This window comes from Haliotis rubra, unplaced genomic scaffold, assembly GCF_003918875.1.
Source record: "Haliotis rubra isolate DU_JTF1 unplaced genomic scaffold, ASM391887v1 Scf512, whole genome shotgun sequence".
NCBI lineage: Eukaryota > Metazoa > Mollusca > Gastropoda > Lepetellida > Haliotidae > Haliotis > Haliotis rubra.
The window spans coordinates 96,040-168,128 of record NW_025767205.1 but is presented as its reverse complement, the minus strand read 5'-3'; the positions used below and the strand labels follow the sequence as shown (position 1 = coordinate 168,128).

The 72,089-nt window shown below is 40.7% G+C and overlaps 1 protein-coding gene across 1 annotated transcript; it reads right to left on the bottom strand.

Annotated features, from left to right (window-relative positions):
• Nucleotides 1–31,678: 31,678 nt before the first annotated feature.
• Nucleotides 31,679–46,793, bottom strand: LOC124292310 (cell death abnormality protein 1-like). Its single transcript, XM_046729383.1, has 5 exons — nt 46,016–46,793; nt 45,184–45,240; nt 44,402–44,911; nt 34,462–34,891; nt 31,679–31,715 (listed from the first exon to the last, which is right to left on the bottom strand). Exons 1-4 carry the CDS (start codon nt 46,050–46,052, stop codon nt 34,470–34,472), a joined length of 1,026 nt encoding a protein of 341 aa, XP_046585339.1. The 5' UTR covers nt 46,053–46,793; the 3' UTR covers nt 31,679–31,715; nt 34,462–34,469.
• Between the last annotated feature and the right edge of the window lie 25,296 nt (nt 46,794–72,089).

The following is a 72,089-nucleotide window of genomic DNA, read 5'->3' as shown; positions in this document are numbered from 1 at the left end:
CTAAGGCTTTGGCAACTTCGTTCGAATCTTTGGTCATCAACGGTTCGGCTTCCTTCTAGCGACTGGCCACGTCAACGACTGTCAGAGCGTACTTTTAGGTTTTATGCCTCACCCTGTCGTAAGGTAGAAACAGGAGGTCGGCTTGGTGAACGCGATTCGGTGTTGAAGTGTCGAATTTTCTTCTCGGGAAGTACCGAGGCGCCGGCAGGTAAACTTGCCAGATGGCTTGTTTTTTTTAAGCCAAGCTTTGGCAACGTCTTCTGAGACTCTAGCGGCTTTGGTGAGTTTCAGGATTGCGTCCTTGCCTTTCCAGGACCCGGCGTGCTTCGTCTGTGCAAACCGTAGTTCGAATGGTTTGTGTTCCTCCAGCAGTTTGACGAGCTCTGCTTTCCTCTGAGCCCACGTTCCTTCGCTTGGAGATTGAGCTGTTTCACCGTGGGTTGTCTTTGTTCATCGATGATGCCGAGCAATCTCAACAGCAGAGGTTTCCTCAAACGCGAGTAACTGATCACTCCATGTTCTTTAGAAATCCTTTCCAGTTCTCGAATGGTAATCACCGTTGCTATATCAATGTGTGAAAACTTTTTTCTAAATGGGAAATAATTATATTCAGATGCGAAGTCAAACCTCTAATAGGTTGTTCGCTATAGTCAGGTGCGAAGTCAAATCTCTAATAGGTTGTTCGCTACATAGTTGAAAAATAGGCAGATAACTCTGTCAGCCTTCTCACTGACGAGTTTTGAAAATGAAGCACATGTAAAATCGCATTTAAAAAACATGATTAATTTTTTATTCTGTATTTTATACGCAGTCGGTTGTGTTCGTTGAGATAGTCTCTTTTTGTCAAGTAGATGAGATGGCCTCTACCACATCCGCTCCGTGGGCTTTGCAACGATGATAATGGCATTTCACGCCCAAGCCGCACATTTTGCACGTGTAATTCACGAAACCCTTTCGTATGGACATCATGTGTATGCCGCAATATTCAGTGGTGCATTTCCTGCCGCAGGCTTCGGTTTTTCCTAGGAGCACATACTTGCAGTTATACGGTGCACGTCTTCCCATGTTTATATGTATATACACATAAATATATTTTAGTCTAATTGTTTGGTGATCAACACGGTCGGCGCTAGACCCAGCGCCACGAAAATCAGTTCCCGGTCTTTCTGTTCCGGGGAAGACGTGTAAAACTGCGACAGGGTGGGATTGTCGCCAAGAGGTTCGAGTCATCTGATGGTGAGTCGGTAGTGTTCTCGGATGGCATCGTTGACAATCTTTAACGTTTGAACGGCGTGGTTATCGTGGGAGAGTTGGTCGATGATGAACTGTATTCTCTGCACAAGTTTTTAGGCGTACTCGGCTTGCGTGACTTACAGTTTCTCCTCGGCCAAATTGTGACATTTATGTTCAACTTCCACTTCGGCCGTGTTCGAGGTTCGTAATTTGGAGAAGAGATAATTGCTGCCGGAAAATGCGAGGGCATTGATTAAATGCACCACGGACCATCATGGCGATCGTAGCCATTCTTTTTATATTATGTTTTTTTAAAAATATTTCTTCAAAATATTTTCTGGTATAATTCCTTGTTTCAGGATAATGTCCTTTGTAGCCATTGCCATCCTGTAGTCCATGACGAGCATGCCCATGACCTGCACGTTGAAATCGAGTTTGATCGTCGGCTGTTTGAGAACCATTTTCGTTATGCGATACAACATGTTATCGTGTTCGCTCTCGCTTCTCCAGGTCCATGTAAGTGAAAAACACGTCACTGTCGTTGATGCTCAGCACCTCATTCCCACTGATTTTGATGGCGGTTTTCTTGACGATGGGGTGACCCATGTTGCGCACTATGGTGCGTTTGTCGTTTGTGAACTCCAAAATGATGGACAATTTCGACGTCCAGCCTCTGCTGAACGACAATGATGCAGCAGAGGACACCTCGTTCATGGGGGACACCGTGGGCAAGGAACTTTTAAAATAGACCGTGGACGATTATTATGATGCTTTAAAGCGAGATAAAAATTACGTTGAACCATTGGAACACGACTATCCGAAGTTCAAAATTGACAACGAAGGGACGATGAAAGCCCACCCATAGGTCGATCTCATGAACAAACACATGAGAAAACCGCACGCCTTGTCGACACTAGCTAGTCGCCATGGCGGTAGTCAACTGATCTGCAATGAATAAAACCTATAAAGATTTCGGCAGCGCACGACCCAAAAACCTTCCGCCGAAGGTCGTCTGAGATCTGCAAAACCTATGGACCGAACTCAGTGGTGCTGGTGCCGCGAATCCCAGAGAAGTGCCCCAGCGTGCCAAAGAAGAGTCGGAATAAATCAAATAAATATTGGTCACGTACTCGAAAGAACCCTTGGGCGGTTTTGAATTTCCTCTTAGGGAACTTCGGGTTCTAGACGAAGCCTTGAAAAACGTGCACGGAGAACTCGTCAACAACATGGGTAAACTGAACAAAATCGACGAGCACATTGCTCGCGAGAAAAGAAAACTCAGGATCGTGGACAACGACGAAGCCATGAAAAACATCTTCGAGAAATGATTGCTAGACCTGGAAGACAAGAGACGGACCGATTGGAAGCTGCTTCCTCCAACCGGGAAGCTTTCCGATCGCAAATCAGCCGCATGCACGAAACCATCGACCGAGTCTTGAACAAGGACACCATGCTGGCCGACAGGATCCGGATCACCATCGCCATGGTTCTGACAGCTTTGGGCTTCATCATATCGACCCTGGTCGTATCGCTGATGGGCGGCACACCACCAACACCAAGCCCATCATCATCAGGCGACGACGTCAGAGACTGGATGGAAAAACATTTGAAATCTCTTGGCGAGGCCCTGGCTAAACTAGCTGGCCAAGCTGCCGAGGCGCTGGCTGACATCTTGGGCAGCATCGTTTCCTGGTTGTTAGGCTTCTTGTCGAAAACAGTCTCGTGGCTCGGTCAAAACCTGTGGGCTTTCGTCGACGCTGTGGCGGGTCTGGTGTACGTCGCTTCTAAGGAATTTTTAACCAAATAAGGCACTGTCCGACAGCGATGTGTTGCTGATTTTTTACCATGGCGTGTACGGATGAGTGTGTTGCGGGTTAAACGCTGGGCTCCGACGATGGCGGTGACGTCACGATCCCTGTTTCACTGGTACTCGAGGAGGGTGCAACGTTACTCACGTTGATATCAGGGTTGACACCAAACCTTTTATCGCTGGTCGCGATGACGATTTTGTTAGTGAAGCCCACCATTCTTTTTCTTCCTCAGTCGCATGTCACTCGGAGCCATGTACAACTCCCCGCCAAACATGTAGTCGACTTTTGACGGGGCGTTTTGCAACATGTTTTGATAGCGTTCGATGGCACTCAGCAGATCGACCGGTCTAGCAATGGCATGAACTGTTTCTGTGCATCGTAAGCCGTCCCTTCACGACCAATGATCCCAGAACGCGTTTGTGACTGCTGGACCAGCACAGCCCACACGTACGTTCGAATGGAATTGTTCAGTTTGACGACACCAGGACGAGAAAACCCTTTCGAAGTGTCCAGCATGAACATTTTCAAATCGTCCGCGGGTCCCTGCTCAAACCTCCAAACGCGGTAATCCTTGCTGTGGTCGAAAGCCATGTAATAATCGTTCCACATGTTTGTCGTGAGATAATGATATGACTTGTAACCCCAATCTTTCACCAGCTGTTTGCTGGCTTCGCGAGAGACATGTTGTGAATGATGGGAATGCCCAAACCATGGTTTGGAGCCGACAAACGCCAATCGACCGTCTTAGGATCTAGTTCGAATTCATAACAAACGCGTTCGTACGCACGTCGATCTTATGGATTGTTTACGTCATTCCATGCCTTGTCCTGCAGAATAGGGGGGCTGATTTCTTTCAGGATACGTCTGATCTGGTAGTACACTTGAAACGAGAATACAGACCGACTCAGCGCATCACGACGAGTGTCGTTCAATGGTGATCGTGCACCACACAGCGAAATTGAATTGATTCTGCCAGAACTGCATCGGGTTGTTAAACCAAGCGTGTACCATTTTCACATTCATGACTGAAAACCCGTAATTTTTAAACATGTCGATGAACCTAACCATGAAATGTAAACCATCCTTTACATCGACCACACTACTCGGTTGCGTGAGTGATTTAAACACTCCCGGTTTGTACATATTGAATTATTATTGTTTTGTATACATATATACTTTCAATATGTACATGATGCTTTCAGGAATCACGAGCGTTGAGCCCGTTCCACTGCTGCACGCGATCAATAACACGTCGGAGGACCTTGAATTAGCACTTTGTGATATCACCTACTACCCGCAATTGTCCAACATCAGTTATCAGGCAATCGAGAAGATATTGTTCTGGATCCAGTGACAGTGGCACAAGCTACTGCACCACCATCCTTGGATTTCGAACTAGAAACAACTTTCAATATATCTAGAGCCTTCAGGCATTTAGTTTTCACAATTTTTATATGTGGCCAAAAGGTCAAATGTTGATAAAAAAATTAGACCCAGGAACTTGGCCTCTATTACAATGTTACAATAGTAATTTTAATTAATTCTGCGTCTTTCTGAGGTTTATATTTTGGGCAAAAGTGGATACAATTTGTTTTTGATTTTGAAAATTTAAATGCTTCAAGAGTTGATGATGTATATTATGAGCAGTACCATAGCTTTTTCAAATGCAGTATGGGCTCATGAATAGAAAATATATCGTTGTAATCTTCCCCACCACCTGAATGAAATTTATAGTTTGTTTTCTTGCTGTTTTTGGTACTTTTGGAAGTTAGGCACAGAATTAGCTGAAGAAGAGTGTTTCGCCAAAGTTTCACCAAGTTTGTTAGCAATATCAGATTTATTAGTTAATATCTTGGGTCCGTCTTTAAGATGGTGAATGCTAGCTTTGGAGCCCAGTAGTATATACAATGGGGGTTTTGGACCAGGTCAAACAAAAGCCTCTGCAAAGCCTTATTTCCCAAATAAGGCTTTGGTCCGACCCTTAGCTCTTGCTGCCATTACCCCTACTATAAAAAAACTTTGAGACGCCCAATGTTACACCTCCTAGCCCCACCACTTAACCGACTGAGCTACCAGGGACTTGATTGAAGTATGTTGGTTTAACGGGTCTCTCCTGGGATTGTATCATTGCATCATCGCTCCACGTGCCTCTATGCCGTGTTGACACTGTGCTGTACGGTACGATCAATAATTCCGCTCTTACAAACCCTCTACCCGGCCCATCCCTCAAGTAGTACAAGTTAGGGTCGTCTGTTTTCATATCCACTTTATCTATGTTGTAAGTTTTGACTGACCATATTGGGTCAGTGGCTCGCTCACGGCTATCACCCTCGTGTTCCCCCGGCTGGTATAGATACCTAACTAGGGCCCTATCTGGTATCTGTTTCTCCTTCCCACGCAATGGAGCAGCCGACTCTGCCACTATTGATTTTAGTTTGATAGCGTCTGCCGGTTTCTTACCGGTGAGACGGGTGGCTTCATGGTTGATTGCCGACACCACCTTGGGTAACCTCACGACCCATTCAGTCGATCGTTTTCCCGGGGTTGCCATCTCCCTCGCGATACTGATGGCCGAATAAGCCGATCAGCCAAAGTCCTATTAAATCTCTCAACTATGGCTTGGCTGCGATGGGCTCCTACCGTGCCACGCCTGACCTTTGTATCGTGTTTGGCTAGCAGTTGTGACACGACACCCATGAACTCCCGCCCGGGGTCAACTTGCAGCTCTGTTGGCCATGTCAGCGGGCTGCGTTTGTATATGCTTTCGAATCCTCTGGCTACCTGGGCCGAATCTTTCGCGGTCAAGGGTTCGGCTTCCTTGTAGCGACTGGCCACGTCCACTACAGTTAAGGCATACTTGTACCTCTTGTCATGGGGTAGGAATAGGAGGTCGGCCTGGTGAACGCTATTAGGTATGTTAATACCGAACCTCCTTCTAGGCATGTAGCGTGGTGCCGGTAAATAGATCTGCCATAGGGCTTGTTTTTCAAGCCACGCTTTGGCCTCCTCCGGGGGTACTCGCGCGATTTTAGCCAGCTTATCTACAGCGCTAGCTCCTTTCCAGTACCTACGTGGGCTAAAGAGAATAGCCTCAAACTTTTTCTGGTTCTGTGACATGTCGCCCCGACAGGGTATGGTAATTACATATACATCTATGTTCTTGGTTCAATTTTCTCATGCCCGTACGCGTATGTATTTATCCCATCAATAACTATCCAACGTTTAGTGTCCATAGGTGACAGGGACGTCTTGTTTATAGTCAGTCCGTATATCTTATGCCCATCACTTCTAAGCGTGTTCATTTTATGTCTAAAGGTACGGGTCTTGAACAGGGCTTCCTTGAATCTGGCGTGTTTGATGTGTTCTTTAACCACGTACTTCTTAACACCCTTAGCCTTCCGGATCTCACCATTGTCGGCCTTCAGGATGGAGTACATCTTAGGTCTCAAACCTATGTACTCGGCTATGGGGTGCCGGCACACTCATCCTTCATCTTACCTAGGACCTTTTTATTTACCGTACTGTGTATGGCATGGTCCTTGGGGTAGTCGCTGGTGTCGTACAAATCGAGGTGTTTTAATGTCCTCGTACACATCCTCGGTTCGAATCTCTATCAGCAGGGAATCCGTATCAGTGTACAGCACTTCACACCTGTCGTCGTACTGTTTCTTAAGCTCGTTGTAGTAAAAGTCGTACATCAGATGTTTGGATAAATCGAGGATGCTCAACCCCAGGGTAAACAGGCCGGTTGAATTTTATGTGGCCTTTCTTCATGTGTAGGGCAACTAGGTCATCGGTGAATATCTTGCTACGGTTGAATGCCGGACTGGCTATCAGTCTCCTGAGCTTGTCTTCCTCATTCGACCAAACCAGCTTCACGGTCACGCGTTTCCTCAGGTTCTCCATAGTCTTACCGAACACCGAGTTGTTCATGAGCTTGTAGAGTTTTTTCTCAAAGTCACTGGTGGCAAGCTTTCGGAGGTCTGTGTTCATTCTGATGTAGGGTTCCATCCATGGGCTCTGGTTGAACACGAGCACCCTGTGTATTTTGGTCAGTCTCATACCCAACGACATGTACAGCTGTAGGTTGCGATAGTGAACGATGTACTTGATCTTATTCATTAAGTTGGGCACGAGTTTTTTCAACGTCTGTCACCCGCCCACCTAACAAGTTATGTTGGTACTCAGACATCCAGTCTGGGTTAACCCTCATACGCTCGGGGCCAGGGGTAGCTGTTGTGTGATGTGTGTGTAATGCCTTAGGGTACTCCAAGTCAACCTCGAGGATATAACCTTTGTTCGAATCTGGTGCGATGCTCATAACATCGACCTCATGTGACACCCATTCGAATCCCCCTGTGGGTAGATACTGACTCATGCCGTACAGGTTGTTGGCGTCGAGGTAGAGAATGTGATTGGTTGGCTTGCTAGGGTCGTAGCCCTTCACATATTGATTATTTGCTTTTGCGTATCGTTTGGTTGCCATGGAAATCCCACCTCACAAGCCTTTCTCAATGAATAGGTGCATGTCATAATCTGTAAGCAATTCCAACTTAACTCCGGTCTTTTTGAGCAAGGCATCCAACGACAGACCTGGGCTGGTGTAATACCATGCAGGGTCGAGTTTATACTGTTTGAAACATGTCCGCCTAAACGTCTCAAACACATCAGCTAACAGTAGTACATCTGTCCTCAAGTACAGGTCACCCAGATTCGTACAACTTCTTGCCGAGTCTGTCAGATTGCTGTAAAATTCTCTGATGGGGGGTAGTCTGGCCTCGGCGAACTTGGCCCAGCCATCCATGTACTCATAGGGGTATACACCCTTTCTCATCAGCAGGGGTCTAGTCTCGGCGTCTGTGTATCGATCGGTAATAGGGAAGGCATCGTTGGCCTTGACCAGACTGTCGAGTGACGACAGGAGGAATTGAACTGAGTCGATAAACCTAAGGCCGTTTAAGCTTAAGGAGATGTATCTCTCCATGTTGTTGGGGATGCACATTATATTACCATCGATTTTCGCAATGGCCTGCATGATTAAGTGAGAGTCGTACCCTCTCAAGTTGTGAAAGACCCGCGGGATGTTTATTGTCTTAGGATGATTCTAAGCTTGAGGTTACATGCTGTGAGCCGATGCCTATACTTACCGGTTACGTGGCAGTGATCTCTCACCGTAATCACCGCTATGGTGAGTCACCACATCGTGGCAGTTAGTGCTACAGGTGAGCTTAGTCGGTCGGACTCGGGTCATCGCATGCATGGGATGCGATTGTGAACAGTGCATTCCTCATAATTTTTTCTTCCTCCTGCAAACACTTTAGAAACCAGTCGCGTCGGGACACCTGTACACTACCGGAGCTTTCGTTTCCCCGTCACAACGGACGACAATGTATCCAAACCCACAGGCTTCATGCTCTTGTGTTTTGAGTGAGGTTGGGGTACCCCAAACAACCCCGCCTGTGGGAGTATCCCCAACAGCCCTGCCGGCGGCAGCCTCAACAGGTTTGACCAAGGCTTCAAAGTCGGCGTATATGATATAAGGCACAGACATTTGGTTCTTGTGGTTACCGAATTTTAGGATATTGTCACCTTCCTTAGGCATGTCGACTCGTATAGCCGTCTGCCCCACACCTTGGCAATCCTCCCGGTGGGATCCTAATAAATCAGCTCGTGTGAAGCCATGTAGGCACCGTTCGCAGAAGTGGGTCTCTTCTCTGTGTGCCGATTGGTCATACAACAGCCTGCTAAAGTGTTTTATCAACGCGTAGTGGGACTTGTCACCTCGCTGAATCATGAATATATTGAAAACGCGTTTCCCCACCTGTCCCCCCATTTGGTGTTCCCCCAACGGACTGACTCTGTGTACTATTGTTGTGTTACCTTCGTGTCCAAAGACATTTATAGCTAGATTATTCTGTTTTTCTATTTTAGTTATCTGGGATATGGGGGTGGGTTCACCTATACCATCCCAGTTGTGCCCATCGTCCTGGGGATAGCTAGAAAGCCTGTCTGAATGAGTGTCAGCTGGAAACAAGGCTGACCTGATAGCTACCCTCAGGCAATCGTCTCCTCTATTCTTGACGTTGACCATGGCATGTTTTTTCCTATAGTAGGGGGGTAAGTCTAGGTATGACCCGCCTCTGAACAGCACGTAGTTAGCTATGTCTAGATAGATATTGTCGATTTTATCTACAGTCCACCCCGACCCCAAGTGTGTGTAGCGTTCTAGGTATTCTCGTATCTGCTGAAAACTGGTATCGATTGATGCGTCTATGGTCTCTATATGGGTCACGACCTGCTGCTTAACACCTCGGAAGTAAGGCTGAACTAACTCAGTGACCCCAGTGGGGGTTCCCCCCACGCCCCCCACTTGCTTATCGAGCGACATTTTCATTGTGATCTGAAATTTGATACTTCCTAGACTCTTTAGTTCCTGGTTGACCTTATCAGCTATCAGAGGCTTGATATCTGTGATGCTCTATATTCCTATCAACATGCATCGCCAGCCTCTCAAATAGTTGCCTACAGCCAGTGCAATACCTAACTGTAGGTCAATTGCTCTATTCTGCCTAATAATACTTAGCTGTGGTTTCTCTCATACGGGAATATCCCTCCTAAACCCAAATTGCGTGCCTGAACTTTCAGTTGTTTTACAGTGGCAGGTTTTGCTACGGGGCATGTGATAACAATGCGATTAACCCGGCTCTCCCAGGTTTGAATAACCCGCGGAGCCCAAGCTGTTTTGCCTGAGCTTTTAATTGTTTTACCGTAGGAGGGCTTCTAACCCTAGTAATCTCAACAAGGCTGGCTTCCATCATTCGAGAATACCCGCTTACACCCCGTCTTGGCTTATTCGTTTAAGTTCACTGGTCAGTAGTCATAGTTGTGTACACAACTAAGAAGATCAATCTCTAATTGGGCCACAGTAAAAGGAGGTAACTCCTCTCCAACCTTGATAAAAATATAGTGAGGTCAGTGGATGGGCCGTTTTCAATCCAGTAATTTACACTGTTGGGCATAGTATTCCTTGAAGTTGTACATGTATTCCTGTATACTTGTAAAACAATTGATTTGGTATTGAGTCGTGATATCCCCTCACATGTGAAGGGGTGAGTAACTACTTAACACCCTCCTTAATCCATGCCACTCAATATGACTCCGAAATCTCCAGCTTCCCAGTCGCTCAGTTCTCTTTGAGTATGTTTTTAACCAGAGATTCGATGCCGGGTATACTTTCCCTGGGGTCAATTTCCACAAACATAGCTATACCTAAGTGTGCACAGGCTCTAATTGGGGTCTATCTTGAGTAGTCGCCTACGTTCTTTTATGTCTTCCCCATAAGTATGTATTCGCATCGGTATGGAGCAGGTCTCATGTTTAGCATACTTATATGAGTATTTAGTCTAATTGTTTCGCAACCAATGCAGTCGCTGCTATACCCAGCGTTATGAAGACCAGTTCACGGTCCATTTGCCCCTTGGATGGTGTGTAGTACTGAGCGAGTGTGGGTTTATTGAGTGGTTGCAACCGTTTACCTGTTAATAAGAAGTATTCTTTTGCTGCGTCATCGACATCGTGGAAGGTTTGAACGGCATGGTTTTCACGCCTGAGTTGTTCGTTAATGTAATCGATCCTCTGGAGGCGTTTTTAGCGTGCTTCGATTACGCCTGTAATTTCTCAATAGCCAGATTATGTCACTTTTTTCTTCCTGTATTTCAGCTTGGCAGGTGACTCTCGTAGTTTCAGAAGAGGGAATTACTCCCGGAAAATCCTAGGGCATTTTACTAACGCCCCACCGACCATCATGGCAACCGTGAGCCATCCTATATTTACTTCCACAATATAATATTTTCAGGTAGTATCCTTGTTTTACTAGGATGTCTTTTGTAGCCATCGCCATACCAAGGTTCATTATGAGCATACCCATATCCTGCAGGTTGAAATCTAGCTTGATAGTCGGTTGTTTAAGCACTATTTTGGTCAACCAAGCGTGCCCTATACCTAGACTGGCTACCACTGTGGCGTGGTATACGTCGTTGACGAACGTTTTCCCCTCAGACATTATGTATATGATATAAAATATTAAATTATAACATGATATGCGGGTTGACCTCTAATTGTGGGGGAGGGTTTCCCTCCCTGAGAGGGTTTCCCTCACTGTGTTGTGTATATAACCATGAGATAGCCACGGCAGCAGTTACGCCTACAACCAACAATAGTCGAGCTGGGTGAGTCACCGTGATAATTTTATGTTGGTTACACCACCGTTTTTTACCGGCAGCTTCTCTCTTAGGATTCTTCTGCCTGGTGACTGTCACCTCCAGTTGGGGTTTCCCCAACGTGGGGGTCGCCTCCCTGGGGGTTTCCCCCCGTTGTTGGGGTGGTGTCTCCTCTGAAGGGGTCTGGGGTGGGGTTTCCCCCTGCCCCCTGGAGGTTTCCTCCAGTTGTGGTGTCTCCTCCTGTGCAGCATCCATCTATACTATTATTATTATTTTTCCTCTCATATTGGCAATACTTTGCCGTGATAATCACCGCTGTAACCGGGGCTAACAACATACCGTATTTGTGGTACAGCTCGCACTAGATAGAGCTCAAGGCGTGTTCGATAAAAGGGTCTTTCTCGAGGTCTTCCCACAAGTGAAGTCGGCGTTCCTGGGGAATGGGAAGGAAGTATGACACAATACCAGTGTATAACTGGGTCATAGCCGATCCTATTGTCTTTGTCATCTCTGGTAGGCAGCCGACTCACTCATATCTAGCGTATAGTTTATCGATTTCTTTCTCGGCTGACATTTGTGAATTTTATCGGAGTGTAGTCTCCAAAGTAATGTTTGGCTTTGCCGCCAACAGCCAACGACACCAGTTTCTCTCGCTTATCATCGTCCACTGGCACCAAAAGTTGCTCTAGCAATTCCTCACACTCCATCTTATAATGTGATAAGCAAGTTTTAGTTTTAACTATATAATATACGATATAGGTGAAACACAGAGAAATGAAGGTTAAGTTGCACACTTCAAAAACCATAGCTACTAATGCTAAAAGCTAAGTTTTACTTAGCTTTGCTTAGCATTGCTAAGCTTTGCTTAGCTTTTACTTAGCTTTGCTTAGCATTTGCTTAGCTTTACTTAGCATTGTTAAGCTAAAACACTCTGTAAGGCATGGGTTGGTCGGTCTTGAGCACGAGCTTAGCATGTTTAGTTTCAGCGAGCTGTTTCTTCACACGTTCCCGTTCTAATTTGCTCATCACATCGTTCTCTCTCAAACACTCTTCGAACGAATCCCTGTCCTTGCACTGAAATAAGGCCACCCATCGCGTCTGCTCCCTGAGGTCTTTCAACACTGAGTTGAACTTCTGCGTTAGCACCCAGACACTGTGATAGCATATCTCTCTTTTTTGTTATCTCGCGATTAGCACTGCAGTCATCCAGTATGAACAGCGTCGACTCCCCTTTAAATTTCTTGTGAAGAGCTTTCAACCAGTCCTGCAGGCGTGTTCCCGGGTCGACTTTGTGTACGTCCGGGTCCGTCATCACCCAAGGTCTTTCCGTGTATGTTTTATTCATGCTCAGAGTAGGGCACATGATAACGATGTTGTCGACCACATCCCTGTAGTACCCCTCCAACATATCCAACACGAAAACGGTCTTCCCACAGCCCGTCTGGCCACACACTATGGCGCAGTGTGGGTCGCGGGGCAAATCAATAGGCAGTGGCCTAGTAGATGGCTTGCCACCATCAGTAGATGGCTTGCACGAATCTCCCATTGTCTATATTAAGTTGCGCGTCCATAATAACGTACAGATATAATTTCAACTTGCCAGCGGGTTGAGCCTTCTTGGTAATCTGGATTGTTATCCCCTCGCTGCCGTTATCTATGTGGCGACCACTACCGTGCAGTTTATCGTCATCCATGGATCGCATGTCCAACCACAGCGCGTACTTCGTGGTCAGGTATTCACCGATCTGCACAGAGGATAGGTCCAGGTCCTTGGTTATGTATTGGTGTTGTTTGATGGCCGGTAGCCTTTTTTTATCTCATCCCACTGCTGGTATGCCCTCATACCATGACTGAACAGCTGGTTGGGCACGCCCTCTATGGTCACTTCCACCTTTTCAATCTACACGGGGTTGAAAAACTTCCTCGTCCCTCCGGAGCGCTCTCGTAATCCTCCACTGGGACGACCAGGATACCTTTCATCCATCGCACCAACAGCACGTTCAGGTTGATATTCCCACACAGTGTCACTCTTATCCCGCGATAGATCTATGCCTCAGTATGCGATCGTACAGGATGGCCATCTTCCCAGAGTACTGGCTTCGAACCTGCCTGGCCAGCTCCGGGCTAGTGACCATGTCGAACTCCAGAGAGATGTTGTCTATGGCATAACTGGCCTCATCACCGTTCGGAGTACACACTTCTTTGCTGCAGTCGTTAAACGTTAGCTCGTATTCAAGCCTATCACCCAGGGCGGCCTGGTAAAATGGCGCGTGTCCCGTGAGCAACTCGAAGTAGGGCCACGCAGAACCGGTTCCCGTATGCTTGAGCGATGGCCTTTTCACCGTCCGATAGCTTGTCTAGCTGGTGAAGCTATACCCAATGCGTGAAGTGAAGCTATACCCATTGCGCAACCGGGTAGATTTGCTGATACCTTGGTACACGTCATTGACGCGTTCTCCCTCGCTTTTCCAGAGGTCCCCATAGCAGTGAAAGACGTCGCTGTCATCGATACTCAGCACCTCGTTACCACTGATCTTGATGGTGGTTTTCTTGATGATAGCTCGACCTACGTTCCGCACTAGCTCGCGTTTGTCGTTGGTGGAGGTCAACGTGAGGTTGAACGCCAGTCGAACCGTGCCTGGTACAATGAGGTCATTCTCGCCAAGGTTTGGGAATCTAACCAGCAGCGTTTGATTCTGGTCTATCTTGCTGGGATTGTTGGTGATGGTCACCGACTGGCGCATGGTTATGGCCCCTAGAGGCTCTCTTGATCTTCTGAAAGGATCTAGTTTTCTACCGTACATTGTTATATAAAGTTATATAAGATTTAATACTAAATAATAGCTGAATACATACCTACGGATGATATGTGGGATTATAGTGCCCAGGCATTCGAGGATGAAACCTCATTCGAGAATGAAGCCTCATTCATGCAAGGCAACGAACTCGTGAAGCAGGCCGTCAACGGGTTTTACGATGGTTTAAAAGGGGATAAAAATTACGTAGAGCCGTGGGGGCGAGACTATTCCAAGTTTTTTGTTGATGACAATGGCACGCTGCAACTGAGGGGTCGCCCGGAGATCGATCTCATGAATAAGCGCACTAGAGAACCGCTTGCCTTATCAATACTCGGCAGTCGCCATGGGAGTGACTTTATCCACGATGTACTAAGCTTCATAGATTACGGTGGCGCACAGCCTAAAGCCCTTCCCAAGGAGGCCATTCAAGATCTGCAAGACGTCAAGGGCGCCACATCGGACCAAGACATGACTGATAACATTGAAAAGCTGTTGGCCACCTACCATAACAAACCCTTACCCGGGTTCGAATTTGTCGTTCGGGAACTACGGGGGTTGGACATGGCCATGCAAACCATTCGCGGGCATCTCGTGAACAACACGGCCAAACTGGACGCGATAGACGACCACATCGCCCATGAAAAGGCCAAACTCGGTGAAACGGAGGATGAGTCTCTGAAAGCCACCATCGAGGAACGAATACGTACTTTGGAAGAGGAAAGGAAGACCCGGATGGAAACGGTATCCTCCTTCCGAGACCAGCTTCGATCCCAGGTCAGCCATGCGCGTGAAACCGTTGATCGAGTCCTCTACCAGGACACCACGCTAGCTGACAGGATTTGGATACTGTTCCGGGAGCAAGGGATCACCATCGCCAGCATTCTGACTGCATTGGGCTTCATCATATCAACCCTGGTGGTGTCATTAACGCCTGCCGGCGGTGGTGGGGGTACCCCCACGCCTGCACCAAGTGGTGGGGGCGTCAAATCCTAGATAAAAAAACTCGGGGAGGCCCTGGCTAAACTGTCTGGTAAGGCTGCTGAAGCCCTACCCGGCATCCTGGGTAGCATCGTCTCGTGGTTGCTGGGTGCTTTGGCTAAAACTGCCACGTGGCTTAGTCAAAACCTGTGTGCAGCAATCGTCGCCGTGGCGGGTCTGGTGTACGTAGCGGCTAAGGAATTTTTAACCAAATAAGTCCCAAAGCTACCCCTCCAACCACCAGGGCTGTTTTACGAGCGATGTGCTGTTGTGTGTGTGACCCCACAGGGGGTGTATGTTGAACCCTGGGTTCTGGGGGTGGCGCCACTATACCCGTTTCACCGGTCGTGGGTGGTGGGACGTGGGGGTGTTAACATCGGGGTTGACGCCCAATTTTTGACCCGACGTGGCTATGACTATTTCGTTGTTGTAGCCCACCACTTTTTCTACTCTCAGTTGCATATCGCTCGGAGCCATGTACAGCCCCACGTCGAACACGTAGTCGACTTTCGACCTGGCATATTCCAACACGTCTTGGTAGCGTTTGATGGCACTCGGGAGATCAACTGGAGAATTGATAGCATCCTCAACGTTAACAACGAACTGTTTCTGAGCGTTGTAAGCAGTCACCTTACCAAGGATGTTGGAACGCGTTTGCATCTGAGCCCCCAACAGCGTCCCCACATACGTTCGAATAGAGTCGTTCAATCTGGTGACACCGGCAAGAGTAAACCCTTTCGACGTGTCCAACATAAACTTTTTCCAGTCATCCGCTGCCCCCTGCTCGAACCTCCAGACTCGGTATCCTTGCTGTCGTTGAAAGCCATGTAACGGTCATCCCACTCGTTGGTTGTGAGGTGATGATACCACTTGTATCCCCATTCTTTCAACTTCTCGCTGGCATCCACGAGGTGCATATTGTGAACGATGGGGATACCCAACCTGTGTTTCGGCCCCGGGATTTCTTTAAGGATATGCCTGACCTGGTAGTACACGTGGAACGTGAATACAGACTGACTCAGCGGCCCACGCCGAGTGTCGGTCAATGTCACACCACACCCCGTTGTAGCGCACCACACGGCGAAGTTGAGTTGATTCTGCCAGAACTGCATCGGGTTGTTGAACCAAGCGTGAACTACCTTAGCGTTAGTCACCGAAAATTTATACAGGCTGAACACATCTATAAGCTGGGCATTGAAATACATCCCATCAGCAACCGCGATCTTCATGGGTGAGAAATCTACGTCCAGTTTAGGGTAAAACACTCCAGGGGAGTAAGACACTCCAGGGGAGTACATTTTAAAACTATTATATAATGAGTATATATACTCTAACATGTACATAACACTTCCAGGAATAACGAGCGGCGAGGCCGTTCAGCTGACGCGACGCGATCGAGCAATATCGTCGGTCAACTTCGAAGTCGCGACTCTGGGCGATATCACCTACCTACCGCGAATGGACTAACATCAACACCAGCAACAATAAGCTGTTTGTCAGTGGAGCTCGCAGCCAGATAACTGACGGCTACTACAGCGTGTGATCGCTAAGCGACGCGGTCTTCAAACCCCTGGGAGCCGAACTCAAGATGAACGACTCAAATGGCACAGTGGTGTTAATTAACAATGGAAGAAACTCCTTGAGGCTCGGCCGGCCATTGGCGAGGACACTCGGTATGTCGCCCGATGAGATAAAACCAACAACAACCGTCACAGGCATGAAGTTACCCGACCTAATACCGTACTGAGAGCTGTACATTCATCTCGGCCAGGTGAGCACAACGTACAACATTCAAGGGGGTCACCCTTCAACGATACTGAGAGCAGTGCCGGTTAAAACGGAGAAATACAACGACGGTAGAACTGAGTCGTTTTCACCGCGGCAGTATAAGAGGTTGACTCAGGGCAACATACCTGAGCTGATAATATCGGTGTTAGATATAAATCATAATCCCGTCAATATAGGATACCTCAGCTTAATGCTTCGTGTAAAATGACCAGCGCACAAGGGCCCGGGGTGCAAAAATGCGTCAATGTGGGGATCTCCGACCTTGGGTTCACACGTGGTTTTGACGCTCCCGGAGTAGATGGTAAATTGTACGCCTTGCAACTGAAAAACAACATTTACAAACGTAACGGTGGAGCCCTAGGTGATATAGTAGATACCACAGGAGCGACAGTCAACACTCGGTACACCCTAGTCACCACCGGGGATGATAAATGGATTATATACCCATCGTTCGGGGGCAAACTGTTCAACTTAGATGATGTTGAGAACACTACCGTCGCCCGAAACAAGCCATATACGCTCGTCTTCACCGAAGATGACAAGTGGGTGTTGTTACCCCATAAAGACGACTGGTTTCTCAATATTAGGCTCGGCTCCCCCTACGTGTTCACCGATAACGAAGACAACCACCTAAACAAAGTCGTGAACAATGGAACCCTGCTAGTGGCTTACGTCCCGACTCAGAGACGTAGCGTAGTCATCAGCCCAGTCGCCAGTATGGCAGCCCACATGCTATCGAGTAAACTGGGAATGCAAAACGTGGTATTGCAGTTGGTGTCTGAATTCGAAGGCGTGGTCAACATCCTGGAGAGTCTACCGGCGAACTCAACACTGATCATCAAAGTCTACCTAGGGGAACCATCGCAGGGTGATGTCGAGATCGTGAAGGGGATCAAACTCGGGTGGGCGAAACGACACCAGTATCACGTTTGCACGGTTTACATGCCGGTGGGTGTCGGCTCCAACACCAGTTTGCAGGGTGCCACCGTGATCGTGGAAGACATGATATCACTAACCAAGATCTTCCTACCTGCCAACATACACTTCATGGGGGGTGAAGTTCACCCCCTGAACTATTATCAGAAAACGAGTTGGAAACTATATCGTAGTAGTATTATAGCAATGACCAGTCATCGTCCCAACACTGCGCTTAACGACCTAGGGGACACGGAGGGATTCGATCAGCCTGGTTAGGAAGACACCTTATACATCCTACACTTCAAAGACAACGTGTATAGGCGGGTGTCATTATCAGATTTTAAAGAGCCTGAATGGGTAGTCAACTTAACCCTCGCCTCACCTTATATCTCATTAAAGGAACATAGTCATATCTCTGAAATTAAGAACAGAGGTATCTCGCCCGGGAGTTTCGTTCCGGGGCCTAATACAAGGATTATACTAAGCCCGGGTTTCCCCAATATGTTACACTCATTCCACGGGGGTGAGTTAAGGTATGACTGCTATGGGCACATAGGGATTCCGGCTATGGTACCAGGCTCCACACTCATCATAGAAGTCTATCTCGATAGATTTAATATTAATAATGCAATACAACAACTTTTACCTGGGGTGACAGTGTACTGGAATCCCCAGAACCATGGTAAACGTTACCGTATCATCATACAACCGGACCCCTCAACGGGTTCTATAACCCCCTCAATAAGCCCCTCCTATGGGGCTCTTGTCAATGCAGAGTTACCTATTAAATTCTCACCTATTCTCCTACATGAGGATTTATACCTTATAAGCCTCAAGTACGTTGATCGACTGTTAAATGAAACCCAATTAAAATATCTTTTGTAATATATATTATAGGATGGGTCTGTACCCAGTCGTAGAGGAAGTAGCGAAACCCCTGGAAACCATAGACGGGTTCCGTTTGAGACAGTTATGTGATGTAAAACGCCAACTACAACAAGACCGCGACACGCGTAAAGCACTATGTAAGAAGTACCATACAGCTTTCAATATCGTGGATGGGGCTGATACTGCCCTTATGGCAACCAGCATGGGGCTGGGAGCGGCAGGTGTTGGGTTGTTAGCTACCATCGTGGCTACCCCTGTAGTGCTAGGCATTGAAATAACAGCTGGGGTGGCAGGGGTGTTAGGGTTGGCGCTTAAGTTTGCATCACGCAGACTTCATCGTAAGGCATTGAAACACGATGAGATCAGGGTTCTGGCCGAAGCAAAGCTGAACACAGTAAGTGAGCGTATTTCCACGGCACTCACTGACAGTAAGATCTCAGAGGAGGAGTTTCGTTCAATCCTCTCTGAACTCGCAAAATATAACAAAATGAAACAAGAGATTCGATCCAAGTCTCGTAAGTCTGCTATCAGTGAGGATGAGAAAAAAAAGTACATAGAACAAGGGGTGAAAAAAGCCCAGCAAGCCTTTATTACAAACACCAAAGAGATCATAGGCGATTCACATTAAACTGTTTCATTTAGGTAAACGTGTCATAGCGGCACGTGGAGCGATGATACAATCCCAGGATAGACCCGTTAAACCAACATACTTCAATCAAGTCCCTGGTAGCTGAGTCGGTTAAGTGGTGCGGTTGTGAGGTATAACATTGGGCGTTCGTATCCCACTAGCGTCCCTAACTTTTTTTTTAGTAGGGGTAATGGTAGCAAGAGCTAAGGGTCCGACCAAAGCCTTATTTGGGAAATAAGGCTTTGCAGAGGCTTTTGTTGGACCTGGTCCAAAACCCCCATTGTGTATACTACTAGCCCTTTCGTTTGAGTTTTTGGGTCATATTCCATACCTATGACATTGGCGTACGTGAGTTAAGCTTCCATACATAGTTTTGCCAAGATTGGCGTTTATTTTGTTTAAATGTTCGCCGTGCTTTAGTATTTAAAATATTACATTTATTTAAATTATGCACCATGGGGTGTTGACGGAAAAAATGCTCAGCCTTTTTCTGTTCCTTCCTAGCTTGTTTGCAGGTATCGTTATACCAGGGTTTTCGAATGTGTGGAATCGCAGAAGACTTTGGGGTACATTCGTAAACTTTTGTACTCAATTCATCAGAAAAAAGCACTTTAGAGCATCAGGAACATGAATAGAAAGTTCAGGTTTAAGTTAAAGTTTGGCAGCACACAGCGTTTCATATAAAGGCCAGATGGCCTTTTGTGAAATTCCATCTTGATGATGGAGGAACAGCAGATGGGGCTACAGGCTTTAGTATTGTAGGAAAATGGTCACTTCCACAGAGGTCATCGTGGACTTACCTTTCAAATTCATTTAGCACGTTTGAGTCTGTAATGGACATGTCAAGAGCTGAATACGTTCCTGTGCCAGGGTGTAAATATGTGTTGGAACCATCATTATATATACATAAATCATTATTCAAAATGAAATCCTCCAACATCTTACCTTCAGCGTTCGTGGTCACACCACCCCAGAGTGGGTTGTACACATGGCTTGGATAGTTGATCATGAACACAAAGTAACTGTGATGTTCAAAGTAATTTGCACTGCAACTCTTTGTACATTTGTTTCTATTGTCACAGAGCTATGGATAACATCATGCCTAACAAGGACTGACGATCCTCCAGTGGCCCTATTGCCAAGTGGAGAAACCAAATGATATTAATTATACTGACGGAAGTTATAAGTATCTGTCTGCTTTAGATACGTTTCTTGTAAGCAGAATGCTGAAGGTTTAAAGTCTTGAACTAATAGCTGGAGTTCATGAAGATTAGTCTTCAGGCCTCTGCGATTCCACTGAGTAATATGTGAAGAAACTATTTGGGATCTACCACTTGGACATCCATGTCCTTTAAGGATCCGAACTTATTAAACAGTTGGATTTTTTCATTCGAACCTTTGGAGGCTCTGCCACTTTGGCGTTTTTGCGAATCATTAAAAGTTTTGATTTTAGTTTTGGACTGATGTTTCCCATTATTTTGACATTGATGTTTTGGTACGTACTGTGATTCTGTTGTTGCTGCTGCTGATTGTTCCTGTGTAGATGATTGAGACTGAACATGAGCAGGTGTTTCAGGGAGTGATTCAGCAGTCTTAGAGGACTGGTTGGGCGAGTAAACTTCAGGGTTAGCTGTACCCACCCATGTCAAATCAGTCTGGCACAGTGTTAATGGAGTGAACACAGTGATAGTAGTGGCTTTGTGGCTGATAACAGAGGGTGTTTTCGTAATTGGGGCATAAGATGCAAAGCTGATATTCTGTGTGAATATAATTTGGTTAATCGCTATTTGTTGCTTCCAGAGTGGACATTGTTTAGAAAAAGATGAATTTGTTCCAGAGCAGTTGGTGCATTTTTTAATGTTGTTATTGCAATCCTCAGTAACATGGGTTTTCTTACTGCAATGAGTGCATTTCCACTTATTTTAGATTTCCTTAAAACAGCAGATTTGGTCGTCCTTGAATTTAACTCAAAAGTTCAATGCATTGAAACACTGTATGCATTATATGACCCTGTACTTGTGGAATAATATATTGTTTCCGAGTTTGAAAAAACATTTGCTGAATGGACTTTCTCACCCTGTGACCAGTGGCATGACCGCATGACACTATTAACTTCTCACACTACTAAATGCTCAGATGAAACATCATAATCTGCTTGTTTGCCACAGATGAAGTGCTTGGCTACGAAACATTGTCACAACCCTGTTTCTTAACCTCATGCCTCGGTATTGTATGTGTTCTGTTTAAGATTACACTTTCGAAGTAACGGCAAGGTTCTATCCGAAATTCTAACACATGGAGAGGCAATCGTCCATATGCAGCTCATACCCATGCCATGTGATGTGCATCCTCTCACATATCGTCATATTTCAAACGGTTTATCTTGAACACATCTTGAACTGGAGTAATCGTTACTCTACAGCCATGATCGTCTTCTAAGATCGTTCACGGTAATAACATCTAGTGTCATACTTCAGTACCTGTTGTAACGTGTTCCGAATTATCATGTCATCTTCACAGAAACTGGAAACTGTTTGTTGTAATTTCTTTTGTTTTTCAAATAAATATTTAATGTTTTTCCGATTTTTGTAGGTTATGAATGAAGCATTCTAGATTGTGTGCAGGTTCGGGTCCCATCTCAATGAACCTGGAATTATTTGTTTATATAAATATTTGATACATGCTGAGACAAAGAATTCGTCAACCAGGCAATGTGTAAGGTGCAACAACATGCACTCCAGGTATGTGAGAGGCATCACAACCTATGAAATTGTAGATTAAATTCCAATTAATTATGGCTTTGTATTTATCACACGTCTAACGCCTGCATCGTTTAAATGTCTTCCCAACACAAGCCTATATGCCGGGGTATAACTGAAATATTGTTCAAAGACTTTTCGCATATAACTGTAGAGGGAATCATTGATGCAGATGCTCCTGCCTCAGCATCACACCAAAAACCGTATTATTTTTTCTTTGTGAAATACCTGGATATTTAAAAGTAAACTTGATATCTCCGTCCATCCATTATGCAGTTAAAAAATCAAAATACACAAACGTACGTACTGAACAAAGGACAACAGAGAGAGATAGTGTCTAGTGTACATTTATTGAAAAGTTGTTTTTAAAAAATTAAAATAAGCTCAGGTTATATTTGATTGCTAGTGCACCTCGCAAATGTGCATGTCATTACATGAATAATTCTGCAAAACAAGGCTAAAAAACTGACGTATACATGCAATAAAAGCGTAAATAATATACCGTAAACCCATACAAACATATAAACAACTTTGCACATACAGTAAACTACGATTTAAACGAACACACCGGGACCATTATGTTAGTTTGTCATACGCAAAATATCCCCAGGACAAAAATATCAACCAGGTGTTCCAGACCAAAACATAGTTAACTATTACCTTAAGTTCGTTATAGACGTAATTTACTTTACTTTGATATCCCAAAGGACACAACATCAATCTGCAAAACTAGAAAATACCTTTTGAGGTTTTCGAAATGATGTTTAAACTTTTAAACATCACAAACGCTTAAAACGACTTATCGACAGTCTGTTGGTGATTTTCTGAACAGAAACACATACACTGTTTATGTCATACGTTTTCGAACACGAGGATGACGGCAAGCGTCGGTTACTTCATATACGTTGAAAGTGTTCACGTGAATAATTAGTGTAGTGTCAGATACACTGAGAAAAGAGGAACAGTCTACATACATATTATCAATAAACAAAAGTAAAATAACAGTTGGACCTCTTTTGATATGGAAAAGTGTATTAATCTAAGAAAGTGTTTACTCTCGTAATTGACATGAACTTGACATGACATCAAATCGCAAATTTCATGTTATTTCAATACTTTATAATAAAATTAATAAAATGAATAAGCATTAATCACCTGACTGTGGCTTTAGTCACAGTGCATCCAGGCTAGTTCCATGTCAACTTAGGGATTCAGGGAAGGACGTCAGTGTCCAACAGATAAAATCTACATAACCTAAATTTTAAGAAAGTTGGAGCTCGTAACAAGATGTTGATCTGCTTGTCACAATTTTGATGGTACATTTTCATATCTGCCTTGTATCAGGGTGTGTTCTTGGGAATAAATGAACCTGCGTATGGTAATTGTGATTGTATTCAATTGGGCAATCCTATTGTTCTGTTCCTGTCGTATTTCTGTATTTTATTCCCCCTGCACGTAATTATTCCTACGCCATCTGTCGGTTAATTATTTGGGATAATTCTTTCTTAATCGCCGACAGGAAAGTCCCCAATGCTGAAACACCTAGGACTAGATTAGTTTAGTTTTCATTAAATACATTTGCAATAGGACTCACTGAGTTTGGTTTTACGCCGCTTTTAGCAATATTCCAGCAACATCACGGCGGGGGACACCGGAAATGGGCTTCACACATTGTACCCATGTGAGGATTCGAACCCGGGTCTTCGGCGTGACGAGCCAACGCTTTGACCACTAGGCAACCTCACCGCCCCTTGCAATAGGAGGAAGCTACAGGAAACATTTATGGACGGTTTTTCAATTGTACAGTTATGGAAGGCTAATTGTCACATGTATGTGTAAAAAATGGCTTTAGACAGATTAGACAGAACCGAACATTGAAAAAAACACAAAAAACTTTCAACAATAATGATATTTCTATGCTTCAGTCTCCGGTTTAGAAATCAATAGCAGGCAGTATATCACAGAAAAATAATACTTTTTTTCCAAAAAGAAAACAAAAACTCGTCTAAAACGTTATGCTTACTCATAAGTAAGAGGAAATGGTTGAATAAAATAAATCTAAGCTACAAACTGATAAAAACTGAAACATTGCTTCAATCCAGTAGAAAATACAACTTTCCTTTACTTCTTCCAGCCAGAAGCTTTATTCTTGAAAGCATGGAAAGTAATAAAAACATTAATGTCAGGATTATGCCCTGTGGACTTGAAAAATGAACTCACTGATAAAGCATAAATATAATATCTAATAGAGAAATCCCAACCTACCTATCAAAATAGAAATATAGGTATTGAAGAACCCCACACATTCTTGTATATATTACTCAGACGTAGTTACGTTACTTAATGATCTTGTGGCACAAATACCGAGCATCATCTCGGTATGAAATAAAATTTGAAATGCTTCCTCTACGAGAGGGGATTTGAATATGTTATGACGTCCTAAACTGAACTAAATAAACTACAGAAACATCACTGTCTATAAACGTTAGAATGATGAATGTCTTCAGTATGTCATTTACATGTGTCTGCTGGTGACCATATTGACTATTTCACTAACATGTTGATCAGAAGAAAACTGGAAACTGCCCTCAACTCCCTCCACCACTACACTACAGTCAAGACTGGTGTATCATATGGGTTAGATTATGTGTTACGTATTATCCAGTAATTTGATCGTAAAACCTTTTATAACACCAGAATTAATGCATGCAAGACTAAATGTCAAATACTGTATCAAACATTTTCTGGGTGAGACTATATGGGTGAGACAATTCATTACAGCCAGTGAATTTGACCCGAAAATGCATACCTGATAATTCATTTCATAATCGTCCTGATCGCTTCCATACAATAATTTCTTCGATATCATAAACTTGTGTTTCTGAAACACTGTCAGTAAGTCACCATAACGGCGTATGATCACACAAACAAGGAGATGTAAGTCAGGTGTCACCTGAAAACTTGCGGGTGCATATTTTACATGTTCAAGTATCAATAGCAACAATAGCTTAGGATATCAGTTTCTGCCCATTTTGTGTAATTCACAAGCCTTCAAATGTCTATATAAAGATTTTGATAAATATTGGAAATGGCTTGATTAAACAATTTAGTGCAGGGGCTTATGTAGAAAAAAATGCTTCCCGTGGGAAGTACATGTTAATTTTTAGAACCACTGATAATTGTAAACAATATTGCATATGGTTTCAGAAAAACCATGGTTCCATTTTTTCTGATGATTATAAGTGTCATTCTGGGGTAACTGAACATCGGTACCCATAATCGAGCTGCAACACCAATGTGAGAAAAACATATTTTAATAAACGTATCACAACATAGGCATGTAGGATATCAAAATGTACATTGTGATGTGTGTTTTACAACTACCATATGTATCATGAATCTCAATAATATATGTATGCATAATAATCAATATGATCATAATTGCTTCTGCCAAAACCGAAGGTTTGTTGCAGAGGGTATGCATTCAACCCTGTTTGTGTGTGTGTTTATTTATGTGTTAGTATCTTTACTCAAAAACTACTAGATGGATTTCATTGAAACTTACTGGATCTCCTTGGTATGTCCCCAGGACAAATCAATTAGATGTTGAAGAAAGTACTCTCTTCAAAAAAAGAAACGCAAAACCAAAATATCATTGACAAATTTGGTCTTATTCAATTATATAAATCAACGAAAATAAACGGTATAGCATTGAAATTATGTAGAGCAATACATTGGTATCTCGTGCACATTTCACAAGAATGATAGTCATCCTACCTTGTATGACCACCTCTTACTGCTAGAACTGCACGACACCTCCATGACACAGATTGAATCAGTTGTTGGATGTTTCGTTGTGGAATCCTTTTCCATTCCTCCTTCAGCATGTTGAACAAAAGTTACTGTTAAAGCCTCAAGGGAGGATTACAATGTTGACATACACGTTTATCTGTCTGATCCACAGGTAATCAATTGGTTTCAGATCCGTGGATCTGGAGGACCAGGGGAGGACATTGATGTTGTTATTTTCCAGGTAGTCCACTGTAGCACGTGCTGTGTGAGGTCTGGCGTTGTCCAGTTGGTACAGCTCCCTTTGGCGGTCGACAAGGCGATGCACGTGAGGACAGAGAATCTGGTCGATATCGAGCGGCCGTAAGATTGCCTTGGACGAGCACCAATTCCGATCTATAGGTGTATGAGATAGCTCCCCACATCATCACACCATCCCCACCAAATCTGTCCACTTGCCTGATGCAGTTTGGATGCGAAACGTTCATTGCGTGGTCTGTAGACACGTTGTTTTCCGTCACGTCGCTTGATGGGATACCGTGATTCATGACTGAACCATATGTGCCTCCAGTTTCCAAGGTTCTATGGCTGCACCGCGTTACACTACCTGACTCGCGGGCGTTGATGTACTAGTGTCAGAGAGGGGGCAACTTTTGGACGTCTGGCACGCATACCTACCTCTCGGAGACGGTCCCTGATTGCCTGGTCGGACATTCTCCGGGTTCCAAACCGTTCGTCCTGTTTCCAGGGCTGAGCGATGGCAGTGACGTAGGTGGGTTACCCGGATGTAGCGATCATGGGCTGATGTGGTGACTCCGGTGTTCCTAGTCTTGGATGGTCATTTGTCGAAATGGAATGCACAAAACGATCCGACAAACGAGTTATTGTGCTGGGGTGAATGCTGAAGGTTCTTGGATGAATTTGCGATATGCATTTGGGTCTTAGGTTGTACTCATGCTTTCCACGTGAAAAGCAATAATTGCGGCTTTTGGTTGTGTTCCGTAACAGACAAGCTTATCATGACAATCATGATCGATAAAACCATTCAAAATCAATTTGTTTGTGGTTGCATTTGTTCACGCAGGTTCTTCTAAACCATACTAACGACAATATTCAACCCTCAAAGCATGCTTAATTTCACATATGCGTACAAAGTTTATTTTGCGTTTCTTTTTTTTTTCCTTTTTGAAGAGTGTATGTTAAAGTACATGCACACAGAGGTACTTTGAAAATAATCGCAATGTTAAATAAATGGAGAATATGTATAATATCTCAAAATGTTATGGATGGATTTGAATGAATCTTGCTTGTTATGTTAGGTATGACACAAGGGCTATCTGCGTACGGTTTGGTGAAAGTACATTTAAGTACAAGTACTCAGTAGTACTTTAAAAATGTAATAGTGAAAGGAGATTGCTGTGCAATGTTCTCTAACGACGGCCCTTCTAGTTTCCAAATTAAGAAAATATATGCGTAGAATTCATGCTTGTGTTTGTATGACAAATAATGTCGAAGCTTGTATTTCAACAGCATATTTTGTTCTTGCAGGTTAATGACGAATTGATTGACTGTGCAAGTTACTTAACAATGTGAAAGTTAAAATAGATATACTAGTGCACATTATATATTGCCCTTGCATATCCCACTTGTAATACGTAGTTATCTGTTCACTGTGATATAATTTGTCACTCAAATGTATTAATACATTCACTTTATATGTACTGCAGATTTGGTTTTTATGTCATTTGTCATTTAATTACCCAGACACGAGTGTCAGTGTGTCAATTCTCACTGTACTGGTAGTCCTGATTTGACACTTGTGCACAATGATGATAGTCACACTAACCTTACCTGGGAACTATTATTACTACATAGTAGTTGTATGGTAGTATATATTATGAAATGGGAGAATACATTAATTGAATTAAATGGTTTCCATTAATATAGGCCAATACCGATGGTGTCCGATGAAGGAAAGGCAATATTTGATTAAATTTAATGATTATGTCATATTTTATGTCACCATATTGAAATTAGAAGCATATTATGTGGTTATCTCTATATCATACATCATAAGCTGCCTGTTGATATGCTGCATGACTATGTTGTGATAGGTTTATGAAAACATGTTTTTCTCGAAATGGTGCGGCAAGCAATTTTGGAAACTCATATTCAATCACCCCACAATGACATTTATAGCAAACAGAAAAAATGGAACCATGTTTTTCCTGAATCCATACACAATGGTGATTACAATTAGTATTGGTTCCAAAAATTAACATGAAATTCCAACGGATTTACACAAGCCCCTGCACTAATTCTCCGAATATGGCACAGGGCACCTTCGCAGAAAGAGCACGCTCAGTCGTACCTGGAATTGGAAAGAAGAAATGACTGCTATTTCCATACAGCCTTGTTGACAGAGTTCATGCCTCTAAGTCAGTGATCATATCATGCATAAACCTGAATATGGAACACATGAGTCGGTTTTGCTCTACACATGTATTGCCATTACGGTTGGTAAACCAATAGTTTGGAATTTGACCTTTATGCTGTTCGACCAATAGTGCGTGGGTTTCCTTGTATCCCTGGTTTCCAAAACCACTTATGGCCTCAATAGAATAAATAATGTGAGTGTGTGAGTTGGGTTTACGAGTTTTCGAGTCATATCAGGACGTGTCACCTAATGTGATTAGAAATCATGAAGTGATGCAATTTTGGTTTAACGAAACACAGTGTTTTCAAACACAGTAAGAGCATGGTGCTTTGCTAAACTTAGAGATAAGGACTCATAATCACAGGTTTGGCGTGTCCAAGGGACGCAAGCCTGAACACGAATTGCGCAGTTATGAAATATGCCATCTGTGGCTACGTAATAATGGACCCGTGAAGGTCCGGGTTAGAATACTGATCTTCAGTAACCCATGCTTGTCGTAAGAGGCGACTAACGGGATCGGGTGGTCAGGCTCACTGACGTGGTTGACCCATGTTATCGGTTCTCAATTTGCGCAGATCGATGGTCCAGACCCGATTATTTACAGACCGCCGCCATATAGCTGGAATATTGCTGATTCTGGCGTAAAACTAAACTCACTCGCTCAGTCACATAATAATGACAGTTTAAAAGTTTATCATATTTACTGTCGGTGTTTCAAATGAACTCCAACCTGCTGCAAAACATCACTATGTATTTACATGTAAGGTAGAACTCACGTCTCTTTAGTAGATCCGCAGGTCTTGTAGTCGAATACATAATTTTCTTGATGAGATACCTGCATACGTCCGGTACAGCATCCAAAAGACGACACCCTCATGAAACAACGAAACAATAATATAAATACACTTACAATCAGTCGTTTGGTGTGACATTACTAGTAACCTAAATGTAACTGCATTCCTTTGTCTGTTTAAAAGGTATATTATTAATTTTGTCTACATAGTAATGAAATTCGTATTACTGTAGGTGTTTCAAGTGAATTCAAAACTGCTGCAAAACATAACTATGTACACTTGTTACCAGAGTGTGTTTTTTGTTAAATTGTATTATCATTGTTTAAGTGATAGTTGTTATTGGGTCACAAAGTTTAGAGTTTTGAGTGTGGGTTGTGGGTCACATTACGTATCATATATGTTCAATGGCTATAGTATTTTAGCAGCACGCCTTTTGAGATAGCGCTCCAGAGTTGCCTCCCTTGGCTTTATTTCTGTTTTTACCGGTGGTACGTTCCACAGATTTCCATAAAGTTCTGAGAGAATAATGATACAGCCTAACTTTGCTAGAATGCTCTAGACACTGTGACAGTATATATAAAGGCTGCTTATTGTGTTGACACACACACACGGAATTACACGGGACTTTTCATATCACTGGAGTTGTGTACATCTGTCTGTCATCGTCTGACCTACAGTCAAGACAGTGCGAGCCTCACTGATCTGATTGTAAACTACCTTCAGTTAGAATATCTGCTCTCATTGTAAATGCCGAGACTCTGGTGAGTTAATATTTCATATTTGTGACCCATTACTTTAGATTTGTGACTCAATTGCATTGTACTAAATATCTGTATTGTCATTCATTGTAGCTCGCTCATTGTTTGCTCAATATATTATTGAATATTTTAGACTTGTCTGTGTTATATTTTGCTGGTTCAAAGGGGGCTCTTAAACCTATTGTCACGGCAATTTATTAGCCGTAACACACTTTTCAAACAAAGATTCCCACAGGCGTTATCAGCAGTTCGTTTCGATATAGTTTGACATCAATCGTCATTAAGACAAGTCCTATGTTTGGATCACGTTAATCATGTGGTTGTTCGCAACATATAGCTGTAAACGTTTGTCATAGAAAATGAAAACGATACATGAAGAGTGCATGCAGAAAAGGTTGTCCACGTAATGCACGTGCAATGTGTTGGACACATAAGTAGAGACATCGACTCTAAAAGGCCAAATCAAATTCATCATTTCATTACGAAATGAAGATCGTCATTGACGTTTGGAAGGAGTCACAGTCTGCCGTTGCAAGACACCTCACCGTCCACCACAGCACTATATCTCGATTATGGCATCGATACACTCGCTTGAAATCGACTAAGGATCGCCCCAGATGTGAAAGATCAAGACTGACCAATTCTGCTCAGGACCCATACATCCGGATGTTTCACATACGTCACCGATTTGCTACAGCAGTGGACACTGTAGGACAGGTGCCTTGTCTTCGAAGAATTTACGATCAAACCATCAGAAATCATCTGGAGAAGTAGGAATTCGAGCATATCTACCAAAGTTGGACCTGTCCCGACATGAATACTCCGATGACGACGTTTCCTCCAGCAATGACTGGATGGAAGACAGCGTGTCGACACGAACGTTTCGCGCCGAACTGTGTTCGACAGGTGGACTGATGTTGGTGGAGTGAGCGTTACCAGGTATTGGCCTCAACGCCTCTTTGTGTCCACACATGTGCAGTGAGTGAACTGAAGTAATGCTGACAATAACAACATTACACATGTTCATCCGTCAAATTTCCTTCATCTATGTTTCATGGTGTTGATCACTGGACAGTCTGGTCCAGACTCGATTATATACAGACTACCGCCATATAGCTGGAATATTACTGAGTGCGGCATAAAACTAAACTCACTCACTCATTTATGTCCATGGTTAACCGACGTATGTACATTTAAAACCATGTAATACATTTCCATATTTTTCGTTTCCATCTTCTTTTTTTTGAAGAGTTTATTTACATGTAAGACAGAACTCACCTGTTTCGAAAACATATTCAACGAGATAGCATAGATTATAGACACATACAAAATACGACACACAACGGACATTTACATAAAAATACAGTCATCACAGTTTATAGTGTGTTTCATCGTATCGTAACTGCATTCACTAGTGTTGATGACAAATTAATTCATTTTGATTTCAAGTGACATGCTGGTATTGAATAATAGATAATGTAATACCATGATAATAGCGTTTAGTAGTAGTTATATCAGACCATAATCAAAGATGTCTGAATATTGTTTTTGCATCTCCATGTATTGGGTCCGAAGGCCTTTTATGCAAATGTACATCAGGATCCCAGCAATTACTTCTACATCATCATCACTATATGTTTTGCAAACAACTCCTGTAAACAGTCTTTAACATCTTCAACAATCTAGATGCGAAATATACACATTTACTTGAATACCAACACACAATCGCTACGGCAGACAGTGCTGATCGCGATTTTGATGAACCCGAAAGCTTGAACTACACTTACTCTCTACACTTTATACTTTACAGTTTATGTCTGTAACTGAAAAATGTCCACTTACCTAAGTCGGATACATATCAGGAACAGGCAGAATAATAGCCAATAGGGATATCATCATCAAAACTGGTCACTATTACTGAAAAAAAAATGATTAGGGTGTTGTTTAATCATACAAACGCATTTGGCACGTTCACACATTGTGATACGTTTTTGTCGCACTATTATTCAGCTGCATTCGACATCCAAACGGAAGAATGGGGACATACATCGGGAGATGAAGCATAATGAAATCTCACGACGAGATGGTGGCTGTTCCGTTTCTGCGATTTCACCCCGCCGCGACAGATACCAACTTTAGCGTTTTCAATGAATGATAGTTTCTTAAACAACTTTTTGGGTGGAGTCCGGAAAATTTTCAAATATAAGAAAGCTGCTGGGTATTAGTAAATGATAAACATGTGTACTATTTATATTTATGTGGCAATTTTGTACAATGATAAAATGTGCAATTCATCGGTCCGTTTCTAACTCAAACGGACTGTAATGGTCGTCAATGTGCCAACATGCATCAGGACACTTTTGTTTGACTGCTTCTTCTAGTCTATCCGGGTCTGTGTGATGAACCAAACCATGCGTTATATTGTACGGATGATACTATTATACATGTACTACAATGTACAAATGTACAGACATGTCCTTGTTGTTTAGATAAGTACATCTCTTCTACGTAAACTCGACAAACGTTTACACAAACGTCCAAATGCGTGATAGGGCTATGATAAAGACTTTTACCTGATTGTCTTTTGTCAATAGATAATACAAACAACCGAAATGTATTGATATAGAAATGTTATAGAAATGTAAGTTCACAAAAGTTTATAAAAGTCAACAGAGATTGCAGCTACAATAACTGCCTTTCATTGAAACAACTAAGTTTGCGGCCACGGATTCCTTTATAAATAAATACTTCAGTGGCACCGAATTACTAAACGCTCGTAAACTGTCGAGTGCTTGACATGCTATAAAATGATGCATGATTAGCGTTACCTTCCCTGTTTGTTCAGAAACATGACAAACTTGAGGTTTGAGGCCTAACCTGTCTCAGCTTGCATTGATGGGATACTTGAAACCACCGATTTTCACTGCTCCGATTTTAAGAACATAACACGATAGTTTCAATAATGACAATTCTGACTTTTATGAGTGCTTGCTCTCATATTTTACGCTATGTTACTCTTCTGCTGCCACCTTTGCCCATTGTATTGCTATTTTACAGTATAAAGCTTATTATTTGTGCGGTGATTAAATGGTATCATGATGCAGTTTCGTCCCTAACAATTTCTTGGTTCATCTTTAATGATTTGTAAAGATTTAGATAAACACTGCTGGTTTGCGGTGGAAACAGTTTGACACTTTTCTAAATAGAAATATACGTCACATGGCAAAGGCAAATATCAAATAAGAAAAGCACCCCATAGTCTGTTTTACAGGGAGTTGATTAAGATTTAAAATTAAGTAAAACATGAAGTGAAATCTCTACGTGACGACTTCGAGTGACTGCGAAACCATGAGGACTCCATTAAACAGTAGGTGCAGAATGCAGTGGAAATCCATCAATAGTCGTTTGTTTCTATTATATGACGTATTCCTTCTGCTGTTTGCTGATGAGGTTATTCTCATGCCCGACAATGTCAAGGGTTTACATCCACTGTCGAGCTGAGTATTAATATGCCGAAATCAACATTAATGTGTTCAGAAGAGATTACTGTTTACCTTGCATTCAGTATTTATGTACAGGAATAAGCACTATAATGGCACTTGGAGAATGCAGCAGATATCCTCTGTTAAACGTATCAAATACTGGTTAAAACATATTTTCACCCCACGCCCATATGCGATGTTATACAACTTAGATGTTGTAGAAAGACTTAAACGGAGTTCAGATGTGATATGTTTAGGATTTCTATGCATGAGCTTTTGATTGGGGTTGGTTGTACAGATGTATTTAACCTTTAAACAACATGTAAAATATATGTATTACCAGGTTGGGTCACTCCTACACTCAACCAGCACTCGTTATGATACTATTGTAAATCTAAAAGTCATTCTAGGCTAAGAATTTTTATTATATATCAAAACCAAAAGAGTAAGTTATTATATATACAAAGAGTAGTTCTTTTTCTACCTTTCATTTCAATGAACTACAGTCTTTCCGTAAAGTTGCTCTAACTTGTATACATATATATATATATATATTACATTGATTGATTATACAGATTTATACATCTATGTTATCATTAGCCACGTGGATGGATGTTGTGCTAAACAGTTATTCATTTTTGTGAGAAAGGAACTCTTTCCATAATTATGAAAATTGAAATTGTGCGACTCCGACGGTTGCTTTCAAACAGAAACTTTCGAACATATAGTCATGATCATAGTCATAGACTTAATGACAATCAAATGAAGTCAGATCAGACACATTCCCATCAAACCACTTTGTCTAGTGATACTGTTGATTTGTTACCTCAGCAAGTAGATGGTAGGGACGCAGGATAAATACAGATAAAAAACCCTTACTACTACAGTCATAATGCCATTTGACGTACATTCGTTACACTGCATCTATAAAGTCGTTACATTACATCTACAAAGTTGTAATATGTACAAAACGTCTTAATGCTTTTCATTGAAACTTAAGACATAAGACAACCATATATTTTCCTTAAAGGTCTAACGCATATTTTCAACGGTTATAATCCAAATAGTGAAACATTTTGTCTTTGGAGTGAAGTCAGCAAGGAAGCCCCAAAGATTAATCAATGTGCACATTCAATGGAACAGACACAAAATATCTCTAAACATCGAGATGGCATACTTACTAATCGTTTCATTTCGACAAATATGAACACTCACTTTTTTCGAAGTCATTGTCCTCGCACATGAGTCCTGTGTATCTGTTGCAAGCCTTGTACCTTTCTCGACACTCTCGGATACATTCATCACCATATCTTCCATCAGTACATACTGTATCGGAGCATGTACCTGCCTGGTTACATCGGCATTCATGGCACTGTTCTTGACATGCGATGTTACAGAATATTCCATATAGATTATCCTTGCACTTCGTGCAGTTTCCCACAAGGCGTTCACATGTTTGGCAGTTTTCTGGACATGGAATTCTACAACTCGTACCCCAAAATCCCTCAACACAACCTGCAGCACATACGGTTGTAACAGATTGTGTTCGGGTGCAGTTGTCATTGATACAGTTAATGAGTTTACCAGTGCACATGTGATAGCCTTCGAGTTCTGAAATTGTAAACAAATACTTACTGGTTAGTGAAGCAGAATACGACAATGGAAATAGGAAACATCCTGTTCCTAAAAGGGATACACTGTCCAAGAAAGATGAGATATTTATCAATAAGATTCTTTATTTCAAATTCCTGTTTGCCAATTATGAACTCATAAGCAAGGAACGCTCGGAGTGAGTTATCTTTAATTGTTGTCAAATTTTAGATACGGGACTGTTATTTTTCAGATAAATTAGCATTGCAACGGCTTGTTAGTTATGGTGGGGAAAGTCCGATCTCTGTGTTAATATATTTTCCTGAATATAAAACAAGGTTATGGTAACACATAACACTGTCAAACATAAGTATTTCTCAGAAGTGATATAGGGTGACGAGACGGGAAAGTATGAGTTATCTTCACCTGACTGGAAAATGAAAACCAAACACCTGATTATCATAACAGCTTTGCAACAGTTATTCAAGTGCGTTGTAGTTTGATTTTACTTTACAGAGACGATGGTTACGCGATGCATGCTTTCTTTTGCTTGCAGTCGAAGGTATATATCCATGTTTGTAAGGTCAAGGTTTCCCGCTTTCTAAACATCAAAACAATGATACGTTAAAGATGTCAAGTCGTTAACTGGAACTCATGATGTCTGACATATACTTCCCTTCAAAAGTTTACACTCATTTACAACACTCACTATTTGTTATGTATATACATACGGTTAAATCGAAGATTGATTACTTCACTAACTTGGGGGAACCAACTGCAAACCTTATGGAACTGAACTGCACGAGGATCATGCATCAAATTCCAGAGAAGCATGTGCAAATATCGTGCATGTGAACAGCTGCAATGTGGTGTAAAGGTTTGTTAAGAATTCGCCAATTTCACTGATTTTCATCATTTACTGAACTCATGACAATAATCTTTTCAACGTTACAAATTTGTTTTACAATACATCAGTTCATGTGTGAACAGTGCCTTTAAACAATATGGCATATTTTGGAAAATTTAGTCAAGAACAGTTGCCTGAAGTAAGCGGCTACATTTACACTAGTGAGTCTAAACTTTTGATGATTTGCGGTACTTTAAATATATATTTATTTACGTCGTTAGAAGTTCCAGTTCTCCAACTGTACAACCAAGACCACACACCTTAAGTATTACAATTACGGTAGCCTTCTGAGTCCAGTACATTCATGTAGGAAGATGCTCAAAATGTTATAGTTGTGTAGTGAGGTGGCTTGAAGTGGGGATAAACGTCGCGTTCAAGACTGATGCACCGTTATGACGACATTTCTTAGTTTATGTGCGTGTGTGCGTGAGTATGTTTTTGTGTCTCAGCCAACTGATATCCAATGACAATTAGACATAGTTAGTTACTTACATAGTTTGTTTTTTAACGCCAAACTCAGCAATATGCCAGTTTTCACAGTGGCGGTGGTCTGTAATTTATCTGGACCAAACAATCCAGTGATCAACATCTTGAGCATCGATCTACGCATTTGGGATACGGTGGCATGTGACAACGAAGTCAGCGAGCGAGCAGCGACTACCCGATCCCGTTAGTCGCCTCATGCGACAAGCATGGTTGCTCAAGGACAATTTTAACCAGGATCTTCAAATATTTATGTACATAAAGTATAAGAGAACATTTGAAATCTAGGACATGAAGTGTACAATTTTGCCACGTTTCCATTTGAAAACAACAAATCAACTCGGTTTCATAGCTTTCTACACAATTTGAACAAACATCTGGATGTTACCATTGCCTCTAGTCACTCGGAAGTTCCATGTTTGGAGACCATGGTAAAACAGTGGACGTAACCTTGAAAGAGATATATACTATAAATCAATACATACTAAGCAATATCCATATTTCATTTTTTTTCACCCGAATGATACAAAATAAGCATTCCATATAATTTAGAAGACATGTTTACGTGATGCGTCAAATATGTCTAAAAGGCATTGAATTCGTATCGACACTCCCGTGGATCCATACACGATTTTACTTGCAGAAGATGGAATAAATAAAACAAGAGCCACAGGCAGAAAGACACGATTAAAACACCGTTATAAGCAAACATTAAGACTATCAATTTGGCCTATGTGTCTACATAGAACCCAAAAGAATCAGGAACCTTTCTTAACCTTAGACAAAATGTTCCCATTTTAAATGCTGATGTTATAATGAATCGAATTATGGCCAGTGTAACAATGACAAAAATTAAACGAGTGGTAACACAAAGTACAGTCAGCAAAATTGCTCGAGTGTCTTCGAGTTTATTGACTTTTTCTATAAGCGCCAGATTGCCAAAAGGGAAACTAAAATTAAAAATGATAGTTTCCATATTTTATCTTATCATTTTGAACTACTTCCTTCTGGACGCCGCTATCGATTTCCTTCCCTCAAAAGAGAGCTCGACAGTCTTTCATACCATCCAGTATTCGTTTATCAAACAAATGTTTTGAATCATCATTATGTGATAACTACTGGAATTATTCAGCCTCTTTACCTATGTGGTTAATTGTATTGTGTATGATACTGTACAGTTTGTGTAACCAGCATTCATTTTGTGCATGGAATGATTGTGTATATAGTTTGTGTTTATATACTCATGCCAATAATAGTTGTCACCCCCCGCCTATTAATAAAATTGAAGGGGGTGACAACCATTATTGGCATGGGTATATTTATTTTGAGACCGTTTTGGTGCAAAAAGGATTTCCTCTGGGATAATAAAGTTACATGTTCTCTATCTTATCTTAAAACAGATATTAACTCGTGTTACATTCGACTAATGTATTACGTCTACACTATTCAGGGTATCAAAATGTAACCAGGGACATTTTCGAACTTGTAAATAGATAGTTATTGATGTTTAAAACGTATAAGCAGGAAAGAACATTCTAATCTGGACTACTCAGGAAAATTATTATTTATGTTATTATATGCCAAGGGTGTCATAAGATCTGCAAAGTGAACGTTGTACGAGAATTCCGTTCGAGGCAGCACTGGAACTACCCACGATTATTTACTTACACGGATATGTAGAATATTAACTAGCCTATCCGATGATATAAATGCCATTACAAATACTCAGGCGGTTTGAAAAGTAGACATTGTGAAATATTGTCCACAATTTTGCTATGCAAAACAAAACCCAGTAAAATTCTATCGTACACCGAAAGGTCAGGCTCACTGACTATCCCAACAGACCGATCCAATATGTCAATCAAATTTTCGTGCATGCGTCAATTTTAGCCAATCAGCAGGCCGGACCCGCTTTGTGGATTTGTCAGACTTATTTCCGGGGTCAAACGATGCCTCCGAAGCGATGTGCATCGAATAATGACATTCACACTCGCTGTATCTATTACATTTGCTGCGATTTGATGTTTACGTTTAACAAAACCATTACGGTCAAGACAAAAGATTTGAGGCGGATCAAGGAATGCGATAGGCCTCACGATCAGTTAAATGTCGGCAAAATTATTACCAATAGATGACATCAAAAGTAGCAGTTTTAGACTTTGCAAGTGTTATAGACACGGACAATTGTTTTTGCTTAACGTTTTTAAGTCTATACTGGGCATTGAGTTGGTACGAAATAAGACAGGCGAGAAAACCGTTACACAAAGTAAACAAATCTGACAGCGATCAGATTTCGGTCAGGCTCGACCGAAATAGCAAACCATGTTACATTAAAGAACAATGTGGTGGATATTGTTGCCTTCGCTCTTAGATATTCTTAAATTTGTCACTCATTTTAGGAATTCTTAAAGTTTCAAAAGCACAATCTGAAGGCTTCCTGTATCTGTTAATAGTGCAAAATATTCGAGGAGTATTTTTGTTCTATTCAAACGGAAATATAGCAGTTGTTAGCAGTTGCCTATCACGCAATATCCAAATATCAAAATTAAATCAAATGCGTGTCTATAAAACCATGCCTTAAATATTGCAGAATTTCTATAAAGAGATGGGACCTTGAATTGAATTAACTTACTCCATGTGGATCGGAGAGACGAAAACTATATGAGAAGAATCGTGACTTTCTGGAATATTGGACGGTATTTTTAGAGGTGTATTTCTTAACTATGAGAACATAATTTGTTTTGAAATTTTGTTACAACATAATTTTTTTACATGTATGGGGAGGTACATCGGTACATTTTAGGAGTAATAACATAACTGTCAATGATAGCAAGGTATGTTTTAAGAATCTTGCGTCCTTTTAGTAAACGTGGAAAGGTATTAAAAACATAGTAATCTAATCAATTATAAATAATTACTTAATTGACTGTCATATGTGATTTTAAGGCAGAAATAGGCAAACAAACACTCTATACATATCATTACAGAACAATAACTTGGTACTAACTTAGTTTGTTGGCTCCTGCTTAAGGTTCCCATTGGTGTTATAAATAATATATTTACAACCAGAGAATTTGAAAAAACAAAGGCTACGTTTTGGTCACACCCTGGTCAGGCATTATTCAGTCTTGGAACATAATAACTAACAAACTTCTCAGTTGACTATTCATGTAACTGGAATGAATATTGAAACATATATTCAACCCAGATTTGAAGTAATACTTCTTACAAATCATGAGCTTTTGAGGAGGTTACCAGTATTTGAAGACTAAGCTAAAGTAGTGTTTATTAAGATTTTGGTTTTGGACAAATTGTTCAAGGTTTGTTGATAGTTAATTAGAAAACGAGCTTCATATTAAATTGCCCACTGCTGTGAGTCAGGAGTCGAGTAGAGTGAGTATAGTTTTACATTGCCGCATCCTCAGCAATATTCTTCAGCCATATGCTTGCGGCGGTCTGTCGCCAATAATCAAGAGTTTGGACCAGACAATCCAGTGATCAACAGCATGAGCATCGATCTGCGCAATTGGGAACCGATGACATGTGTCAACCAAGTCAGCGAAACTGACCACCCGATCCCGTTAGTCGCCTCTTACGACAAGATAGTCGCCGTTTTATGGCAAGCACATGGGTTGCTGAAGACCTATTCTACCCCGGATCTTCACGGGTCTGCCCACTGGTTTGCAGGACGTGAACGCTTCAGGACATTTTCGTGTGTGTTTTCCTAAACATTTGTCCTGACTTTTACCAAATTTTGAAACAACTTTAATATATTTTTAATGACACTAGTAAGTATCTCAGAAAAGAAAATAGATCAAAATTAGTGTTATGCCCCTAAGGGATATGGTCTCAGAGATAATAAAACAAAGATTACCATTGTTTAAGAAGCAATAATGTCAATATGTAATTATTTCAATAGTAGTTAGCAGTTAAATATCTCTGAAGAAAAAGAAGTATATTTGTATTTTATGTAACATTCTATTTCAATCCTAGTTAATTGTTTGGATAACTCTAGATCTTCTGTTCAAAGAGTTTGCATCACAGGTTTCCTATTTCTCGAAGATGGGTCAGTGTACAGGTGCAGACTGTATCTTGGATCTCCTTTGTGTTATGGTGGTGTGACATACCTGTACATAAATACTGGCAGTTCATGGAGTCCAGAATTGTGGGAGGATAAATAAATTAGGACTTCACAACAAAGTACACATAGAAAAATAAATTGGACAGGATGAATGAAAAAGTGGATTCAGTGTCATTTTAGGATGGTGTACAGATTTTGAAGAGGGAAATATTACTGAGAATTGCTGCAGATTAGCTGCTGAATATTTGCTTCTGAGTATGTCCAGATACATCCATGGAAACATACTGTTTTCAAGCCCAATCACCTTCTCCAGATTCCCAAATAAGATCAAATAGGTTATGCTGTGATTGATTTGTTTACATTAATATATACAGACATATAAGGTGGACGAAGAAGTAGACGGGAAATATTTTTTCCACTTTGTTCATTAAAAGGTAGTAACCCATGTTTTCACATTACTGATTTAACTAATTTTGAAAAACGGATGAATAAATAAAGGAGCCACGCGCAGTGTTAACAATCTATTTATAGATACCGAATCAATCTGCAACTTGCTCATGTGGTTGTGTTCACGGTTTATATAAAATTACGATGGGATGTTTTGAGAGAGAAAACAAACAACATAATTCAGTTACCCTTCCCCTGCTAATATTTTAGTCGGACGTGAATTGGCAGATAGAATATTTGGTTCGAAAGAAAATACGCTTCCCACTACGGCAGCAGCTGGTCGAGAAGATTTTTCATCGGGCATGTAACTCATTTTCACTCGCCAATTACAATACGTCAACTAAACTATATTATAAATAAAATACGTATAACTTTCCTCTTTAAATATCATTCATAAACGACGGATACCAAAGTACCACAAGCAGAATTCATCAACAACGTTCACAATCACGTACGTTTCGCCTGCGGTGACGCCATTGTGATTAGTGAGTGGTTGTTCCCCCTAACGTCAAAAACGAAGTGGGCGGGGCTTATCGGCCGGGACTGGATCGGTCTGTTGCGTAGATCGCTGCACATGCTGTTGATCTCTGGATTGTCTTGTCCAGACTCGATTATTTACAGACCCCCGTCATACCGGTATATTGCTGAGTGGGGCGTTAAACAACAAACCAACAAAACAAATAAATACTGCCTTTATATCTGAACGACATGACAATGTAGGAAATGGATTTGTGTGCTTATGTATAACGTCTTATCATCTAATGGAGGGTGTTATCGGTGCAATAAAGCAACATGATAAACTTGGTATCCAAATCTGATAACTATGCAAATTAGGTCAATCCACGAACTACTTTCTCAAAACTCCATATATGCCATGCGAATACTAAAACGTTAACATTCCATTGATGATGTCGTCGCGAGTTTACATTGCGTGGACGAGTTTGTAAACAAACATGGCTCCCCCCACTATCGAAATTGGTGATTCTGTAAGAATTGATGACGGAGGTTCTGGAGTCGTTACTGCAGTAATTGACTTTGGAAAACACGAAACGGAGAATTTCCTTCAAATTGTAGGTACGGACTATGAGGAACGAGTGACAGGCTATCGTCTAAGAAATCTACCAACCAAGGATTTCGATCTATCGATCACAACAAAGAAGACGACGAATCGATTAAGTCAGGTATCAGAAACTGACATTGATGAGGTGATTACCCGCAATGAAAATAGAAACACTACCAAGAAAACCCTGCCTGACTTTGTTGTTCTTTTTAGACAGAAAGATCTTATTTTAAGCATGAGTTATGTTTGTACTGTATTATGGACTAGTCTCAACCATATGCCGTCCTCATGAACGACCTTCACCTTTGTATACCGCTAAGTATTCTTACGCGAATGCTCGATTCTCTTCATATATAATTTCACGTACGATTTTCTTCTTTTTTAGAGTAAGTTTAAGAATGACATTATATGATAAACAGATTATTAACCGAGTGTGAAAATCATATATTATGAATACAATTTGTATTATGCCAGCATTTGGAGAGCATAATACATATTTTAAATTCCGAATATATGATATTAATGATACAGAAACACACTCGGTTAATAATCTCTATATATATTCAATGTATCAAATGACTTGCCATAAATGACAAAAAGTGATTTTCCTCTCTGACGTCACATACGACAGAGGTATAAAAATGTATCAAAACAAGGTGGCATAACTGCGCAATGCTTAACACTTGGTCACATGGAGAAAATTTGCTGTAGATAAGAACAGCCATTATAAATATTTGAAAAAATATTTAATGTATTAATTTCAATAGAGTATTCAATTCTACAGCAAATGTACACAGTTACATTTCATAAAAAGTCGAAAGTACCGTTTGACTGACATTGAATTACAGTCTGAACTTTTGCACAAATCAACAAGGCGTTTTTTTCTGCAAAATGTCATCAGATGTTGAGTCAATAGTGAGTATGACCACCACTGGCTCCAATACAGGCCAAAACATCGACGTCGGCGTGATCTGTTGCCATTCCTGTAGGAGACATTGTTCCAGTTGTTGAGCGGTGCCAGGCGGCGCTTGTAGTGTTATGATTTATTGATCCAGTTTCTCAGTCTTGCTGTGTGAGGCCTTGCGTTATTGTGTTGGTAGCAAATGCAATTGTTGCTTGATAAATGGCAATACAGCTAGTCGCAAACCATCATCTCTGTATCTTCGAGCATTCAGGCTGCCATCTCGTTCCGAGATCGCCACAGATCTGTTCCCACACCATCACGTTATCGGCTCAAAATGGTCGGGCTTGCTCGACTGTAAACACGATCCCGGACGTCATTACAGTACTACTCTCGTCGTTGAACATCACACGTTGCCAATCACGCATTTGCCAAGTCGAACTCGCCTGGTCCATGTCAATCGATGACCTCGGATGCACTCCGCAGTAGGGTCGACATGCTCGAATACCACCGGTCACCGGTACACCGTATGTCGACTGACACGGAGTCCTGGCGCCGTTACAAAACGATTGTCCGGATGTGGCGTTCATCACTGGGCGTTGTCACATGTGGTCGACCACTCGTAAGCCTGTTTGACGTATTGTCTGTTTGTCTTAGTCGTTGCATCAGTCTGATGACAGTTGCTCGGGCGCAGCCGAAGGCAATGACAATGTGGTTAGCCCGTATGCACTTCGTGTATACTGTATATAATTTTGTGATGTACTTTATCAGAAACATTCTGACTATCTGCGTATTGGTATTTGTTTTCGGGGTCAATCATGGCGTCACGCAGCACGGAAACTTTGACAATTTCGTTTGTATTTATCAAATCATTGTACTGTATCTACTTTTCATTCCCTATATATTCCCACGAATCACTTTGTTTACATTCCGAACACGTGATTGCTTACGAGCAGAGCGTTCGTTGTCATATCCAATATATTTCTTTGATTTCATCTGGACACTTGATTTTGGTTACCATTTGTTATTTGATTCTAAAATGTATGAGTAATTCAGTGATGTACTTGTCGAAACTGAGTGTGAATCATACGCGATGCAAAGGTCGTCTCATCACTGGCCTTCGCGAAACGTGATGTTGTAAATTCTATTCTATATGAAGGTAAGCTCAATTCGGTGTTTGTGTTCTTGTATTTTCCAAAATATTCTAGCCAATTCAAGATTTATCGGCAACGTTTCAGAATTACCTTTGGTGATTTGACGAAAAACGGATATCTGTGATCATGACCATGCTGTTTTAGAAATTCAGTCCTCCGAGTAATTATCCGACTTTTACACTTCACAATGTACACCAAATAACGCTGTGAATCGCGATTTTGTAATGTGTAAAAAATGATATCAATTTTGAAAGCTCATTTTCAATAAACAGGAAAAAGGAAATTTTCCGCAGAATTTAAAACAGTGTAGTGTGCGTGATACGTTTTGGATTTTATTCGACTTCAAAGTGAGGGCTAAAAAGGAGGGGCATATACACCATAGTCCAGAGGGTTAATGCTGAGGGCTATGCACATTAACAAGATTACAATTAACATTAACAATCCTTAAACATGTGTTGGCCTTCAATATACATCGATGAAATGCTCTTATGTACTCACCGTGATCCGTTGGACTATCGTTTGAACAACCAGGTATGCGCGTTTCCTGCAGCTGAACTTCTGCAAGACCATATTTATTGCATCCCAATTCACAGTTCATTCCATAGAAGCCATCTTTACATGTTATACACTCCCCATCGATTTTGCCACATTTCAGGAACGTTTGGTTGCATTGTTTCCTACAGTTGGACCCGTACCATCTATCCTGGCATGTTGGGCTAAAGCAGCTTCCATGTTTATTACAACGAAATCCGTGGCACATAGCGTCACATGTAATGTTACAGTATTGCCCATATACATCACCTGAACATATAAAGCATGTTCCATCATATCGGTTACACGCCTCACAGTGTTCAGGACACGGAATTCGACATTCGGTTCCCCAGAAACCTCTTACACAACCCTTGGCACACTCAGTTCTTCCAGCCGCTGTCCTGGTGCAGTTTCCGTGTAGACAGTTGCCGTATTTGTCCTTCGGACACGGGCCCTGTGCATGTGCAGGAACAGACACTGGAACAGAAACATGGGTGTTAAGGCCGTAAAACGGTGGTTCAGCTGCAGTTTGAAACAGGAGAGGGAACATTCATCTCTGATTACAGGTTTATGACCACGTGACGAGAATCTTTGAGGGCATCATTGTACTTTTGATAAAAGACCAAGAATTCAAGAATGTTGTATCTGATGTTTTCGATAAACGGTAACTTATTTGTTTGATGTTTGGACCTAGTCCCGTAGTCTTTTACGTTTTCAAATAAAACCAAATATGGAAGAGTCAGGCTTACGCTGTAGAATGACAAACATAAGCAGACACATTATTGTGCGCGCCGGAAATCCCGTTTCTGAAACAAAATTAAATCAGTTAGTGTAATATAATACATGAATGGAATATTGGCAATGGGCTCAAGTACACGCATAGTTGTTAAATATGATTTTTCATTTGCATCCACGTTCAACGGGTAACATAGCGTAGTTCCAGGCGATGCATCAGGCAGCCAATACGAGAATAAAAAGCTCTCCACAAGGCTGTATGACAAAAGATTTGATTTCAACTTTCCTTTCAAGTCGAGCAGTATTCCAACACCTCCAGCCTCTGGCGTTTACAATCGAGCATGCTACTTTCACAAATATTTCAAAGAGCGTCATACCACTCTTGCTCAGAAGTTTTTGATCAAGGATACAACATTCAAGGTCCCAGTAAAGCCTTCAAAGTGTACGACAATTCAAATTTTGATGCACCAGTGACAAAAATGATGTTCGATGGAATTCCCTATTTTGACTTGTGCCATACGTTCCCGAATTATTTCAGATGGATAGTTGACAAGCTCTTTGCATAATGTAATTTTGTATAATGTATATAAGTATCAGTTTAGTTTAGCTGAAAAAAACTTGATTGCTGGGCACTAAAAGTCAAAACTTTATTGTTTACTTATGGTTCTGGACAGGTGTTGTCAACGTGCAGCAGTTTCTAATTGAATTTTAACAGAGATGTATTGATACTGACGTTCAAAATTGGGTTTCAGACCTTCTTAAATATTCCAAACTTGAGTTATACAGACAAAATAAGTTACAGTTTTCTGAAGAATATTATTTTAGAGTGTCATAGGAAAATCTTACTGCATTGCATTGTGTAAGTTCCGCTTGCTCCAACCATTATCTAATGATTGAGTAGGGAATACGTCTCAAACTTTGACCGCAAAGATCGTCTTTGCTCTTTCTGTGTTAGACCTACTATTGAACCCGAATTACATTTCTGCCTTGAATGTCCATTTTATCACGACCTGCAATCAGATCTCTTGCAAGAATTTTATTATGTTTTTCCATCGTACATTAAGCTTATCTCATTATTCTCAGAAAAAAACAATGTTATCATAACTAATCTTGTGAAATATATTTTTTTTAGCTGAGAAGAAACGAAACAAATATTTTGCATCGTGTTGATGCTATCAATGTCCATTATATGTAATACTGCATTAAACACAACACCTGTATATGAGAATGTTATGGCGCTTCGTCAACGTATTGTAGCACTAACTTACATGTATAATGGGCCGGTGGTCCCTTTATCGAAATATGCACACACATATGTGTACGACGAGTGCCACCGGTGGGGCAGGATACGCTCACCTGGTATTGATAGTGACTCACAAACACATGCTTGGTCGACGTAGATCATGGTGTCAGTCACTGGATTGTCCAATTGTTTATAGAGACCGTGTCGTACAGCTGTGATACTGCTGGATGCAGGGTCAGTCAGAATTGTAAATCGATTGTGCTTTAAGCAGAGATATTTTTCGAATGTGGAAAGGGTTTTGCCGTTTCTCTTTACACACATTTTGTGTTCAGTGCATCCTTGTAATTTCAATATAGTGAGTGAGTGAGTTAATATTTAACGTCACATCGGCAATATTGCAGACATATCGTGACGAAAACAAGCCATGCAATAAAAAGTAGAAACATTTTGAAGATTAAAACCTGTCGACGATGGAGAGTAAACAGACTAGAGAATCACAGTTATAAATATAAAACTAGCGAAAAGTTATTCCAATTAAAGAAGACAATACAATATAAAATACGGGCTATAGATCGCCAACAACCGAACGTAGATCGCCATACTAAGGCCCATGGGGAGTTACATTACTTTTGCTACCTGCATGGACCCTAGCTGGATTTACACCATCCCTTCAGCCATTGGCGTTGATGCTGAAATTTAGCCATACATTAAAAACACAAAAAATACTACGATTAAAAACTTGGTACACTTAAACTGACTTGAAATGTTTTGGGACTTACGTACAATAATTTTACGCTACTTCAATCCCCTTTGAGGGTACAGCCACTAACAATCTCAGTTACTAATTCAAACTACCAATAATAAAATATATATCTATTTACAAATCACTTAACAAATCTAATTCTTTTAAAAATGCAATAATTAAATGAGAACTGACATTATTAAAAAGATCCTTCATAGTGTTTACTTTGATATAGTTATCCCTTGTGATGGAATATTCAATGCAGTCAAGCAAGACATGCTTGACTGTGATTTTTTCATCGCAAGGGATGCAAAACGGTGGATCTTCGCCTTTCAATAAATATTCATGAGTATATCTAGTATGGCCAATGCGACATCGCCGCATAACGACCTCTTCAAATCTGGACTGACAACCCAAGTAAGTGTAACCAATGTAGGGTTTTATTGCATGTAATTTTTTAATACCTACTTGGGTGTCCCACCTCTTCTACATCAGATCACGGATGTAGGTTCTAATGCTAGCTTTGTAATCAGAATATGGGATAAGAAGTGGTGTCACAGACTTGTTGAGGGCTGCCTTAGCAGCAAGATGAGCCATGGTGTTCCCAGAAATGCCAACGTGGCTGGGTAACCAACAAAAGACGATGTCGCATTGGCCAGTAGCAAGTTCATTGTACAATTCAATAATTTCTAATAAAATTGGATGTTTGCAAGAAAGATTTTTAATAGCCTGAAGACACGAAAGAGAATCTGAAAAGATGATATATTGTTTATATTTACGGTGTTTATTAATATATTTAAGAGCTGTTAGTATTGCGTTTGCTTCTGCTGTGAAAATTGAACTGTCATTTGGTATTCTGGAATATATTGTTTTGGACCCAATGACAGTGGCACAAGCAACCGCGCCACCATCCTTGGACCCATCTGTAAATAAGGATTTGTATGTATTATATTTACTTTTTAATTGATTATATTCTTGTTTATATAGTAAGTCATTAGTTTCTGATTTTTAAAATTTCGTGAGTGTTAGGTCGACTTGTTGCCTAACCAATTGCCAAGGAGAAGAAAGAAGACGGGAATGAGATATATTTTCCAGCTCAATGCCGGCAGCAGTAATGAAATGCTTAATCCTGAGCCCAAGAGGCGGAACAAAAAATCTTCTTCTACAAATCCTCATAAAGAGGATTAAAGATGCAGTGAAATGCAGGATTAGACTCGTTAGAATATAGTTTGGTAATAAACTGTAATGATAGTTTGGTTCATAGATGGTTCATCTGCCTCGACGTAGAGACTGTCAACAGGAGATGTTCTGAATGACCCAAGACAAAGTCTCAGACCTTTGTGGTGGACAGAATCTAATAGTTTTAGAAAACTCGAGTGCCTTCATGCATTTAGTTTTTAAGGATTTAATATGCGAAAGAAAGGTTGAATGGGAGTCGAAAATCAGACCTAAGAACTTGGCCTCTTTTACAACCTTGATGGGAGTGCCATTTAAAACAGCTCTGGGTCGTTATGTGGTCGTTTACGGCAGAAATGTATGCAATTAGTTTTTGATTGACAAAACTTTAAGCCATTTTCAAGACACCATTTATGTGTTTTATTTAAACACAACTGCAGTTGCCGTTCAATAGTATGCATATTCTTACCGCGACAAGAAATGTTAAAATCATCCACAAAAAGTAATCCATCAATTGAATCATTTAAAACCTTGGATAATCTGATAATCTGTTGATCTTAATGCTAAATAAAGTGACAGACAAAATACTGCCTTGGGGGACACCCTGATCCTGATTATAATGGTCAGACAGGGTTGAACCCACTCGGACTTGAAATTGCCTGTCTTTTAAAAACTGTGATATAAAAAGTGGCAAACGGCCTCTCAAACCAAAATCATGTAAATCCTTCAAAATGCCATGCATCCAGTTCGTATCATTAGCTTTCTCAAGATCAAAGAAAATTGATACAGCATGTTGTTTATTTACTATAGCATTTTTAACAAAGGATTCCAAACGTACCAAATGATCAATGGTACTACGATGTTTCCTGAAAACACATTGAATATTGGTTATAAGGTTATTGGTTTCAAGATACCGTGTTAATCTATCGTTTACCATTCGTTCTATCGTTTACCATTCGTTCCATGGTTTTACAGACACAACTCGTTAAAGAGATTGGTCTGTAATTAGACGGATCAGTATGATCCCGGCCAGGCTTTGGTATAGGGACTATTATGGCTTTACGCCACGAAGTTGTGAAATTCCCTGAAGTCCATATTACATCAAAAATATTTAGAAGAGTCTCCAAAGATGATTCCGGTAAATGCTTCAAGAGCTGATAGTGTATATTATCAGCTCCTGTTGCTGTATCATGAGCTTGCTCAAAGGCAGTATGTAGCTCATGTAATGAAAATAATTCATTATAGTCTTCGCCATTGTCTGAGTTAAAATGTTTTCTCTTCTTCTCCTGTTGTTTCTGATATTGTTGAAATTCAGGGACGTAATTCGACGAAGAAGAGTGTTTGGCGAGAGTTTCACCAAGCTTATTGGCAATGTCAGACTTACCAGTTAATATATTGTCACCATCCTTCAGATGGTGAACAGTAGATTTGGAACCTTTGCCCTTAATTCCTTGGATCATGTTCCACACCTTTGAAATTGGTGTGCGGGAATTTATCTTGGAAACATATTTCCTCCAAGACTGACGCTTATTCTGCTTAAATGCGCGTCGAGCCTTGGCATTTAAAATTTTAACTTTATCTAAATTATGGACAGTAGGATGTCGGCGAAAATACTTCTCAGCTTTCTTCCTACTCTTTGTGGCCTGTTTACAGTCATTAGTAAACCATGGTTTACGAACATGCGGAATTGCAGAGGACTTAGGTATAGTTTGATCAGCAATGTCATTGAGGAGATCACAAAACAATTGTATAGGATCTTCGCTGTTCGCAAATACTTCATGTGTTAAGTGTTCAGCACACAAAGCTTCATATAATCACCAATCAGCCCTGGTGAGGTTCCTTCTTGATGAAGGGGGATCATCACCAGGGTTAATTGTTTTGAGAATCGTGGGGAAGTGATCACTACCACATGGGTCATCATGAACCATCCTGTTAAATTCATTATATAAGATGGAATCGGCAAGTGACAGATCTAGGGAAGAATATGTTCCCGTAGCTGGATGTAAATAAGTGGCTGAATCGTCATTCAAAATACATAAATTATTATCAGAAATGAATTCTTCGAGGATTTTACCTTTGTTATTATTATGGGCACTTCCCCAAAGCGTGTTGTGTCCGTTAAAATCGCCCATAATGAGAAATAGCTTCGGAAGTTGATCATACAGATTTTGAAGATCGGATTGTTGAATATTTGATGAGGGAGGTATATACAAGCTGCACAATGTCAGAGCAATGTGCAGAGTCAGACGAACAGCAGTTTGAAGATCGGTGTTTAAAGTGACAGGACTATGAATGACACTCAGGCGTAACCAAAATAGAGGCACCTGCAGTAGATTTATCGCCTGGAGGGGAGAAGGAATGATAATTACTAAACCGTCTTAAGTTAAAGGTATCAGTAGTTTTAAGGTATGTCTCCTGAAGACATAACGCTGACGGTTGAAGATCTTGAATGAGTAATTGCATTTCATTGAAGTTATTCTTCAATCCTCTCCAATTCCACTGAATTATATGAGACAATTGACTCACGATGATGGCTCAATTGGAGATCTCACTCGTGAATGGGAGGAGGAGCTATTCCTCCGCTTGTCCTGTGAGTGAGTGAGTGAGTTAGGCTTGTCCTGTGAGGACAGTATGACCTCTCTGTCGAGAGGACCAAAGGGGTTCCCTAGAGGGAGCTCTGAAGGTAAAGGGACAGAAGGCGTCTCTTTTCTGTTTAATTTTTTTCCTTTTGGTTTTGATGAACTGGCTGAGGTAGGCTGTTTATGTACTGATTTTGACTGTAGCTCAGGTTGACTAACAGTCTGAGAAGAAGAACTAGTCTGTGTAGCTGGTGACATAGGTTCAGTAGCTGGAGACTTTTGTGGACTGGCTGAAACAGGTCTTTCTGACTTGATCCATGTCAAGTCAGTCTGACAAGCAATATATGATGTTGCTATAGCACGTGTGACTGCAGCGGAATATGTTATACTCAAAGGAGTTGAGTTCTGAGTTGCGTACAGTTTTTTTGCATCTAGGTATGAAATACTTTTTTCACACTTTAGTTTAATAATTTTCGCTTCCCTTTGCCACACAGGGCAGGATCTGGATGAAGAAGGATGAGGACCTTCACAATTTGCGCATTTATACTCTTTTTGACAGTCTGTATCATCATGATGGTCTCCACAGCGGTGACACACCACAGAGTTACGACATGATTTCGACCCATTGCCAAAACGTTGACATGTATAACCACCGGAGTGAATTGAGGACATACACCTCCACGATGTTTAAGTATCCTGCTTTAATTGATTGGGGAATGGTTGCAAGAGCAAATGTCAGGAGATAGGTGTTGGTGTTAATGACGACACCATCTCTCTTGATGGTGAAACGTTTCACTGCTGTAACAGCCTGCTCCTTAAGCTCTGTTGCAATGTCCTCCTCGGACATATCCGAAAGACAACGAGCCCTGTCCCGAACGATGTCGCCACAAGAATTTAAAGTTCTGTGCACAGACACAGCAACCTCAATATTTGCAAACATTTTGATTGACAAAAGATTTAGAGATTGCTGTTTCCGTGCACACTCGACCAGAAGCGAGCCGCTTCGAAGACGGGTGACGTTCGCCACTTCCCACAAATTCCAGATATTGCTTTGGAGATCGCAAAAGGATTAAGTTTTATAGGTAACTTATCTTTGCCCTCAATAACCAGAAATTTAGCCCATGACTCAGCATTTGAAGAGGTATTTCTTGTAGTTTGGTCAAGTTCATCCAAACGCCTTTTCTTTTCATTTCTCAGTGAACCAGATTGTTGTGACGCCATAATGAAAGGAAAAAGATTCAGCACCCCTGCTCCCCATCCACCACGGAATGTCAACAAGGACGATGTCATATCGCATCGGATCTCCAAGTTGCTAACACCAGGGATACAGGGGTGTTATACTCAAGTGAATATGACATGAATAGCTGCATTTATCTACCAATTTAATGCCAGAGTGGTTCGGAGACATACATTATTCAGAGGTCAACATCACCAGATTGACCCATGAGCCACCGCCTTCTGGCATAGGACTCTAGGCAATTTCATATATAAAGAATTTGTACATTGAAAATCAAAATGTCCAAGGCCCAATAATAAAAATGTGCAAATAAAATAACATATGCACAGGGCATGGCGTGACCAGCCGATTGATAGGACCGGGCCAGTTCTACCACCCGTCTAGGTGAAGTAAGGGCCAAAGTGGTGTGTTGGGCAAAAGGAACACGGTTCCAGGATCCAATTGCCCTCAACCACCAGAATCCCGTCCTCCACCGAAACAGGGGCGCAACCCACGGCAAACGGGTTGGTGGACCAAATATACCCTCGGGTCCACAACCGGGGGTCGAAGAGCGCTTAGCATTACCCAGCAAGTGGCTCTTCACGGGTGCCGTAATTTCAATATAAGTATGTTATATCATAATCAGCCATACTATACAACTGGAATAAAGTAACTGTGCATTATTTGATGTTATACATAGTAACATGATTTGTGATGTTTTCCATAAGCGTTGTTTAACTGCTGACAGGATAATACCGAAATCTGTATGATTTGATACTACACATCGTGACACGCCCTTGAGGAGATGTGGTGTCAAAAGTCAGTTCACAAATTCAGTATCATGTGTGTCCACCATACTGACAATACTAAGCGATTGAGGAAAGCTTGGGGAATGTTGTTCCATGTCTGAACAAGCGCTTGGCCCAATTCAGCTAACGACAATGGCTAATTCTGAACTTAACGTAAACGTTGCCCCATTTCATCCCAAGCGTGCTCGATAGGGGGCAGGCCAAGAGAAACAGCTGGCCAGCGGAGTACCAGAATGTTCTGCTGTCTCAGGAAATGTGTCACAACACAAGCGACATATGGGCGAGCATTATCTTGCTGAAGCATGAAGTTACGTCTGTGTCCTTGAATGAACGGCTGCACATGAGTCCAAATAATGTCGTCCCTGTATCGAAGGCCTGTATGAATGCCATCGAAAATGACTAGCTGTGTCCGACCTTGAGATGTGATGGCTCCCCATACCATAACACTGACGACGCACGCGTCAGCATACCTTTCATCAATTTTAAGTTCATTGTGCACAAAGTACAGTTGCCACGCGCGATAAGTGACCTCAGATTTCATGCAAAGCTCATTGCTACATGTTTATTTTGGGTTGTTTTTATAACTTTTCAAATATTTTTTATTTTATGCAATTTTTTTTTTATGCACAGTTATTTTTTACCGTTAGTATATACAGTACAACCAGAAATTATTGAGAATTTAAATATTGTGAATTTCAAATTTGTTTCACTCATTACTCACGTATTAAATGTGAATATTTGCAGAACAGAACTCCAGATTCAAAGACAGGGGATCAGTTGGTATTTTGTCAAATCACCATGGGCAGCAATGCAGGCTTCAATGCGGCGGGGCATACTACTGATGAAACAAGTTAGAAAGTCGTGGTCCATGCTGTCCCAATATCGGACCACCTCTTCTTTCATTTCAGCAATAGTTGTCAGATTTTACTTTTTAACTTTCCTTCATAAGTCCCCAAACATGTTCTATTGGATTTAGGTCAGGGCTATAGCTTGGCCAATCTAATAATGTCATATGTTGGGTCCGAAGCCAGGCCTGTGAATGCTTTGAACGATGTTTTGGGTCGTTGTCCTGCTGGAAAATCCAAACATTTCCATAGAACACGTGAGCAGTTGGAAGTAAATGTCCCTCGAGAATATCTGTGTACCGCTCACTGTTCATATTCCCTTCAAATACACAGAGGGGCGTGGCCCCTAACACAGATATGCAACCCCACACGTTAAATTTCGGACTGTTCTTTGGGCGCTGATACAAAGGTTTTTCAGTTTGTTTGGTCCAGAATTTCAGTGTATTAGGAAACAGCCACACAGAACTTTCATCTGATAAAATCACTTTGTCCCAGTTAAAATTTCTATGCTGTTCAACCTTCGCTCCTTTTGTTCAGGTTTCATGATCGGTGATGGAATTCCTCGACTTTTCTGCCAGCCCATTGCATGCAACTCAGTTCTAATTGTCTCCTTACAGACAGCCACAGTTCCTCTATCAATCATATCCAGCCTTTGTTTGTTTTTTAGAAACAAGAATACCAAGCCGCCACCTGTCACCGACAGTCAATTTTCTGGGCCTACCTGCGCCTCCCTGGTGCTCAATGCCATATCCATTTGCAATATTTTTCAAAACACGATAAACAGTGGACAAAGGGATGCCTGTTCTACTTGAAATCCCTTTAGCTGATGTCATGTCCTTGTTATGATACTCTAAAATCAACTTCCTCTTCTTTAAATCATCCATACTGAGGATCACTGAAAATGTCGTCTGCTAGCAAGTAAGCAAATGGGGATAACTCTTCACAAACTAATGAAAAGGGGTTAACGGAGTTGTCTCTCTTGAATGAAACCAAGCACTTGACAGCTGGGCAAGGTTGTTTATACTAGAAATCCAATTAAACATATTCCTATAATTCTCAATAATTTCTGGTCATACTATATGTGTTTGGTTATATGTGAGAAAATAGACCAACTGATGTGATCCTGATGGAAATTGTTTTACCTAATTGTTTAATTGTTTAAAAGTATAATTGTTATACATGTACTTAAATGCAATAGACATAATAGAAACACGTCCCAGGTACGCTGATCAGGTAAGCTGTGAACACAGTATCCGAAGTTAAAGGTTGTGCATAATTGAACTTAAAGTTTGTGCTTTGTAGAAAATTGAAAGAATTCGTTTTAGTAATACAAAGGTGACAATACTCACCACATATGTAGCTGCACCTCCTTCGAACACTTTTAATCCAAGAAAAACATTGACAGGTCCACTGATCCATAGTATCATTGACTAGAATGTGTTGCCATAGTGCTACGATTATGAACTAAAGATTCGATACATGTCTTAATATTGATCTGTTTACTTTGAGATATTATATCCCTGATATATACACCTGGAAAAAAGTTAAGCACCACCTGATAAAAGTATGTATAAGTAGAAAACCCATTACATTACATTAATCATGTTCATGTGACATGTTGTGACGTTAAATATTAACTCACTCACTCACTCATGTGACATGCACGATTTGAACGTGTTTGTACGTGCATGAGGGGAGTGGTTTTACACGGCGTGCACGTGCAATAAGACAGGGGTCTAATCTGAAACATGCAAGTTTGTTGATCGTAACTTTGAGACTATTCTAGAGTGAAACATTACGTGTTATAAAGCTTTCAGTACAATTATGCCTCGTTGTAGACTCACTGAAGCAGAACATATTGGCATGGTGAATGCTGGTTTATCATGTGGGGCTATCGGTCGTCAACTTGGGTTACACAATACAATGATAAGCAGGTTGCAACAAAAACATCAACAAACCCAGACTGTCAGGGACAGACCAAGGTCAGGACGGCCAAAAGTAACCTCAGCACGGGATGTTAATGCCCAGATGAGACTTGTAAGACGGAACCCCTTTGCCTCAAGCACACTTTTGCGCCATGAGTGGCTTCCATGAGTGCACAAGAACAATGAGAAATCGTCTGAAATATGCTGGTTATCGGGCAAGAAGACCTGTAAGAAGTCCTTTGCTGACCATTGGTCATAAGAGGGTCAGACTGGAATGGTGTAGACTCAGATAACGACACAATTTGACAACGTAGAGACGGATCCATTGGTCAGATGAAAGTCGTTTTCTATTGCATGTTACGGTTGGCAGGACCAGAGTCTGGAGAACACGAAAATACAGCATGTGCTGCAAGGAACATCTGGGAAACAGTTCCATATGGGGTCTGTGATGGTATGGTGGTGCTTTTCGCATGACTGCAAACTGGACCTCATCACTGTACAAGGTGATCCCTAACTTTGAAACCACTAGTCCCATGTTTATGTCTGATAATGCTCGACCTCATCGTGCACATGCTACTGTAGATCTGCTGCAGCAGAATGCCATCACAACGGTCCCCTGGCCTGCTTGTAGCCCCGATCTTAACCCTGTTGAACATGTGTGGTACCTTTTGGGTCGGACAATTCGCAAAAGACAACCACCGGTGCAGAATCTTAATGAACTTGAAACAGCTCTTCATCAGGAATGGCGGCAGCTACCGCAACAGCAGCTACGACATCTGGTCCAAGGGTTGAGGAGGCGAGTTGAAGCTGTCATTCGTGTTCATGGTGGTTACACAAAATACTGACTTTTTAATTAAATTGGCCACAGGACTGTTTTTCCAAACTTTGAGAAAGCAGACACTCATAACTGTTGTAAACATTATGGTTGCACAATCAAACTTAAAAGCTTTATGGAAAGAGTGAGAAACATGCATTTGTTCAAAATACACCGAGTAGTGAGTGAGTGAGTTAAAATTTAAAGTCACATCGGCAATATTTCAGCCATATCGTGACTAAAACTAGTTCTAAATGTATAACACATACAGACAATATATAAAACCCTGTCCACGAAGGACAGTAAAATCACTAGATTATAACACAATAAGTTAAAACTAGCTAGCATATAACTTTAAAAGTACAAAACTATTTTTAGACAATACAATGTAAAATGGGCCAGTAATCGCCAACAGCTGAAGGTACATCATCATACTAGGGACCATGGGGACTTACAGTGCCTTTGCTACCTGCATGGAACCTAGCTGGATTTACACCATCCCTTCAGCCATTGGCGTTTATACTGAGATTTAGCCATACATTAAAAACACAAACATACTACGATTAAAATCCTGGTACACTTAAATTGACTAAATGTTTTGGGACTTATATAAGGACAATAATTGTACGCTACTTCAATCCCCTTTGAGGGTACAGCCACTAACAATCTAAGTTACTAATTTGAATTACCAATAATAAAATATTTATCTATTTACAAATCAGTTAACAAATCTAATTCTTTTAAAAATGCAATAATTAAATGAGAACTTATATTACTAAAAAGATCCTTCATAGTTCGTGATTTGAAATAGATATCCCTTGTGATGGAATATTCAACACAGTCAAGCAGGACATGCTTGACCGTGATTCTTTCATCACAAGGGATACAAAACGGAGGATCCTCACCTTTCAATAGGTACTCATGAGTATATCTGGTATGACCAATACGACATCGTCGTATGATGACCTCTTCAAATCTGGCCTGACAACCCAAGTAAGTGTAGCTAATATACGGTTTTATTGCATGTAATTTATTAATACCTACTTGAGTGTCCCACTTCTTCTGCATCAGAGCACGGATGTAACACTGGAAAAAAAATCCATCTTTCCAAGCTTGGAAATGTCTTGGAAAGATGATGTTTCCAAGACATTTCCAATTTTGGAAAGATGATGTTTCCAAGACTTTCCAATTTTGGAAAGATGATGTTTCCAAAAATTTCCAATCTTGGAAATATCCGCAAGGGGAGATAACTGGTGGGTGATGGTAAATTATTGTTCTGCATGGGTGTTTCATGGGGTCGTTAAGGCGACTGGCGGTAGTCTTTGATGTTTGGTGTTGTTTTAGTAATGATTGTTTAAGGGGTTAATGAAAGAATTATCGACTTGACTAGTCGAAATTGCAGTGGTGAACACATTTTAAATGTTCAATGTTTTGGGTGAAAAGTGAATTTTGTCACGTTTAGTTTAAGTATGTGTAATCGTAAGCTTATATCTAGTGAGTGAGAGTTAATTTCGTACAAGGGCCACCGACCCGTTATACAATTATAAAGATAACAATACAATAAAGCGCCATATATAATATTAAGCTGTATGCTAACATGTACAATGTCTCATTTAACCTTATACTCTATATTCGACAACTTCGCTCTTTTTGTCAATGCAAAAAATATAAACTTAGCAAGATTGTTAACAGTTGTAGAATTGCAAGACAATAATAAGTTGATAAATTTAGTTTCACATGGATTATTTATGTAGTATTGTTGTAGCAGGCTGTTTCTCAGATCAAAGTAAAATGAACATTCAATAAAGAATTGGTACTCTGATTCAATGGTAAGTACAATACACAGAGGGCAGAATCGCTCATGTTGTTTAATATTTACTTTTCGCCCATATTCCAACATTAAAGGATGGTCTGAACAACGAAACTTACTCGAGGCAAAACGAATCGTTGCGTTGCCATCAATCGTTGCGTTGCCCTCCTAGGGGGTCGAGTGATGGTGTCACCATGCACTAATTTCCACCGGACCCCGTAGTTCGTGCTAAATGGGTTATGTTGTGGAAGCTTGGAACGATATCTTAAATATGTTCAGATCGCTTCGCGGAAGTTAAAGAATCAAAACAACCTACTAGTTGTAGTACAATAAATATATGATTGATGACCAAAAAGATTTCCCATGACACAACTTGAAGCATAACGATTTCTTTCTCGGAAGCGAGGTTGTGGTGGAAGTGGCAATAATATTGTAAGTAGTGTTATATTGACACCCACCTCGCTTCCACGAGAGAAATTGTTATGTTATAAGATATGTCATGCAAAATCCTATTTGACATCAATCAATTACAGATTTTACTACCAGTAGAAAGTAGTTTTGCTTTTGTAACTCGGTGAAAACAAACCTAAATAGCATTTATTCTCAGACTGGTGGATGTTTTTAATAATCGTAACATCACGGGCTAAAGTCTGTTAAAGAATTAATGAGATTATGGTTTGTTTTCATCAAGTTAGAAAATCGAAACTACTTTCTACTGTAGTTAAATATGTATTTGAATCATGGCCAACAGGATTTGGCATGACACAACTTGTAACACAACGATTTCTTCCTCGGAAGCGAGGTGGGGGTCGAAGTGACAATACTGCCCAGTAAATTTCTTGCTACATTCACGTGGTAAACGTCCACTCACCAGTATGTAGATACTAGTCAACGTGCGTCTTTATATTTGGTCTTATTATCCTAATTAGTTTATTATCATACTTGTATGCATTTTGAAACTAAATAAAAGTCAGGCGATCTGCCTATACATGTACTTATAACTGGAATATCTAGACATTTTATGGTTTGCCAAAGTAAATCATAATTCGCACACGCCCTAGTGTATGTTGTCTGTCTCTCATTAGTTCACGACGAAAACAATGATTCTGTGGAATGCTACGAACGAAATGAAAAACAACAAAATGCAATTATTAAAATTAAAACAGATTAGAGTTATAAGAACAATGTCAGGCGATTACTTTGTTCAAGGAATGTATCCATCAATATCCACAAAATGAGTGATATACCATTCACCTGCAGCTGTTCCAAAATGATGTGTCTTTTAACAGTCACAATACATGTTTACGAAAAGTGATATATCGTTTCAGGTATTTCACATTGGTATATAGTCTCATTGGTCACCAAAGATAGCATACCTGGGAACTAATTGCATAATGTCCGCCATCTTTACAAAAAGTAATTTAGTTAGCCAATAATGAGAATCAATGTCTTGGCGGTTAATCCTTTTGAAAGAAGGAAGTTGTTTTACGCAGACACAGACACGACAGAGTGTATTCAGTATAGATTAGTAAATGTACATACATAAACACTACCTATTGACAAATCCGCTGTGTAAGATAAAAGTATGGGTTAATCATTTGATCGATGTTTATAATGTTGAGTATTTACTCCAGACACAAGAAATGCAAAATGGGAACCTTTGTCGGGTAATCTAAGTGGTGTTACCACTGATTATACCTGTTATAAATTCATTAACTGACCATCAAGTGAATGATGACAAATGACATGTGTAGGTTTATACCACCTAACACGGGTTACAACAAGGAGTATTAATTGTTGTATTGCATGCAATTTTAATTGCATGTGAAAACCTATGGGCCGACACTATTTTGAGAATACGGACAGAACTTCATTGTTGCATAAGAAATACATATAAGCATTTGCTGTGTGCTAAAACTGTATTTACCTATTTACCTAAGTAAATTTTCAGAGTCTTCTAGCAATGGCAAAGTGCAAGGATGTGTTAAAAGGAGAAACGCAGTCAAACAGTTGCTGTTCGAATTGCATGAAATATGCAAGAAGCATGACATATTCAAGAACAATGTTTCCAATTTTGAAATATGAGATTTCCAAAATGTACAATTTGGAAATGTCCACAAGGGAAATAACTGGTGGGTGATGGAAAATTATTGTTCTTTTGCACGCCCCAGGACCTAATCCCTTGTTGATTGATGAGTGAGTCAAGGCAGTTAAGAGTCACCAATTAACAAGGCCTACTTAATTAACACGTTTTTATGCCTCTTAAAGAAGCCTCTGGAAGTAAGTTAAATCTTTTGATGGGCATTAAGAAGTGGAATGCATTACTCTGATCTGATTTTCACCTGATGAAGGAGCAAGCATACACCCGAAACTTCGTGTTATTCACAATAAAGAAGTTGACATCCATAAATCTTGTTTTTCTTATTAAAAAGGTAAGTTATTAAAGTCTACTGAGCTGTAGGTTTGTTAATCATGTCGCGATGTGATTATCGCTCTAACACACCTGAGAGATTCGTCAACAGTGTGGTATGCACAGGCGGTGAAAATTGTATTGTATTACATTGGGTTGGTTGCATATTGTTTTGTGTTATGCTGTCAGTTTGTATGTATGTGTGAATGAGGAACCTCACATATTATGACATTGAAAACAGACTAAACTTAACATTATTCCATGGTTAATATCGCAATGTTTGTGAAATGGTAGTATACGAGAGTTTGATTCACATTTTTGATGATAATACCTTCTTTTATGCAGATAAAATTATTAAAAAATGAACGAATAATGCCATGCTTCTCTCAGAGTAAGGGAAGATAATTTATAGAGTGATTCTTATCAAATTAGATATTTCTTTATCGTCCGAACAGAATTCACAAATTACGGATGTTTTGTGTGGCTGTGTGTGCATGCACGCGTGTATAACATCTAACTGGATAGGTATTAATTAAAATCAGGCCGATTGTAACCATAATGACTATATTGGTTGGAACACTCCAAGAACAAAATAATTTCACTCTTCAAAAGGAACTGGAACAGTAACATTTTTCATGTTTTCATATGAGCTTCAAAACATTGAATGAAATAAATGCTGTATGATGAAATGGATCACAGAACATTAGAATGGCATACATGACGTGTGAATGACACATGTAATGGTCAAAAATATATAATCACTATGTTAGTTAACTCATGACCAGACACGTCAAACTGGTACCGATAGATTTATATCTAATATGTAAAAATTCAGTATTTCTTAGAACCTGAAATAGAAAACACGACTTTGGAATGAGATGTTTTAATCTGAGATGAATCTGTTAGGTAGCAGTTTACTTAAGCAGAACTTAAATCAACTTCAAAAGATTGGTCATTCGCAAAGCGAAGCAGATTTCACTTATACTGCTGTAAACAGTATGGGGATACACAACGAAACATACCACTCATGTGATAACAACTCCATGTTTATTGCATAGAGAGGCATTCCGATGTACAACGTTCAGGATAGACAAGCTGATTGAATGTTGATTGATTCCATCACTTGGACAAAGGAGTTGATTTAGACTTGTTGATCTTACTCTCCTGTTGGCCCCAACGATGTGCTAGTTGCTGAATTACCTGGTGTTAATTTGCTGCTAGTCACTATGCATATATACTTCTGTTCACCTGGTTGTAGTAACTGTTATCTTGATAACGGCGTGAGAATATACATGGAAACTCCCTTCTATCGACCTTTGGTCCAAACAGATGAGTTAAGACAAATGTTGATGTCCCGTCCGTTAGCAAATTAACATTGGATTATAGAGACAATGATAGGCCTACGTGTTGATAGAAGAGGATATTCCGGATTATGCGAATGAGAGCACACCTAATGAGAAAACGAGCCAAATATATGTATAAAGATAGTGTTTCATTTCAGTCTCAGCATATAAACATTGAAATATAAAACACATAAAAAACATAGAAGGCGTAAGCCACGAGTGGTAACGGGAGACTATATGGACAGATTTTATTTAATCATGTTACAACATGCTACATCTTACAGGAATTATAAATAGTTATATTACATCACATTATGAAATGTTTCAAAATATTACATAATTATAAATATACATACACATTTATAAGTACATTATAAATATATTAAAGATGTAAAAGAAGAGACGCTGAATCAGCAAACTGTCTAACAGTTAACATTCCATTTTGAAACTGGTGTCTCAGTTCTTGAAGATGTCGTTCCAGGTATCGGTATTTTTCTTCGTGGGTTGTCTTTGGCCTTCGCATATTGCACCAACGAGGTGTAGGAATAAACTTATGTTCGTTGAGCATTAGCCATTTCGAAATCGAATGTACACTTTCATGCTTCTTCTCATTACATGTATATATCCCCATGTAATAAGAGGGGAACTGATCCAGAGCGATTAATGTTTCTCGCCAACAGTCTAATTACCAAACCAAACTGCACGCTTGTCGGTATCTGCTCCCTCAATCGTGACGGACACAGGGACTGGGCTTCTGGTTACCTTGACAAAATTTCTTCAACCCAAACAGCGGGACATTAGGAAGGGTGGATGCTCATCAGATGCTGTTACATGTATTTGAGAGTACCCCCAGTAGTTCCTGTCTGATTGCAATAAAGTATACAAGCAGTGTATATGCTTTTCGGATGTTTTAATGCATAGATGGCATAGTGACTGATCCAATTTTTCAATTTGATCTTATTTCTGTGTTTTTTTACCTCGATATTTAATCATGCCATGTAAACATATGATGTCTATTACATATTGTATTTATGACAAATGCAAATGTACTCAGGTATATACAATTTTAACTTCAGTACACATCCAATGCTTATATGTATTTCTTATGCAACAATGAAGTTCCGTTCGTATCCTCCAAACAGTGTCGGCCCATAACTTTTTTCAGGCAATTAACATTGCATGCAATTCAGCGATTACTACCCCCTTTGCTGTAACCAGCTGATTGTTTGGTGATATAAACTTACACATGTTATTTGTCATCATTCACTTGATGGTCAGTTAATGAATTTATAACAGGTATGGTGGTAATACCAATCAGGTTATCCGCCAAAGGTTCCCATTTCGCATTTCTTGTGTCTGGAGTAAATACATCTACTCAGCATTATTAATTAAGGTCTGATGTGACAAATGTATTACATGTTATGCAATATGCTCATGGAACTGCAGCAAGACGAATTATCAGCTGAGATACAAAACAAGCATTGATCAAAGGATTAACCGATAACACGCTGATTGATTAATTACTTTTTTCTTGCACAGCGCATTTGTCAAAAGGTAGTGTTTATGTATGTAGATTTACTAATCTATACTAATTACACCCTGTCCTGTACCCTGTACCTGTGTAAAAACAACATCTTTCCTTCAATGTATTAACCGTCCAGTAAGTTGGGGTGGGGGGGGGTGGGTGTGTGTGTTTTGTTCCTCTTTTACCAGTCGGGCAAATTGTTTATTTAAGGCGTAAGAGGATCACCAGACCATGTTAAAAAGTCAAGAAAAACACAAGTGGATCAAATGCTCATTATTGGCTAATTAAATTACCTTTTTAAAGAATGGCGGACATCATGCAATTAGTGGACCAATGAGATTATACACCAATGTGAAAACTGAATCGATGTATCCCTTTTTCGGGTATTAGACTGTTAAAAGACACTTGACATGGAACAGGATTCTTTGTCAGCTGCAGATCAATGGCATATTGTTCCTTTATGTGGAGGTAGTGTCCCATTTTTGACAGCGTCTTGGTCACTGATTCGCGAAGTTTCGCTCTCAAACATGGGATAACTAGCTGCACCAATTAAGGGTAGTTATGTTAATGCAATCACCTGAGAGAAGTACAGAACAAGTAAAATTCGTCAACACTAATACGAACTAATACGAGACGAACTGCCAGCAGGAATGGTAGAGACTCCAATCTCTACTGGTAGGATCGGAGATTCTACCAGATCGCAGTCTCTACCCTGACACATACATTGACTTCGTTATTTTTCAGTCCTGACATTTTTTACCACTGGCAGATGATTAAACTTCTAACTGTTTTCATTTGTTATGATCAAAATGATGGAAATATTATCGAGTAAAAAAGATTATATTTTTGTTGATCAATCTACACCTATACGATCAATTGCGCATGCGGGTTGCGCAGCAAAGGTCACGAATCAATCGAAAAATACTGGATATCATCCGGATGCTCAGGGAGAAAAGCAACGTAACAAAAAGCAACAACCAGTGTGCGGAAATTGCTCTGGATCAGTGCCTTGTTAAATGTGTTTACCATATGATTGTTTTGATCATGTTTTTACACGGTCGGCTTCAGTGTGCGATGTGTTCACTTCCATCAACCACCAGCTTGTAATAACACGTCACATGAGATTATCCATGTGCTAAAATAACACCCAAACTTTAAAGCGTACCCCTTGTCAATGTCCTGAGCCTTATATGAATCGAAAGGTCGGCTTCCTGAGTCGACATCTCAAACTATGGTATGTAAGTGGTAATAATTCCTGAGCATTAGAGAACAGATTGGTTTGTTTGGAATTTAATGCTTTTCATAAACTAGAATCTGATAAACTATTTGTCTCTCTGGAATCACCTGTGATATGAACTTGTGTAGTGATTTCTCTAGAAATTATTTAACGTTATCTAAAATTAAACATTTAGTCACCTTTTATTGTATATGACCAAATTAATTAGTTACACTATGAAGTTTTTAAGAAGGAATTTTTCGGTTCTTTTGCCCCAGTCCGCCTGTGTGTGGACAATATAACCAATTATCTATTATTAAGTTCATGATATTTCGTGAATACACCAACTGCATAACACCGTCTCTGACACAAACCCAAACGGGTTGCTTTCTATTCGCCTACAGTCTTAAAACAACATTTCATAGTCTGTTGACTGTTGATTTCGCAATGATAAACCATTCCAAAACGGTCCATCCCTTGTGTCAGGTGTTAATTAGATGGTACCATTAAAGAATGTATTCTACTACAATAAGCCTATTATTCCTGGCAAGGGTTCACTTTATGACATGTAATAAACCCTGGCCAGTCAGTCAGTGGGTCCAGTAAACTTTTATTTAATCAATGATGTAACGTAGGTCTATGTAATTTGTGTTTATGCAAATCGTGACAGGTCAAAAACTATTTGCGCTTTTGTGGATAATAAGTAAACCATACACTTAAAACTGTATTTTGGAAAATGCCAGCCATATCAGGGCAAATATGACAGTTAATGTCAATTTTGGACACCTAGAACAACAAGGATGCAGACGAGAGAAGTTATACCAGGAATAATCTACAACGTCTTATAGTATCCCTGGTTATAGTTGCTCGCATAGGAGGACGAATATACTCCTAGGAGGACGAATACACAGTGTATACACCCACGGGGATCCTTGGGAAAAGGAGAAACTGAAAGAAGTAGTGGTAAAATCCTTCCTAAATTTCCAAAAATTTCCAAACCTTGGAAATATCATCTTTCCAATTTTGGATATTTTTGGAAATTTTTGGAAATCACCATTTTTTTTCTTGTGTAAGTTCTAATGCTGGCTTTGTAATCAGAGTATGGAATAAGAAGTGGTGTCACAGATTTGTTGAGTGCTGCCTTAGCAGCAAGATCGGCCAAAGTATTCCCAGAAATACCAACGTGGCTGGGTAACCAACAAAAGACGATGTCGTATTGGCCAGTGGCAAGATCATTATATAATTCTATAATTTCTAATAAAAGTGGATGTTTACAAGAAATATTTTTAATCGCCTGAAGGCAAGAAAGAGTCAGAAAATATTATATATTGTTTATATTTAGGGTGTCTATTTATATATTTAAGAGCTGTTAGTATTGCGTTTGCTTCTGCTGTGAAAATTGTACTGTCATTGGGTAATCTGGAAGATATTGTTTTGGACCCAATGACAGTGGCACAAGCAACCGCGCCACCATCCTTGGACCCATCTGTATATAAGGATTTATATGTTTTATATTTACTTTTTAATTGATTATATTCTTGTTTATATTGTAATTCATTGGTTTCCGATATTTTAAACTTTGTCAGGGTTAGGTCAACTTGTGGCCTAACCAATTGCCAAGGAGGAGAAGAAAGAAGACGAGAAGGAGCTATATTCTCCAGCTCAATGCCGGCAGCAGTAATGAATGGCTTCATTCTGAGCCCCAGTGGCGGAACAAGAGAAGATTTCTGGTTGTACAATTCCTCATAAAGGGGATTAAAGATACAGTGAAAGGCAGGATTCGATTCGTTAGAATATAGTTTTGTAAGATATTGTAAAGATAATTTTATACGTCGTTGCGCAAGAGAAGGCTCGTCTGCTTCGACGTAGAGACTGTCAACAGGAGAAGTTCTAAAAGATCCAAGACAAAGTCTTAGACCTTGGAGGTGGACAGAATCAAGTAGTTAAAGGTTGCTTTTCCAGGCTCCACCATATACGATGGAGCCATAATCAAGCTTCGAGCGGACCAGTGATCTATATAGGTGTAGGAGGGTAGTTTGGTCCTCTCCCCACTTTGAATTAGAAACGACTTTCAATAAATCGAGTGCCTTAAGGCATTTGGTTTTCAGAGATTTAATATGCGAAAGAAAGGTTAAATGGGAGTCGAAAATCAGACCTAAGAACTTGGCCTCTTTTACAACCTTGATGGGAGTGCCATTTAAAACAGCTCTGGGTCGTTATGTGGTCGTTTACGGCAGAAATGTATGCAATTAGTTTTTGATTTACAAAATTTTAAGCCATTTTCAAGACACCATTTATTTATTTTGTTTAAACACAACTGTAGTTGCCGTTCAATAGTATGCATATTCTTACCGCGACAAGAAATATTAAAATCATCCACAAAAAGTGATCCATCAATTGAATCATTTAAAACCTTGGATAATCTGTTGATCTTAATGCTAAATAAAGTGACAGACAACATACTGCCTTGGGGGACACCCTGATCCTGATTATAATGGTCAGACAGGGTTGAACCCACTCGGACTTGAAATTGCCTGTTTGATAAAAACTGTGATATAAAAAGAGGTAAACGACCCCTTAAACCAAAATCATGTAAATCCTTTAAAATGCCATGCTTCCAGGTGGTATCGTATGCTTTCTCGAGATCAAAGAATATCGATAACTGCATGTTGTTTATTTTACTATAGCATTTTTGACAGAGAGGATTCTAAACGTACCAAATGATCAATGGTACTACGATTTTTCCTGAAACCACATTGAATATTTGTTATGAGATTATTGGTTTCAAGATGCCCATCATTAATCTATTATTTACTATTCGTTCATGGTTTTACAGACACAACTCGTTAAAGAGATTGGTCTGTAATTAGACGGATCAGTATGATCCCGGCCAGGCTTTGGTATAGGGACTACAATGGCTTTACGCCACGAAGGTGGGAAATTCCCTGAAGTCCATATTGTGTCAAAAAAATTGAGAAGAGTCTCCAAAGATGATTCCGGTAAATGCTTCAAGAGCTGATAGTGTATATTATCAGCTCCTGTTGCTGTATCATGAGCTTGCTCAAAGGCAGTATGGAGCTCATGTAATTCATTATAGTCTTCGCCATTGTCCGAGTTAAAAAATTTCTCTTCTTCTCCTATTGTTTCTGATATTGTTGAAATTCAGGGACGTAATTTGACGAGGAAGAGTGTTTGGCGAGTGTTTCACCAAGCTTATTGGCAATGTCAGACTTGTTAATATATTGTCACCATCCTTCAGATGGTGAGCAGTAGATTTGGAACCTTTGCCCTCAATTCTTTGGATCATGTTCCACACCTTTGAAATCGATGTGCGTGAATTTATTTTAGAAACATATTTCCTCCAAGACTGACGCTTATTCTGTTTAAATGTACGTCGAGCCTTGGCGTTTAATTTTTTTACTTTATTCAAATAATGGACAGTAGGATGTCGCCGAAAATATTTTTCAGCTTTCTTCCTGCTCTTTCTGGCCTGTTTACATTCATTATCAGACCATGGCTTACGAATATGTGGAACTGCAGAGGACTTAGGTATAGTTTGGTCAGCAATGTCATTGAGTAAATCAGAAAACAACTGTATCGGATCTTCGATGTTCGCAAATGCATCATGTTTTAAGTGATCAGCACATAATGTCTCATATAATGACCAATCAGCCCTGGCGAAGTACCTTCTCGATAAAGGTGGATCATCACCAGGGTTGATTGTCTTGAGAATGGCAGGGAAGTGATCACTCCCACATAGATCATCATGTACCATCCATTCGAATTCATTATACAAGATGGAGTGATAGATCCAGGGAAGAATATGTTCCCGTAGCTGGATGTAAATAAGTGGCTGAGTCATCATTAAAAATACATAAATTATTATCGGAAATGAATTCCTCAATGATTTTACCTTTAGTGTTGGTATGGACGCCTCCCCAAAGTGGGTTGTGTCCGTTAAGATCGCCCATGATAACACATGGCTTAGGGAGTTGATCGTACAGATTTTGAAGATCTGTCTGACGGATATTAGAAGAGGGAGGGATATACAAGCTATAAGTTATTTTTAAGCCCTCTGCAGTCCCATTGAATTATATTGGCCAATTGAGTCATGGTGGCTCAATTGGCGATCTTTCACGAGAATGTGAGGGGGGTAAGCCCCTCTGCTTATCCTGTGAGTACAGGGTCACCCCCATGTCTAGAGGCCCAAAGGTAAAGGTAAAGGTACGACAGGTGTTTCTTTCCTATTTAATTTTTTTCCTTTCTTCTTTTTCACTAGATCAGTGGCTGGCTGTGATGTGGCTATTTGCGAAGCAGTCATCTGTGATGACTCAGACTGAATTTCTGTCTGAGACTCAGACGTTGACATAGTGGATGAGGCAGTAGGTGTTTTAGGTAGGGAAGCAGGTTTGTTAGATGAAAACACAGGTTTGTCTGACTTGACCCAGGTCAGAACCAGTATGAGATGAACCAGCTTGTTGTTGTGCCATGATGAAAGGAAAATAGTTCAGCATCCCTAATCCCCACCCACCATGGAGTGTCAATGAGATGCTGACACCAGGGATACAAGGATGTTATACTCCAGCGAGTATGACGCAAATAGCAATATTTGTATACCAAATTAAATGTCAGGGTGGTTCTGCCCATGACAAGAAATAGGATACATACCGAATTTGGAGGTCAACATCATCAGATTGGCCCATGAGCCACCGCCTTCTGGCATAGGACTCTAGGCAATTAAACAGATCAATAATTCATAAATACAAATCAAAATGGCCAAAAACCCAAAAGAGTTAAATGTGCAAAAATATTCACTATGCACAGGGCATGGCGTGACCAGCCGATTGATAGAACCGGGCCAGTTCTACCACCCGTCTAGGTGAAGTAAGGGCCAAAGTGGTGTGTTGGGCAAAAGGAACACGGTTCCAGGATCCTACTGCCCTCAACCACCAGAATCCCGTCCTCCGCCGACACAGGGGCGCAACCCACGGCAAACGGGTTGGTGGACCAAATATACCCTCGGGTCCCACAACGGGGGGTCGAAGAGCGCTTAGCGTTACCCAGCACCCACCACGAGGAGGTGGCTCTTGACGGGTGCCAATACACCGAGTAACTGTTACAACATTCGTTTGCTTGCGTTTCTCTGTGCACACGTTTATCATATCTACAGGTTCGTAACATTAATTTAGTGCAAGAGGCCCCATTGTGTTCATACAAAGGCCTTTTATTCTCTCATCTTGCAAAAACAGGGGTGGTGCTTAGCTTTTTTCCAGGTGTATAGTTGTAACCAGTTTAATGTACTGCATTGATAATGTGATAAATAAACGAGAAACAAGGTTGATTGTTGTTTTACCGAGTGATAGTCAGGTCATGTTAGAACTACTTCGTGCATGGGTCTTCAGATTTAAACGGTGATTGAACACATACGCAGCATACTAATAGCGGATACTCCACCAAAAGTGAAAACGGAAGCACTACATACTTCCCGACTCGGTGGAACCACAAGCAGACTTCTTAACTATTCAATTCTACCTCGTTTTAGTCGTGACGTCATTGCATAGTCATGAGAGATGTCACCGCTATGGGTTCAAGAATAGAACCTACAACAGTAAGTCTCAAACAGAATCCCTAAAGCGCTCAGTAAGGTGATACCCGTCAATTTGAATTGTCAATCCATAATCCAAACCACTAATAACACAGTTTTGACCGCGACACCCGGACGCATATGCTCGCTAGACAACAGGCTCTAAATGAATGCAAGCTTTGACTGCTGCTACACGCTATGTACATAAAGCGCACATTTAGCTCTAATTAACCTTCATGTGATCTGTATCTAGACAATAGAAGGCCTGACATGATTTACCTAAGGCCAACAGAGAACTGCATTGTTTAAGAGAACGCTCTCTTAAACTCATTTTCTCTCTACTGTTTCTGTGTACAATTTCTGTCTGTTAGAGGACACTAACGTTATATTTATTTACGCTATCTCCGTATGCTTCGTCAACTATTAATGCATTGTAGCGCGTAATCTGACGATACGTACTACCTAAGAAACAAAATAATACCCTATCCAATTATCTTGAAAAACAGTGTCTCCTACATATGTGTTGACTGGAATAATTTTGGGTACACGTTACGCTTTTGTGATGTAGTCATTACAGTCTGTATTTCAGTTCATGGCCTTCATGCTGAAGTTCTGTCTCATCAAAGTATCGTTTGTGTAAGGTATCAAGATATGCATAAAATTTATGCTTCGTTGAAATCCTAAACAATACTTCAGATTGCATGGCGTTATTACATGATTCAATATCGTTCTATGCAAATGACCCGTGCGTGCGCCTGGCACAATATAACTTAACTCTTAAAATCGTCTGTTTCGCAAAACTCTGAGGCTGGAGTCATTTATGAGTGTCTTAGATTGATGACTATTTCCTGTTTGGATACACTCATGGGTAGGGTGCCAAGAGGATATATGAGTGATATGTTACCAGCAGTATACGACATGTGGCCTCCTCTTGACCTCTTGACAAAGGATTATGCTTGTCTCCCAAAAGACCTTCATTTCCTTCTGCCAATCGTGACCGAATCGTGTAACTGCCACATTTTTAACACATAATGGTCGATGCTGTTCCTGAATGCAAGGTCGCAGTATTTTACGACGTCTCAGGTAAATGTGCCCCAAATGCCCCTCCAAGTTCAGTCCACGTTCAACACTTTGGATTATTATTTTACTGTTTATTTGTATTTTTCGTGTGCATGACTCGAGAAAGCGGCATTTATAGAAGCATGAACCATGCCTTTTCCACCTGTAGTCATTTGTCTTCAATCTGTAAATCTACGACATTTTCAACATCTAGTGAATGGCCTAAGGTCTCTTTCCAAAACACTCCTTCACGCGATCCCGACAGTCAGGCAATAATGCATTCTCCACGCTAGTCAGTAGAGTTATTGCCCACAGAATTGGCAGCCACGTGGTGCGCGTCCTACGTAGTATCAAACAAAGCCACCCACTGAAACCCGTTTAAAGCGTGAAACACTGCCGAGCTTGCCACAACGTCGGAATGGTGATGATATGCAACCAGACAAACAGTACACGCGGTCAAGTCGCTTAATGGAGATCTGAGCACGCGGCGCTTCTCACGTGACTACGAAAGTGTCCTCACGACTATGACGAGAATTTTTGCGACATACTTACCGAAAGAAGAATTAAAAACGCAACCAGAAGTACTGACGAGAATATACCCAGTCCTCTGCACTAGGTTCTTTC

Bases quoted from the DNA above. Each gene is read 5' to 3' on its own strand.
- LOC124292310 (XM_046729383.1), bottom strand. From the start codon at position 46,052: ATGGTTGGAGCAAGCGGAACTTACACAATGCAATGCA. The intron at 45,241-46,015 runs GTAAGATTTTCC...ATTTTGTTTCAG, and splicing joins AACTTACACAATGCAATGCA to AAACGGGATTTCCGGCGCGC. The intron at 34,892-44,401 runs GTGAGTACATAA...TTACAATTTCAG, and splicing joins CGATAGTCCAACGGATCACG to AACTCGAAGGCTATCACATG.